The sequence below is a fragment of the Glycine soja genome, chromosome 1 (genome assembly GCF_004193775.1).
Source record: "Glycine soja cultivar W05 chromosome 1, ASM419377v2, whole genome shotgun sequence".
Classification (NCBI taxonomy): domain Eukaryota; kingdom Viridiplantae; phylum Streptophyta; class Magnoliopsida; order Fabales; family Fabaceae; genus Glycine; species Glycine soja.
This window is the reverse complement of record NC_041002.1, coordinates 25,848,174-25,920,262: the sequence shown is the minus strand read 5'-3', so window position 1 is coordinate 25,920,262 and position 72,089 is coordinate 25,848,174. Positions and strand designations below refer to the sequence as shown.

At 33.0% G+C, this 72,089-nt stretch overlaps 1 protein-coding gene and 1 long non-coding RNA gene across 2 annotated transcripts; both read left to right on the top strand.

The window, feature by feature from the left end:
• Window positions 1-22,721: 22,721 nt before the first annotated feature.
• LOC114413825 (receptor-like protein 4) lies at window positions 22,722-34,921 on the top strand. Its single transcript, XM_028378351.1, has 9 exons — window positions 22,722-22,953; window positions 23,037-24,101; window positions 24,761-24,911; window positions 25,772-25,843; window positions 27,205-27,273; window positions 28,065-28,133; window positions 29,176-29,253; window positions 30,214-30,419; window positions 34,284-34,921. Exons 1-9 carry the CDS (start codon window positions 22,842-22,844, stop codon window positions 34,388-34,390), a joined length of 1,929 nt encoding a protein of 642 aa, XP_028234152.1. The 5' UTR covers window positions 22,722-22,841; the 3' UTR covers window positions 34,391-34,921.
• Window positions 34,922-56,738: 21,817 nt separating this feature from the next.
• On the top strand, window positions 56,739-60,678 carry LOC114404892. Its single transcript, XR_003665154.1, has 3 exons — window positions 56,739-57,010; window positions 59,898-60,121; window positions 60,394-60,678. It is a non-coding gene; the product is annotated as an uncharacterized LOC114404892 (long non-coding RNA).
• Window positions 60,679-72,089: the final 11,411 nt, after the last annotated feature.

Genomic DNA, 72,089 nt, shown 5'->3' with positions numbered 1-72,089 from the left:
AAACATAATTAAAGACATTGTTGAAAAATATTATTTCCTAATAAACATGGAAAATAAAGTTTCCTAGTTTCATAATCTCTAAAATCTAAAAATTTCACTTATATCAAATACCTCATAAAATTAATTTTTTTTTACTTCTCCAAAAATTTAGTTTTGTAAAAAAAAAAATTAAAGTTTATTCTTTCCGAAACGAGTGTGTTGGAATGTTAGTTCTCTTTAGAGAGTATGCGGTTGCTTTGGACACCCAACATTTTTGCTAGAACACCCAGTAGTCAAGGTGAAAGGGTTAAAATGCTCTTCACCTGTTCACTATAAAAAAAAAAATCCTTCATGCTTCTTCTTCTTGGTTCTTCTTCTTCCTTCGGTGCTAGCTCGTTGCTGCTTCTTCTTCGTTGGTTCATCTTCTTCGTTCCTTGTTCTTCGTTGCTTCCATTCATGCAGCAAGCGTTCTCATTCGAGGTAAGTTATTCTTCGTTCCTTGTTCTTCGTTGCTTCCATTCATGCAGCAAGCGCTCTCATTCGAGGTAAGTTATTCTTCGTTCCATGTTTTGCTTGATTCATTATTTTGGTTGTTGGTTGTTTGAATCAATGTATTGCTTCCATTCCCTGTTGGTTTTTTGAATTGTTATTTGAATTGAATCATTGGCGAAGAACAAAAATGACATTTTTATGGAAAAAAAAACTCATACGGATTGTCAATCCGTATGTTTTGAAAAAAAATTATGCACCTCTTCTTCTCCGACAATGAAAAATCACCAAACTTCACCATATATTCGTAAACAACGCACGTACATCATCGAAGACAACAAATGCTCAGAAAACAATGTTAACAGAAGCAAGTTACACTAAGGGAGTGCATTTTTACAGAAAAAAGGCGTTACAAAAATGAAAAACCTTGATCTGCTATTTACAATAAGGGGATTTTTGATATTTAGGAAATCTGTTGGGTGTACCAGCAAAAATGCTGGGTGCCCCAAGCAGTTCCCTAGAGAGTAACTTATAGGTCCATTACAAAAGAAAGTTACCAATTGCAACACTCTCGTTTCTCAGGTGTTGCTAGGTGCACCCAATATTTTTTATTAATACCCAAAATGCTCCTGGTTTGTTGTTCCTTTTTAAGTTTCTTTTTCTGGCTGAGTGGTGATCCGCAAACAGATTTTTCACATACGGATGAACTTTATCCATATTGGATTTTTGTTTTTTTTAATTCCTTAAAGTTTTGTTTTTTTAATTATTAATATGTTAAATTACTCATTTGCGCATTAAAAAAAATTTACTATTACAAAATTTAATATATATTAAATTGTGTAATAGTAAATATTTTTTATTTACAAAAAAATATACGGATTAAATAATTCGTATGAGTTATATCAAAATTAACTATCACAAAATTTATTATGTAAATTTACATGCGCATTAAATATACATTAGAAATTTTAGTGTTATGTATAACAACATTATTTATTTTATAATGTAATTGACTCATTAGCTCAATTGGTTAGAATCACAGATCATCTCATACAAATCAAAATAAAATTGGAAAAATGCGAAATTACTGGGTATATCAACAATTTCGCTAGTTGCGCGTAGCCGTGCCCTCGTTTCTCTTGTTGGAGAGTAGGCCCATTAGCAAAGTATATTATTAAAAAAATGATGGGAGATGACTTAAGAAAAAAAAACGATGCCGTGACAAATTCTTTTACTCAGTAAATTATATAAAAAAGAATTTTAATGTTAATGTCAAAAATAAAAATCTAACCGTTGGATGTAAAAAATTGTTAACGTTAAAACTTATAAAAAAGAAAAACATTTTAATCACATATTGAACCATTATACAGTACTTTCTTTAAAACGAAAATTTCTTGAACTGTTATACAGGATACAAGTTTACGGTGTATAAATAATACATTTAGTTAATATTTTTTGCAACAATTCTCTCAACTTCTCATATTTTATTTCATCTATTTACTCTCTTAAATTTTGTTATTTATATTCCTTCTTTTTACACACAAATGGATCTCAATGATCCTTTTTTTTTTTACTTCTATTGAATGTAAAATTTTCAAAATATTCAAATTCCTCCTCAGTTCTCAAATTATTCTAATAGCCCAAGTTCTCAAATTCTTCTAATAGCTCAAACATGAGAAATTTTTCTCAAATTCCATTTTCTAGTTTCTTTCCACCAAATATGTCATATGTGGATAATTCATTTGTAATGTTGGGCTAAAGTAGAATAAATTTTTTGTTTCCAACAACTAGTTCTGTGATATTGAGTAATGCTTCAATGATAAATAGTGGTGAAGATTGTTCTAATCAACATGTTTAAAAATTGATATTTAATTTTGGATAGAAAAGAATTCTATAAAGAAGCTTTAAAATGCCATTGTGTAATGGGAGAATTAAGTCCCAATTTTACTATTGTTAATCTAATATATATATATATATATATATATATATATATATATATATATATATATATATATATATATATATATATATGATATAAAAAAGAAGATTTAATTTTATGGAGTGATGTTACATGATAATTCCATATTTATTCCCTTCAAAAATATTAAATAATATTATTCAATTCAATTATTAATTCAAATCAATATTAGTTTTACACAACAAGGATAAATTCATGTTTTACATCATGTAATTAAAAATTATAAGAATGAAATATAAAAAGAAATATTAAATTTCTGAACCATATTTATAAAAAAGAAATATTAAATGTTTAAATGTTAAAGAACATTTAAAGTTTTAATAATAACATTTATCTATTTGGAATAAGTTTTTAATTCAAAGTAATTTTTTCCCTTATTTATTCAATTAAAGAAGATTTTTATATTTTAAATTAATTTATTTGATTAATGTTCAAATTTCTCTTATTAACAATATATAAATTTATTAATATAAAAATATAGAAAATATATTAAATATAAAATAAAATTCATGGGGATATGTTTTTTTATGAAGTAAGAAGTTTTATAAAAGCACACACAATACATCATACAAAATTTGGGTGTGATTTTTATGATATTTAACATTTTATTGTATATTACTATTGGTAACTTTTGTGTGTTTATATATACTAACATATATTTTTATTAATTAAAACATATAAATACATTAAAAGATTATAATATATATGCATGGCACAAGATACTAATTAGTATATATAAAAAAATTTATTCTATGAAGTAATGTCACGTGACATTCTCATATTCATTATCTTCAAATAATTCAATGTGCACATTTTATATTTTTATTCTATTTTCAATAGAATCAATTAAATCAATTGTAAAATCTTAAATAAATTATAGTATCGTATATAATTGTAATATAGTATGGTATAAATTGAAATATTCAAATTTTATATTTATTCTATTTTTTAAAAAAACTTATATGATAGGTTAAGAATTGTGTAAAATGATATGTATATTTTTTTGTTAATCAAAGTAAAAATATGAAAAATATTCTATTATAGGTATACTTTAAAATATAACATCAACACAACAAATAAAGACTGGTTTCTACTAATATTTTTTATAATTTGCACATGTAACATTTAAATAAATTCTCACGGGTATATTTTATTATTATAAAACATACACATGCATATTTTTAGTTGGTTTCTAATAAAATAGTTTAAATCAATATTAATTTATTCTATATATTTATTGAATATTATATATTATAATTCTTAAAAAATTTAAGTTCGTTACAAGTGTGCGTATAAAATATATTTAAATATTTATTGAGATATCTACTAATATATATTTATTAAGATTTAAATTAAATAAAATATATTAAAATTTAAATAATATAAAATTGCTCCTATAAATTATAAAATATGAATTTAATAGCTGTGTATGGCATGAGAAACTAAACTAGATAGATGTAATAAGATGTTCTTTAAAGATTTTTTTTCAAATAATTTTTTTTTCATTAAATTTAAACAATAGTTAAACTTCTTACTTGAGACTTGAGAGTATTCGCATACACATTCTCACATTGTGAACCGGTTTGATAAAACTCTAAGCCAAGACTATGAGCATTTACAATCAATTCAGTCGATCCAATATTTTACTCAATTTTATGGAGTATTTCATAAATTAGTATAAGAAATATGAAGTTCTGTTGATTACGGACTCATACTGATATATGACAACAAAATTTTCTTTAATAAATTGATGCTTTTCTAGTACTCAACATCCGTGAAGAGAATCTTCACGTGATGAACATATCAATTTGGAAGGTAGCTATACACATCGAATTCTTTGGCTTATTTATGCACGATTAAATATTGTAGTTAAAGCTCTTCAAATCTAGTAGGTATTCTCTTTAAAAGTGAAAACGAATAATACATTGCGAGTACCACATCTGGATAATGACATTAACATTTCAGAAATAATGAGGAAAAAAAATTACGTTTGAGATGTGCAAAATAAGCATATGTGTAAAAGGAATTTTCCACCATGTTTCATCTCCACACGCTATTTTCTTGGTGTTTCTCATAATGGTCGGATAAAAAAGTGGGACATTGATTTTAGTTTTTTCTTACAAAACAAATTAAATAGTATACATTGTTTAAACCTGTCTTGTATATTCCACTAAAAAAAACCTGTTATGTATAATTTAAGTTTAAATATGATTTTCGTTTCTTTAAGTTAATATTTTTTTATTTCTTGTCTTTATATTTTTTTTCGTAATCATTCATATAAGTTTTATTTTTTTGAGTGTATAAAAAAGTCTTATATTACTTAGAAGTTGAGGTCAAGATAATTTTTAATACTCTCATCTCTTAACTCGTCAAGACACATTTTAAGAACAAATGAGCAATGTATCATTGAATATTAAAGTGGATAATAATTGGAATGTAATGACCTTAACAATGTCATCAAACTTAAGGTCAGATCATTGGTACTAGAAAGAAGACTTATGTTACTCTTGTCTTTAGTCTCAACTAGGAGGTTTGTTTTTGTATGACAAAAAATCACTATAAAAAGAATGACATATGTTTACGGAGATTTTTGCCTATAGACATAAATTATTATAGGTAAAAGTCAAAAAATATTTATACCTATAATTATTTATCATAGGTAAAATTCAAAGATTTGTACCTACTATTATTTGATGTAGGTAAAAGTCAAAATAACTTCTACTTACAAATGTTTAATGTAGGTAAAATTTCAAAAAATGTATACCTATGATTACTTGTTGCAGGTAAAATCTTATAAAACTTGTACCTACAGTTCATTGGTGTAGATAAAATTTAAAAATTTCTACCTATAAATACATAGCGTAGGTAAAATCCCAATAAACAAATACATGCTACAATAATTATTTTAAGAAAGTTCATCAGAGACTCAACAACATAAGTTATTCTAACTCTTTTTCTCATATTAAAATAATTTTTTTAACATATTAAAATAATTATTTCCAAAAATATCACAAGAATAACAATGAAAGGAAAAAATAGTTTGACTCTCAAAGATATTATCAACACTTTATTTCAATAAAAAGAAAAATGATAAAAATTACTCTTTATTATAAATAAAAAATAATTTGACTCTCACATAATGCTTAGGGAAATGGGGTCCACGGGTGCAAAGGTAATGACCGTGCTCTTCTACGCCATCTCTCTACTTCAAATCATTTTCATTCCATTTTCTTCTCTATGCATCTTCTGGGCTTTCTTAGGGTTTGGGTTTGTGCTTATGCTTGCTGCATGCTTCCGTCACTCATTTTCTGGTGAGGAAAACAACACTCTTCTTCTTACCTCACAAATTTCACTTTCATTGTTCTTTGTGATGATCACATTTTGCATTTTCTGTTTTCTGATTTTTTTTCTTCCTTTTATTTCATTCTCAATGTTTGTTTCACCGTTTAATCGAGGCTTATTGTTGGTTGAAATGTGCATGAAATGAATTACTACTACTATTGATGAATTTCAATGAGGTGGTAGCTAATGCATCTTTAATATGAAATGCATGTGTTGGTGCATAATTTAAAGCACTAACCAATTACTATAGCTAACTGTTGTTGCCCTTTTTGATGGGATCAGGTTGGCAATGGTATTAGCGGTTGGTACTAATGATGGTTGTCTAGTTGTGCTGCTAGTTTCTGTTGATTCCAAAGTTGTGTGATAAAAAAAAATCATTAGTGATTTGATTTTGTAGTCTCAATTTTAGTTATTCATTCATTCTCATGGCAAGGTGCTTAATGAGCAAAATTTAGATCACTTAGAGCATCAAGTAGCTCTAACATTATGCCAATTAGAACAGATTTTTCCTCCGTCCTTTTTCACCCTAATGGTACATTTGGTAATCCATTTGGCACATGAAGCAAGAGTTGGAGGTCCTGTACATTACCAATGGATGTATCCTATTGAAAGGTATGGATACTTTTTAATCATTTTAAAACATTCTAGAGTTATAAAGTAAAATGATATTATCTTAATTTGTAACCTAAAATTTTCTTTTTAGGTTCCTTTTGACTCTAAATTCATTTGTTCATAATCGAGCACATTGAGAAGGATCTATTATAGAAGGATATTTAGCTCATGAATGCTTGATATTTTGTTCAAGATATCTATCTAGGGTGGAGACTCGTTTTAATCGATATGCTCGACATGATGATTCATGTTTTATGGAAAATGTAAGTGTTTTAAATCCTAAAGGTAGACCATTGGGGAGAAAGAAGCAAGTTGGATTCAATGTGAAGAAGAGAAAAAGAGCTTCTCGAATTTCTTTTGATAAGAAAGCATTGGTTCAAGCACATAGATATGTGCTTTTCAATAGCAACAATGTTGACCCTTTTTGAAAGTAATACAATTTTTTTCATGTTTATATTTAGTTATTGAAATTTTGTATAATATCTTTCTATCAATTCTAATGCTTACTTTTTCTAACCTTTTTTACATAGAGTTCATACTGATCTTATCAAGAGACAAAATCGTCAATTATCTCCATATGAAGTTGACAAAATTCATAGTAAAGAATTTCCAGATTGGTTCCGTGAACGAGTAAGTTTAGGAAGTATCAATAATGTTAAATTTTGCATACATTTAAAATTTTAACAATTTGAAATAAAATTGTGATAGGTTGCTCGATTGGAAGAGCAAGACAACACTCGTGACAAATGATATCAAGTGGTTAGCACGTGATCCACTAGAAATAGTGAGAAGATATAGAGGGTACATTGTTGATGGAGTTGGATTTCATACAAAGATACATGAAAGGTGCTTGAAGACTCAAAATAGTGGCATTGTTGTAACTGTTAAGACATTAAGTTATGTCAGTTCAAGAGATAAAAACCCAAAGGAAGAAGAAATCAACTACTATGGTGCACTAATAGATATGGTTCAATTGGATTATTCAGGAAGATACAAAGTTGTACTTTTCAAGTGAGATTGGGTTGATATAAACAGAGGTTGCAAAGTTGATAATTTCGGTATGACATTAGTGAATTTCAATTATTTGCAACACACAGGGAATGATATATGTGATGACCAATTTGTTTTTGCATCTTAAGCTAAGAAAGTATTCTATGTGGAGAATAAAACACAAAATGATTGGCTTGTTGTTATGCATGCTAAAATCAGAGATGTATATGATATGGGTGATGAGCAATCCAATGACATAGATCAAGGGAATGAACAAGTCTTACAAGAGATAAATGATAATGATTTGATCAAACCAGAAGCTGATGATAGTGATGATATCATTGAAGTTGCAATACCTATGGAGAACATTTTACCACATGACAAGGATGATAATTATATAGATGATGATGAGAGAGATGCAAACTTCTTTTGATTTGTTTTTATTTGTTCTATTTGAACATTTGGTTATATTTTTAGTATACATGTATTGAACATTTTGTCACATTTATATACTCTTATTTTTTTCTTTAGTTTTTTGTTCTTATTGTTCATTACTCTTGTGTTTATTTTTTGTTATGTATAAAAATCACTCAAAATATAATGATGTTATCAGTTTTCTATCAAAATTTGTTTGATTGTTTTCTCAGCAGTTTGATTCTTGGTCATTGGAGATTGGTGAAAGAAAGAGCTTACAAGTAATCTAAATTCACATTTTAGGTAACTACATTCACACCACTTGTTACTACTTTATTCTTCTTTTATTTTTTGGCATGGTGTTTAAAAAAATCATAGTCAATAATGTAGCTATATCTGATTTTTATTTTATTTTTTGGATTGGTTTAACAATGCAAGTATATACACTTCTCTCTCTCTCTCTCTCTTTCTCTCTTTATATATATATATATATATATATATATATATATATGATAAATATCATATCCATGAATGATTTAGGTCAAAAGAGGATCAGAGGTTATACACATATGCCAGATGTGTGGAACTTGCTAGATGAATAATTCATACTTGTTGAAGTAGATCATTAGGGCAATCCTATGGGTTAGGAAGGAAAAACTGTATTGAATGCAATTGGGAGCTTGGTAAGGAGACACCAATGTGCTCCTATCAATTTTCTTAGCTGGAAAGACATGTTTGAGGACTATATTACTGACATGGTTGAATTGATTTAGGTCTAGTATAAAAATTTATAAGTGTTGTTTCATTTTGCTTCTTCTAAAATTTTATGTTTTGTAATGTCTAACAAAATGATCTTTTTTTTTGTTTTTTAATGATACTCATAATAGAGTACGTTTCGATTTGTTCTTGAATTAACTGAACAAACAAAGGAAATATTGATTGATGACATGAGTCTGAAATGGAGACAATTTAAATATGAACTGAAAGCAAAAAGATATGATGATAGCAAAACTAAGGAGGAAATGATTGCTTACATCCCAAATCCAAGGGTTGATCCTTCTCAATATCGTGATTTAGTACATTATTGGTGTTCTGAGAAAGGGCAGGTATACATGTACAATGTCACCAACCTTTGGCTAACATAACAATTATATATTATATGTTTATTTTATTATTGACTTTTTATATTTGTTGGTTATAGGAAATAAGCAACACTAACAAAAGGAATCGCTCAAAATATGAGGACTTGCATTGCATGGGAACCAAGAATCTTCCAAGACGAATTCATGAGATGGTTTGTCTTTTTTATATTTTTTTAATATTTAATTCCTGAATACAAATAGGATGATTGATTTTTTTAACTAATGTTAGACAACAAAGGCTAAGGGAATGCAACTTTCTCGGGCAGAAATTTATATTGACACTTGAACTTGAAAAGATGGAAGCATTGTTACTGAAAAGGCTACTGCTATAATTGTAAGAATTTTAATTTTTATTTCAATACTTTCTCTTTGTTTTGCTCAATTTTCTAATAGAATTATGGTGTAAGGATGACTAACTAATGAGGAGATGAGTTTTATTTAGTGACATTGAAGTATTGAGGATATTGATGCATGGTAATAATTTATATGGTGTATTTATGTAGGATGAACTAAAAAAGAAAATGATTGAAGCAGAGAGTTCACAAAATTTACAAAGCACTCAAGATTCTACTAATTGGACAAATGATATATATTCAAAAGTCAAAGAACCTGAAAAAAGAGGACATGCGTGTTGTCTTGGCAAGCTTTCACATCAAGCAAGTTCATCTCAAATCTCTTATGCAAACAATAGAATTCAAAAATTGGAGAATTTGCTTGAAAACCTTGTTGTTGTCCTTAAAGTGCAATTTGCATAAGATCCACAAATTAATCAAGTCTTAGAAGCTATAAATCAAGAGGTATGGATTTATAATTCAACTTATTCAAAGATTTAACTATGATATGATACTTTACAAAAAAAAAACATTCTTTTAATTTAGATACTACAAATGGTTCTACTAGTAAAAATCACCAAACTACAAATGATCTCAACTAGAGGTTTGTTGAAATTTAATAATTAATATGTTGACAATACCATTTTTGTTAGCATATGGTATAGCTTGTAGTGCATATATACTATCTATGTATGTAGTAAGTTGACATTTAATAATTAATATGTTGACAACTAGAGGTAATGATTCATAATATCATTGAGTCTTCTTATTGATCCAATTCATAAACTCATAGCTTTTATGTTTATCCTTTTATGTGATAGAAGCCCAATCTAGTGTTTAATATCCAATCTAGTCAAAGGTTTTTTTTAAATACCTTGTTTATTCCTAGCCAACTATTTATTCTAGTATTTAATTATATATTAAATTAAAGATTAAATTCATTTAACCATTTCTTGATTTTTAAGATAGGACCTATTGTGGAAAAACTTACAAAGGAGACTCCACGGGATTGGGTGCATTTGAAAGAGCTGCTATCATTTTGTGAATGTACGGTGCACTCGAGTAGACCTTCTAGAAGGCTCATGCATTGGGTTCATAGGTTGCTGAATTGGCTCAAAGATTGGTTCATTAACTTGATCTTGAACTATAGCTGGCTCTTGAACAACAATTGTTGGAGGTGATGACCTTTGTGGTAACTTTAGAACATTAAAGAAAGGTATCTTAGTTTCCATCTCATAGTCCTAAGTTGTTTCATTGGTTAATTGAGTTTCATCAAGCTCAATTTCTTTTCCATGACTTCCTCCTGCAAGAAAATCCTTTTCTAAAAATAGCTCATCTTACCACAAACACTTTATGGTTAGAAGGTTAGTGTAAAAGATATCCCATAATTTCTTTGGGATATCCAACGAATCTACATTTCTCAGACCTTGCCTCAAGTTTGTCTATTTGCAATCTCTTAATGCAAGTGGGACAATCCCAAACCTTGTTGTGTTTGAGATTCATTCTAGCCCTTTACATATCACATATGGAGTTTGTAGATACTGATTTTGTCGAAACTTTATCTGGCAAATAAGTTACTACTTTCAAAGCATATATGCACATAAACTTACTAGAAGATCATAGGTAACTTGATTCTCATAGTCAATTAGCATATTAAATATCTTATGCATGAGAACAATTCTTAGGTAATGATAGCAATCGTTATAATTCTTAGGTAACAATTCTTATCAAATGAAAATATAATTTTTATATTATTAGTTTATTTTAATTAAATATTTTAATAGAAAAAAGTTGAAGGACGCAAGGGTGACCTCATGAAGTGAACTGAGTCCAAATCCTTTCCATTTTCAATAGGAAATGGAATTTCCAGTTGAGTAAATCTCATAGTGACATGCTACAAATGCTCATTTAATGTTCCACTGTAGTCACTCCCAAAACCCTGCAACAACAATGCAATCATTGTCTCCATGAACAACAATAACAAACCGCCTACCATAAACAAAAATAGCAAACCATACAAACAACTACTAGTAGAGTTTGTGTGTGTCATAATCGACGGTGACCCATTGCCACCACATATAGCGATGCCCCTATTCTCAACATGCATATTCTCCTTTTTTCTCCTCTTGGTCTGATCTTGTCCCTCACTCGCACACAACTTTATTTACTCGTAGTTTTGTGGTCAAAATAAGAAACACCTCTTCATGGTGGCAGCGGGCACCAACCTCCTCAATGAATTGCCACTGCACGATTTTTAAAAGGGAGAAGGTGAGAGCATATGAGATTGCGGGGTAGTGTTGGATTTCTTTACACTAAGAAGGAAAGAGGAAAAAAAAGTAAATTTGCAGTAGAGTTGAGAGGGTGGATGGAGAAGGAGAGGGGAAGAAGAAAAGGCAAAGAGAGAGACAGAGAGAAGACAAAAAGGGTAAATCTGTAAAAGCAAGAAAGAAAAGTTTGAATCGTTGATTTAAAATGAACCAAATCTAATGGTTATGAAAAGGTTACAAATACCTTTTGCACGGTGTGAAAGTAGTTTTACTTTCACACCCTAGTCGCTGTCAAAAAACATAGCCAAATGGTTTCGCATCCAACTAAAATTACCACAATCTCTTTCTTTGTGCAATGATGAAGCTCTTTTAGCGGTTTGATTGTCAGTTTTGAAGTAAAGGAAGATGGAAGTAATTTCTCCTATCTCTTTAATTTTATCAAGTCCCACATCCTAACCTCCAGTTTTCAAATTTCATGTTAAATTAAAAATTCATCAACATTCATCAATTGTGTCTATTTCTTCTTAACCCACGAGACCTATAATTTTAAGCATTAGGACTTCTCTAATGAGATAAGTTAGACCTTTTTGTCCTTTTGAAGTGGCAACAAGATTAACTTTACCATTAAAGAGCAAGAGAATTGTAAAAAAAGTGATGGGTTAGTAAGTTTGAGCAACGGGTCTCTAAAGGGATCAATTAAAACAAAGTTGTGTTGATTATCCTCTCCTTTAAGACTAGAAACCATTGGTTTCACCATCAAAAAGCAAGAAAATGCATAATTAAACTCAACATTTTTACATCTTTCTCTATTTTCATCACAACTTATGGCCAATGGACCTTAGGAAAGTAACATTATTAATCTTCTCTAAACTTGAGCAACAATGGCTTAACCACTACGAAGCCACAACCAATATTGATGAAGAAGAAGAAACCACTAGCATTGCCCTCTTTCACCTCGAGGACCAAATGTGCGCCCAAACCTCTGAATCCCACCCAAAAGTTGTGGATTAGTTTGACATCTTTGTCAACATTGTGGCATCCTCCTCTTGCCTCATCATCACTGATAAATGCAACTTTGGTTGGCCTCTCTACACCGCCTAAAAGTCGTCCGTTTCACTCCATTGGTTAGCTTAGAAAAACAACACCTAATAGAAGAGTGGAACATGACTCGACATCACCAATTATTAAAACAAATTCAATCTCAACCATTAAATTTTTTTAAAGCCACGTGTATGGTGGAGATCCACTGAAATGGAAATGTCCATTTCCCTAAAAAAGGGGAGGATTTGAACATCGAGCGAATCATTGTCTATTTTGTAAAACTTTGATCAATTATTTATTGATGATGTCCATCGCCTTCTCTAGATTATGACAGTATTTACAACATCTTTTGTAACACTCTAAAGAATGTTACCTTTTGTCTTCTTATATTACTAAATTTTGTAAACTTAAAACATAAGAATATCAGAGTTAACTACCTGGAAACTATAACTTAAACATGTATAAAATAAACAAGTTTAAAACAAAGCTCTTGGCACTTATGTGCCTTACAAAACAAAACCAAGGTACATACAAGATAAACCAAGTTCCCATGCATTGGAAGTTATAGAACTACCCTAATCTTCCTCCAAGCAAGTAGCTCCAAGCTTCTCCCATGAGGTATCCATTTACTAACCTGTAAAAAAAACATGAAAACTAAAAGCATTATGACATAATGTCTCGATGAGTGCTCTATGGACTCTAGATTGAATTTCCATTCTATAGATCATTTTCTTAAATCTTTGTTACCTCTGTTAAGTAAAATTTTTCCAAGTTATGAAACTTATGTATAGTTTCGATGAACTTGGCTTAAGAGAAACCAAAAAGTGCATTCAAAATATTAGTTGAAGCTGTTATAAAAAAAGTTGAATGCGCCATCTAAGAAATTTATTTTGATAGAAGTTGACGTTTTTGACGACTTTATTAAAGCACTTGTGGAGTTTAGAAGCACTCAGAAGCAAGGCCATTTCAAATTTCGAAATATCAGTGCAAGTAGTTATTAAAGAAGTTACATAAAGACATCAAATAACATTAGATCTGTGCATTTAGAAATATTATTGTACATGTGTCGAAATCGTAGAATTTGATCGTTAGTAGTAGAAGTTTATAAATAAGACCTTTGACTAAAAATTTTGAAGGGATTGAATCATTATAACTTAACTCCTCAAACACCGACAATATCACACACCAAAATTGACTATTGGTTCAGAAGGTCATCATGTATGTATTCATTCCCACCTTTTATGAATTCATGTTTCTTTACTTTATTGCATCTTTCTAGATCCTTTACTTTTCCAATCCCATTTTTCTTCTCGAAACTTTTACTTTTCCAATCTCTACTTCTAGTGACTATTGAAATTACTATTGAAGGATAATCATTATTGAAATTAACTTTAAAATTGAAAACACTATTATAAAATTTACTTACAAATCATCTTGTAGATCATTATATGATATTACTATAATTAAAAATTGATATCTTTATTGAAATTACTATTATTATATGCATTAAGTATTAGACAATTTTTCAATAAGTTGAAAACTATGGACTTGTTTGTTTGATTAAAAAGAACTTACAATCAAGAATGAATTCTATGTTTCATCTTTAAATATTTATTTGTTAATAGAATCATTTAGTGAAATTACTCAATTGTTATAATATATATGTTCTTTTCAAAGAGTAAGTACAAATTTTCATGATTAACACTCTCATGGCTTCTCCTTTTCTTTTCTCAAGCATTTTGTCTCACAACTACTATTCCATCAATCATTATCATATCTATCACATTAGAACATACCTTAAACTCCACTTAGGCATCTAGAGTTAATTACCTTGGCTAACTCTAAGGCTCAATCATCACAACTATCATACACCAATAACCAATTAGGTAACCTCAAACTCAAATCTCAAGACTGACTCTACTCCATGGAGTTTTAACACAATAAGAGCAATCCTCCATGAACCCTATCCCTTTGCATGGTGCTCACAGTCTGACTATTCAGGGAGCCTCTTGGGCTAACCCTATGGAGGAAGTGTAGTTTTATTGAATATAGACAAATGTGAGTATTGGCTTACCTCTGTAGGTTTGCAAGATTATACATCTATAGGGATTTGTCCGCTCTTCTATTCTATATGACCATTCCCATTAGCCACTACAAAAACCTTCAACACTAGGTTGAGAACTCACCTAGCACCCTCAACTTACATGTCTACTCATATGTTTGTGCACCCACTGTGTACTAGTGGCAACAATAGTTTATTTCTGTGTACCCACCGTGTACTAACAACAACAAGAGTATATTTCTATGCATACACATGTACCAATAACTATAACAACAACAACAACTCATTCAATATATCTAGGGTCGATTCCAACATCAAGTCCACACTCACATAATACATATCATCAATAAAATATTGCATTTAGATAATTCATTCAAGTTCTTATTCTCAAGATATAACATTTCAATAATCATCCAACCATCTTAGCAATAAAGTACTTATCTTATAGATAATCCTACTACATTTATTTCAATATTTACGAGATTCATAATTATCCACATTCATCTTTGAAAGGTAATATCTAAAACAAAAGAATAATCCTCATAAAAGTAACTTTACTTTTTCTATATAGTTCATAATACAATTATATACACATTTGAAACTCTCAAAATAGTACTCTGGTTAAATAACATTACGCCTAAAATTTGGCTTAGTCACAAATTGTTGCTTAGCCAAATTTCTCGAAACTTCCGTTCCCCCACAAATTTGGCTAAGCCACAAATTGTCGCTTAGCAAAATTCCTCCATACATCTTTTTTATCACAAATATGGCTTAGCCACAAACTACCACTTAGCTAAATTCTTCCAAACTTCCTTTCTGCCACAAATATGGCTAAGCCACAAATTGTTGCTTAGCCATATTCCTCCAAACTTTCTTTCTACTACAAATTTGACTTAGCCGCAAATTGTCGCTAAGCCAAAATTGCATTTATAGGAATGTGAGTTCCTCCTTAGTTCTAACTTCCAGCACCATTAATGGATACCCAACCTTCAAAATTCACACTAAACACACAAATAATCATCCCTAATGCTTCTAACACTGAACCACAACATAAAAGTTCTAGATCTAAGTAAAAAAACTCAAAATCATCATTCTCTCTAAACCCCACGAATAGTGTGTAAAAATGAGAAAGGGAAATGATCATGAGAAACTCAAGGAATTGCTTAAGGGAAAGAGAAAAGGGGAACCTTTAGGAGCATGTGGAAATGAGCTTAAGACACTAGGTCTCTAGTTCTCTGCTCTTTCTCATTTTCTTCTTCTTCTTCTTCTTCTTCTCTCTCTCTCTAACTCTTTTTATTTCTTTCTTTCTTTCCTTTCTCCTTCAACTATCCTTTCTCCTCTCAAACATGAGTGTGTGTGCGTGCATGTGTGTGTAGTGGGCTTTTGTGGGCCTTGGTAAACCTTGGGCCTCAACTCCTGATTTGGGTTCTATTATCCTATTCTCATCAATTCTAATATAAGACAACTATAATTAACAATGCTAAAGAGTCGTCTTTTAGCATTAAATATAAAGACTACCCCATAAAAGATCCCTATTTTGTATATTACTAATGTCCATAAATTAGGGACGTTACATCCCCCCACCTGAAAAGATTTTCGTCCTTGAAAATTGAAACCTAACTATAACCTCATATCCTTATATGTCTTTACTTTAAGGATCCAAGGGAATCTCATTCTTAGGGATCTTCAAACTAAAACTATTCTCAAACTAACCATCTATCTTTGATTTTTATTCTCTCCTAGAAAATCAGATTCCAAGGATCATTATAGGTTCCTTGTCATTTAACACTATGCTAGTTGGATATTGACTTAAGAAACACCTACTACCCTTTCTTAGGTATAAGGTTTTCCTATGTCTAATCCTCTTTTAACCCTTACAAGCAACTATTTTCTTTTCTTACCCATCCTAGATCCATATGCTCTAGTTACTAGCCAAAAAGCAATATATTATTCAATCCTCAAAGTCTTAAAACACATACTAATCCATTTCTCATATCCTTGCCCTATGTTTGTTTCCCTTATCTCTACGCTTAGGTGGTTTATCCCTTGCTAACTCAAGAAAATCATATTGTTGAAAATCTCCTAAAAGCTTTTAGCTGGGTCACTTATCTTACCTTATTCAGATTCATTGTACTAAAGGCTTTAGAATTAGGTTCAACCTTAAGAGGCAAAACTACCTCGTCTTTGCTAGAAAAGATTTTCATTCCATGCTTGAAGTAGTTTGATAACCAACATCTCCTGCGATCTTAGTCTTAAGTCTCTTACAAGGTGTTTGTTTACTTTTCTCAACTTCCAAAGATTCAATTCCTCTACTGGCTTCAGCTAGGCTTATCCTTAAAAAGGTTCTATGGTCTCTTTTCCTAAGCTTAAACCATAACTAGGTTGGTAACTATATGCTAGGCACTTACCATCGTCACTCTACTCCATCACCTATCATACCTCTTAGGCACTCACTATAGCTAAAAAGATTTCTACCACATTCTAGTTCTCTTGGTTTGGTTCAAGCTTACCTTTTCTATGGTTGTCTAGCTTAACATCAACTATGGAAGGTTTGGTAACTATTTCTTAACTCCACTTTGAGTTCTACTCCTTAAGGTCTCTATGGACTTCTCAAAGTCTTACACTAGAGTCACAACCATAAAGATGGGTTGGTCTTATCTAGTGGGTATCCATCATGTTTCATAGAAGATTTAATTTGTATCATGTTTCATAGTCATGCAGGTGAGAGACGTATAAAACCAAATTATTATTGTATAAATACAAAAATAAATGTTTTAAAAAATTATAAAGAAAAAAACACTTTTATTTTCTGTTGTATAATAATATTATTAATAAAGTATTTAAATGTCAAAAAATTATTTTAAATAATATAATTATAATAAAAAAATTCTCTTAATTTTAATTTTTTGTAAAAAATGAAAAATTTGAGTTTAAGCAATAGGAGTAAAATCACCAAATCTTTTCCATTTTCTTATAATACAAAATTTAAAAATTATTATCCTACTTTTAAGAATATAAGTTATTAGAAATAAAATCAAATGTAAAATATATTAAATGTGTCAGCCTACGCCATTTGACATTTATCAATTAGTGTTACCAAATACTTACAATTATATCAACTAGCTTCTAGATGTTTGGTAAGATATTTGAGAAACTTATAAGTTCCTTTGACTAGTTTGTAAGTTGCTTTGACCAAAATAAACTTGTTTGATATATAAGCTTATTTTAGTTGCTCATGAAAAATAAGCCACTTGAAGTAGCTTATAGAAAATAAGCTACCTTAAAAGCCGGTTTTCTTTTGTTCTCAATATTATTATTATTTTTTTTATTTGAAATTTTGTATTACCCTTTCATTCAATTTAAAAACTCTCTTTAATTTTTTTTATTGTTTGGAAAACTTCTCTTATTTAATTTACCATTATTACACACACATGACAGTCAACTCGTTAATTGTCATCATCACACTGTTCCTTAAGGTTAGAAATTATTTGAATCATATTAACTTTACAATTATTTGCTAAATTTAAATGAAATTTCAAATGTATATGATTAGTTTTAAATAAAAGATTTGATTTGTTTCATGTTTCGTAGCTATGCAAGTAAGAGACGTATACATCCAAGTTATTCTTGTATAAATAGAAAAATAAATGTTTAATAAATTATAAAGAAAAAACACTTTTATTTTTTTGTTTTAAAATAATATTATTAATAAAGTATTTAAATGTCATTTTAAAAAAAATATTTTAGTAAAGTTTATTTCATTTAATTTTACTTTTTTGAAAAAAAATGAAATCACCATTTTCTTATAATACAAAATTTGAAAATTATTATGCTACTTTTTTTAGAATATATGTTATTAGAAATAAATTTAAATGTAAAAAATATTAAATATGTTCTTTTACGTTATTTGATATTTATCATTTAGTTTTATCAAAGATTTTTATTAAATCAGTTAACTTTTAGCTTTTCAGCTCCTAACTTTCGACTAACTTATAAGTTTTAAGCTAGCTTATAACATAGCCTATAACTTATAGGTTATCAGCTAACTTATCAACTAATTTTACCAAACATAGCCTTAAAAGAAAGATTAATCTTATGATCTTGGTTAAATAAGGAGAGTGTAGGAAAAAAATAATATTTGATTCAATGTAAATTTTTTAGTCCAAGATAAAAAGTTATTACAACAAAAATGATAACTTTAAATGCAAAATAAATTTTTCATGTTAAACTAAGAGAAAAAAGGTTATACATTGTCACGGTAAAATTTTTAACTCTGTCAACCAATCGCAATCTATCCTATATGATAGTTTTGTTGACTTTTATGATAATTAATTTAAAAGTCATATTGTGGTGAATTGTGATTGGACAACAATATAAAAATATTTTACATCAATGCATGACTATTAAATTGATATATATATATATATATATATATATATATATATATATATATATATATAAATATTTATCTAAAATAAATTAGTTACTATTTTAACATTATTCTACATTGCTTGATGTAAATCCAAACACTAAAAGAAACTTTTCCTTCCATTTTACTATTTTCTTAAAAGTAAATGAATTATATACTATATATATTAAAAATATCAAGAAAAAGTAATTTAATTAATAAAAATATAAATACTTTGTTAATATTAGAAATATAAAATTGTGAATATATAAAATTTTTAGTTTGAAAAATAATTTAGTTCATAATTTTTATTGGTGATTTTCAAATATTTTACACTTTATAAGAATTTTATAGATCAATTAAAAATGAAAATTTACAAAATCAATTAAAGAATTAATTAAACAATATAGATTTAACTTTTGTTAAAAGTTTAGAAGTTAAATTTTAAAGTGACTTGTAAAACCAACAAGTCCTGGTCCAAGTGGTCTTAGGTTTGGTCCCTAAGTAAGATCTTGAGTTTGAGTCTTTTAAATAAAAAAATATGATTGAAAATAAGAGACCCATTAAAGGTGATCAAGTTCTCCGATAAAAATTAGTCATTATTCAAACTAATAAATATTGTACAAGATGTCATGGTGAAAAAAAGTAACTTATAAAAATAAATTACAAATTACCAAAATAAAATCTAATATCAAACTAGCTTATAAGCAAAATAGTTTATAACCTATTAAAATATCTTACTAAATAGACTGTAAAACTAATGAATGAGTGGATGATTGTTTTAGTTTAGTAACATTCTAGGTTTCAAGTTTTGAATACCTATGATACTGTGTTTTTTTTTTTAAAATATGCTAAATAGTTAAATTTGTTTTAAAAAATATGATGTCTTAATAAATTAATCTCTAAAAATAAAAAATATAAATTTAATTTTTAAATGTGTAAAAAATACATTAAATTAATCCTGTTGTTAAATTTGTGAGACTATTTCATTATTAAATTATAATGTTTAATGATTAATTAGAAAATAAATTATATTTTTAAGGATTAATTTTGATATTAAGTTGTAAAATTTAGAAATTAATTTATCATTAAATTACTTTAAAATTTATCGCTTTTTTGCAGTTTTAGAAATTATACTCGAATTTTTATTTTTCAGAAATTAATTTGTGAACGTCTCATATTTATCTTAAAAATAGTATTTTTAAATTAAGTAATTTTGATTAATTAAAACTCATTAAAAAAAAACCTAAAAACTTACCTAAAATTTCCTTGCACCGCTTTTTCTGGCAAATAACATTGCGAATTTGCAGCCTATCCTGACACCGCCGCTCGATTCACCGGCTGCCTTTATTGGCTATTGAATGATCATTTCATTGGTTGACATCATGTGTTCATTTCTCAAAAAGTTTAGCCTGGTTAATCAACATTTAACTTATGGAAATGATAAATCAGTATTTTTAGAATATTAGTTAAAGAATTAAAATAAAAATATTTATTATATAAATTATGAGAGTGTAAATTTTTTTATAAATAACATAATTTTTTATTTTTTAATTAAAAAAATTTAAAATAAATTTTTTAACCAATACTTTAAAAAACATTTGATTAACATTTGTTTTTTAACTTCTTTGTATGAGACTTTTTAACCAACAATTTGGCCCACAAGTATATGTTTTACAGACAAAATTTGGTTGTCCCTTTAGTAAATGGAAGATTATTGTTATGACCAGGACCTTTGGCTGAGAGAAAATTTAAGTAGATAAAGTAATTGCCATTCTATTTTGTAGCTGCATTATTATATTGGTGAGTGTTCAACGTTTGTACTCGGTTGATATGATCAAGTTCAGGCACAAGCTTTGAACTGAGCTATAATAATATTATTACTCTGTCTTTAAAAAAATAAAAATAAATGGGAGATTACAATAAATCAAATGTAATGCAATTACAATTTAGATGAGTGATAAAACTACTTTCTGTTTATTTTTATAACAAAAGAAAGAAGAGAAAAAAAACCTAAATAGAAGTAGTTATTAGGTTCTAATGTAATTTTTTTCTTTTATTTTTCAAATAATTTTTATCTCTTATTTTAAAATAAAGATATTTATTTTTCTTATTTTTAAAGTTTTATAAATTCAATCTCCTATTTTAAAATAGAAATATTTAATCTTCTATTTTTATAAAATCTATCATTTTAATCATTTCTTCATGCTGAAAGCATTACTTGTTAGAAAATTAACATTATAAAATGTAAATTAAACAAATTATCTCGTGTTACATCACTAAATTTGATCCAGGTTAAGTTAATTTTTTTTATTCACCAACACTTACTGAACTTGATGTAATGATCAAAATTATGAATTTTATAAAATTAAAGACTAAATGTTTCTATTTTAAAATAAGATAAGTAAAATTTTGAAATTTACAAATAAGAAAACTAAATTTCTTTATTTTAAAATAAAAAATTAAAATTACATATTTTTGAAAATAAGGAGATAAAAATTACATTTAAGCCTAATTATTATAAGTGTTAAGCGATACTATTATGTAAAAATATTGAATTTCTATTTTATTCCAGAAAATTTTATAAATTTTGACAAGAACCCACTGATTTAAAATTTATAAAAGAAAACTAATTATAAAAAAAGAATCCATTTCTAAAGATGGAGTGACTCTTTTAAATATTGTCGACCAGGGACCATTTCGCGAAGGATTGAATAGTATCTTCTTTGAAAAACAATAGCCTCTTTAACCAAATGAAGTTAGACAATTGGGAACAAAGATACTTTTTTCCCAATCTATTCGGAAAGAATATCATTCATATTCGACAATTTTTATATTTATATAACTTGTTTTTATCACATATTCTTTTATTTCTCTCTTTTATGTATAATTTATAATAAAAATTCTTATTTTGTTTTATCTCTCTTTATCACAATTTTTTCTTATCTCTTTCCATTATATATACTCCTAATTATTGTAAAAAAATTTAATGTATAAATAAATAAAGTCACTTATTTAGAAAATAGTTTTCCTAACAGGCGTATTAAAATATTGATTAAGAAATCAAAAAGATAATTTTTTTATTTAGATATACAAAATTATATTATTTATAATTTTTAAATATCCTATATTTTTATAATAATTTTTTTTATAAATTTTTAATCAATATTCTAAAAACCCTTATCGATTTGCCATCTAAAAATGTTGTTTGATAATTGATGAGTTTCTCGTTGCGGGAAGTGGGAACGGTGGCTTGGCTCTGGTCACGTGCGTGCAAAGCTCATCAATATCATTATTGTCATAAAAAGCTCCATTTATGGATTTCAACATCAAGTTCACCAATATCTCACAACACTCACTCACTCACGTAGAGTAACAACAGTGTCAAACCCCACCAGTTTTGTATAATTAACACGATTAGTAGCCCCTCCCATTATCCCTTCCCCCCACCTTCAACCACAAGCTCCAATCACAAAATACACTATTCACTAGCTCACCATAAAGCAACCCCGAAAACCAAAACTCAAAGTGCCAAAACTTTGGCCACCAAATTTATCATTCCTTCCCTCTACCCTCTAGCTCATGGCACACAAATGACAAAGTAAAGAACACAGATACACACAAACACTATTCTATAATGATTAAATAAAATACCCACTTCTCTCTCTCTCTCCCCATTCATTTTAGATTTAGATTAGTATAGTACATTACATTACCCACTTCTCTCTCCTTTATGTCTTTCCACCCATACCATCATCACCCCAAGTAAAACACAAACAAACACAATGTCTCTCTTTCACACTCTCACTCTCCTAATCTTCTTATTCGTCATCCTCTTCACCACCTCCACCACCACTTCTACCCCTCTCCCTCTTCCCACTCCTTCATTCCCATCCGGTACGCTTCTTCACACACAATCAAAACACTCTCTCTCACTAACACTCTTAATTAATAGTTTTTTTTTTAAAAAAAATTCACAGGTCTGTCGTACCACATCGACTGCGGAAGTCCGACGAATTCCACCGACCAGTTCAACACGACGTGGCTCTCCGACCGCTACTTCAGCGGCGGCGCTACTGGGATCGTGTCGGAGCCGCTGCGCTTCCGGCACGGGCACGAGAAGACCCTCCGCTTCTTCCCAATCTCCTCCGGCAAGAAGAACTGCTACACCGTCCCCAATCTTCCTCCCTCCCGCTACCTCCTCCGCACATTCGTCGTCTACGACAACTACGACGGACGGTCCCACCCTCCCTCCTTCGACGTCGCCGTCGCCGCCACCGTCGTCTTCTCCTGGCGCTCGCCGTGGCCCCAGTCCCTCGCCCGCAACGGTGCCTACGCCGACCTCTTCGCCACCATCGCCTCCTCCGAAGCCCTAATTTGCTTCTACAGCTTCGCCACTGATCCTCCTGTAGTCTCCTCGATCGAGCTCTTCGCCGCCGATCCAGCCTCATACGACGCCGCCGCAATTGGTAAAAACGACATTGTTCTAGTCAACTATGGAAGACTCTCCTGCGGGTCCAACCAGTGGGGGCCGGGATTCTCCAACGACTCCGACCGGTTCGGGCGGTCGTGGCAGTCGGACTCCGACTTCCGAACCGGCCGGAGCAAGGTCCGCGCCGTGTCGACGCGGAGCGGTATCAGCGGGACCGAGCAGAAGCCAAATTACTTCCCGGAGAAGCTGTACCAGAGCGCGGCGATGACGGCGGTGACGGCGGAGGAGGGTGATGGTGTTCTGGAGTACGAATTGAGCGTGGACGCGAAGCTCGATTACTTGGTGTGGCTGCATTTTGCAGAGATTGAAGGAAGGGTGAGAAGGGTGGGGGAAAGAGTGTTTGATGTGTATATCAACAATGATAATTTGACTAGGATTGATATATACAAGCAAGTAGGAGGTTTTGCTGCGTTTACTTGGCATCACACTGTGAAGAATTTAAGTAGCAGCGTGTTGAGTGTGAAGCTTGTGGGGGTGGTGGGTGCGCCTCTGATTTGTGGGATTGAGAATTACGCTTTGGTGCCCAGTGATCCTTCCACTGTTCCAGAACAAGGTGAGTGGGTGTTTTTTTTTTTTTTTTGACTTTTTGATATTTTTGTGGATATTGGGGGATTGAGAATTATGCTTTTGATTTATTTAAATTTTTTGTGATTTTGATGTTTCGAAGGGATCGGGTTTTGTTTTCTTGATTTGGTGTGTTGTTTATGATTTTTTTACGGATGTTTTGAGATGGGGGGTTTTCTTTTTTAAGAGCTTGCCTATTTGGAAACTTTGGTGGTTAAAAGTAATCTGATTTTGTTTTCTTCTTTTGGCGCCTTGTTAATAATTTTGTTTGTGGGAATATTGATGTCATGAGGTGGTGTGTTATTGGAAATTTTGTTAGGGTGTTATGGTTTGCCAATTTTGTGGGAATATGGTTTCCGATTACTTAGGTGATTGGTGTATGTGATTTTTTTTTTTTTTTTAAATTTTTGGTATTAACTTTGTGTGTGCCACTGTGAACTGTTGTCATGAATTGGTGCGTTTTTGAAAATTTGGTTAGGGGGTTATGGTTTTTTATTTTCTTGCAAATATATTTACTTACCAATTATTTTGGTGTTTCTTTTTTGTTAATGATTTTTATTTACAACAATGGGGAAGGGAGGGACTTGGTTTAGATTTTGTTGACTGGAGAATTGTGGTAAGTGAATGGCTTTTTTTGTTTGGGTGCAGTGGTTGCCATGAAAGCATTGAAGGATTCATTTCGAGTACCTGAAAGAATGGGTTGGAATGGTGATCCTTGTGCTCCTACTAATTGGGATGCTTGGGAGGGAGTTACCTGCCGTACGAGTAAGAATAGTACCACTCTGGTGATAAGTCAAATGTATGCATTCCTTTCCATTCTCTTAGTTTATGCAATTGATCTTCTAATTGGTTATGGGAAAGAAAATTATGGCTACGTAAAGTCTCTTAATAATTGACATTTGAAACTTTGTGTAAGGTTAGTGGTAGGGAACAGATCTAGAAGTGTATTAAAGGGGGGACCACATTTTTTTTTTACATAATTATTTACATATTTAACTTCAAATAAATAATAAGTCTAAAAAATATTTTATTATTGATTTTATGGACAAAATTAGAGATATGATCTACTACTAAAATTTTTTAAAGCAAATATCAACTCAAAAAAACTATTTTTCTTATATATTTTCCTTTATTAATACTTTTCAAATTTTAATTTTTCTATTTTTTTTCTCATATATACACAAAGGGTCCTAAGGGAGAGGGGGGCCAAAGCCCCTGCTTGCCCTCCCTTGGATCCGTCCCTGGTTAGTGGTGCTGTGGTGGTCAGTGAGGTAGTTATCATGTGCTAAATATACTGACTAAAGAGGGGTGGGTGAGTCTAAAGTGCTCTTGATATGTTCTGGCCATATCATTGTATCAGAAAGGCTTCTTATTATTTTTGTACAAAACTAAAAATAGTATTTCTCCCTCATCTAAATTATTCTGTCAATCACTTTTTGGGCTTATCAATATATTCCTTACCCTAAATGGCTTGGTAGGTAGGGGATTTATGGGTTCAGTTCATGCACTCTGAAACTAGAAAAAAAAAAGAAAAAGAAAAAGAAAATGGTGGAAGTTACAATTTGTTTCCATTTCAGACAATAGTTCTCCAATCATTTATGATTTATCTCCTCTCCTAAAGCTGCTTTGATTTTATCCTTGTTTTAATTTTCATTTCAGTGATTTGGGCAGTCAAGGCTTGAAAGGGTCCATAAGTGATCAGATTAGTCTTTTGTCAGATTTGGTAAGCCTGTAAGTATCAGCAGCCAAATGTTTTACATATGCTAGTCATCTTTCACATCACGTGGTTAAAATGTTTTGAGGTGCTCTGTGGTTTATATGTTCAAGCAATGGTCATAGTCTGCAGCTATTATTGTGTTCTCATTATCTTTTGCTTGGCTTATACTTGTTTCTTCTATCAGAACCAAGGTTGGCAAACACAACAGTCTATGCAAACTTCTTGTTTATGGAGCTTCAAAAAACTCAACTCATAAAAGTTTAACAATGCAAAAATCATATTTTAAAAAAAATGAAAAATGGTCTTCTAGTAAGTATTCCAAATCAACAAAACCTTTAGTCCTTATCCTCTCACCTTTAATGACTTACACATGTCACTCCTTCTAACATGAAATAAATAGAAGTATTAACACCAAAATGAAAAAAACTGAACACAAATAGAGCTAAACTGGACATTCTGCAATGGGAACAAGAAAACATATTCTAACTTTACCTTGGGAAATGAAACACAAAAAACAGAACTGTGCTTAGTTACTCATCATCCCAATAAAACAAGCATAAATGTCAGTTGAGAAAATACATAAAAGACAACAGAATATGATAGAACTTGAGCACAAACAGTACATAAAAAAAAACACAGAACACACATGGAAGTGGAGCAGAAATAGAATACGTACAAAACTTGGTTATATTTGAAACTTGCAAGCACAGATTAAAACAGATTTGAAGAAATGATTTGATCCTGCATTTGGGTTCAAGGGTCATGACCTGGATTTGCAACAACAATTTTCTCCTTCATGAGTCACAACCTGGATTTTCTGGGATCACAATATGCAGAAAATGCTTTGATTGTGTGGCTGGTTTCACAAATAGATTGCTGGTTTCAGAGAAACAAGTTTGTGAGTGAGTGAACTTGATTTCCCAACCTAAAATTGTAAAGTTGTAAAATTCTACGAGTTCACTTGCTAGTTTGATAACCATCATTAAAATGATTATTCATTTTTTATATGATCAGCTTTGGTACTTTCAACCAAACTTGTTTTCTTTGCAGTGGCTACTGTGTTTATATTCTGATATGACACATCATGTTGGCACAATCATGATATATGTTAACACCTTTCCTGCATTATACTTGATAAATGCACACTATTCTAAATTGTTTCTGCTCTTAAATCACCGATAAAATTCCTTAAATATTTTTGTGCCAGCTTTGTTGTACATGCATCTTGGCTGGAATTTTGTATCTAGATGCCCATATACTTCTGTAGTAGATTGTAATTCATTAAGTTTATGCTTTTGATATGTGTTTTCCAAGACAAACTTAGTAATTTTTATATTGGTTTCTATGGTCGGGTAACTTCTCTTTAATTTTCCAGGAATTTGAGTTCTAATTTGTTGGTGGGTGAAATACCTTCTGGACTTGGTCAGAAATCCCTGATACACCTGTAAGTTTTGGGCTTTTGTTTTTCTAAATGTTATGCAAAATATTTTATAGAACTCAACTGACTGGAGTCGTTTGTTTGATTAGTTGAAGATAAGTTTATCCACTTAAAATTCATATTTTGTAATAGATATTTCTTTCATTTACTTTTGCTATTGTACTGAATATTGAAGAGAAAATGTCCATTATGCCTTTTGAGAAGCAATGAAATTATCACCTTTACAAATATTGTATAGATCATTCTGGTTAAATGCCATCAGTTTTGTCCTTTTAGGTACCAATTTGGTGCTACTATAAGGTACAATTTGATAGCATAAATTGAGATTGAATGACCAATTTGTTGCATTATTATTCATTTATAAATGAATGACCAAAATGGATATTTACTGGAATATTATCATATATCTGTGTAATATATGTTTTATGATTTTCTTGCGTAAGTACCTTATTCCAAGTTCCAACAAACAAGTCATTTTTAAAAATTTTAAACGCCTTTTTATTTTTATTTTTTTATCCAAACAATAAAAAATCAATTTGCTAATTCTATCGGGTTTTTGAGTAATAAGATAATTTATGTTTCATGGCTTAGAGAAATTTTAGGAATAGAAAGGAAAAACCACATGGTAAGTTCTGGAGCCACTTAATGGTGTAAATTGTTTTAATGAAAATAATAACTTGTGTAAATTTGCTGATAAAAAAAAATAACTTGTGTAAATATTACAATTCAGCTGTCAATAAATAAATCTAATGTTATGTATCTAATATTTTAATTGTTTTCTTTGAAAAATACTGTAGGGACTTGTCCAACAATCAGTTAACAGGCCCCATACCAGATAGTATTGCCTCTTCAAGTTTGCAGCTCGTGTAAGTACCTACTGCACTATATTTAGGATTTTGTTGACGTGTGCCTTTAGGACCCAAGTATGGGATAAAAAAAAATATATTAAATGAAAATTATAAACATTTAATACTTTCTTTCTTAAATAAGGCTATTGATCTCATATTATTTCTTACAGCCTCATTATAGCAAAACCCTTATATTTATTGTGATTGCCCTTTTCTTAAATACTTAGATAATGGTGGTGTGGAGACATAAATTAGGTGACATAAATTAGGTGCTATAATCTGATAGAGATGATTTTTTACTAATAAAACCAAAACCAACTGAGATTAGCTCTTTACATGAATGGAAAATACAGAATATAAAAAGATAAATCTATAGTTGAGAGCAGATGCACTGATGTTCTAACTTAAAATCATTCTCTTCTTGATCTATTCATGCTTCTGTGCACTATCTGTTCCTTTTTATTCCCATTGTAGAGAGAGAGAAGGGGGGCATATGAGTAAACTGTAATTGGGTACTCTACAATGTGTAGCTCCCTTCAAATTAAAATTACTAGGTTAAGTATAGACAAGCACATGGGTCAAACCCATATACATACTAAAACCCTTTTATTCTGAACGATTCTTAACACTCCCCCTCAAGCTGGAGCATAGATGTTAACCATGCTGTTTTTTCTCTGTTGATATTGTTTCCCCACAAATGCATCCACATCATGTTCTCAATATTAAACTTGGTCTGATTACTTCTTTTGTAATGAATCTGGAACTACTGGATCAAAATAGAAAAATTTGTGCGTTGATTTCTGTAATTATAAGTGTTATTCAGCATTGCATTAAACTTCATCTTATATTATTACCTCATTATGAAAAAAGCTATTAATTTTGTTTTTAAGTTCCTAAGTCGTCAATGAAACTGCTATTCTTCATAAGTGGTTGGGCATTGTAGAAAAGAAATGGTAGACAATACTTTACGTCTAGTGAGTCTTAAGCAGGTGTTCCTTTTACCCACCTGACAATTTTTGCTTACTTTGGTCTGTTTTTCTAAAACATTTTATCATGTCAGGCTACTGAATGGTAACTTATTGGAAGGACGAGTACCAGAGCAACTTTATTCGATTGGTGTGCATGGTGGAGCTATTGAGTATGACCTTTTCATTCCATATTTTTAGTCCTTTAATCCTCTGGATAATGTGTTAAGATTGAAATATTACACGACTTCCATACTTGATTATCTTTGAGGTCCTGTCTGTTTCTCTTGTGTTTGTCTGTGTGTACTTATTTAAAATAAACTGCTAGCTGAGCCACACCCATGTAGGCTCATGATGTCATCTTTACTTAAAGTTTCCTTCCCTTCTGTCTCTTTCCATTGTTCAATGTTTTTTTGCCTGTACAATCATTTTTTATCTAAAGATATCCAAATTGATTTATTCATGCAAGTTGAAGTAAATTTGATGATTTTAGAAATCCTCAACTTTGATTTACCTTCAATCTTTAAAGGACTGACTATGCAATGGCTTTGTTTTACTAAAAAGTGAAAAGTATGCTTATGAATCACAAAATCAGACGATTACCCATTTCAAATCTGACATGGATGCTCCTACTAACATTTTTTCCTTATGGTAATTAATCAGAGCATTAGTTGTGGCCTGAGTTGCTTAGGCTGTAATAGGTACAAAAGTGTATATCTTTTGGAAAATCACCTAATTGCAGTTACCCCTAGCCTTCTTTAATTGTGGCCTTTGCCTTTCAATGCTAGTTGCTAGTGTCTTAGAAAAGGCTACCTAAGTACTAAGGAGGGGCTGTCCAGAAAGAATGAGTGAAACTTCATAGTGTCAGCTACCTGGACGTTGGCTCTCAGTGGATTGAGGTCCCACATCACTAGAGATATGACCAATATAGTCCTTATAAAGCTTGGGTAATTCTCACCTTACAAGCCAGTTTTGTGGGGTTGAGTTTGCCACTTGGTTCTAAGTCCAAATTCTAATAATATCACCAAAGGATTGTATGCCATGCCTGTACTTATTAAAGCTGCAATTAATTGTAATTATATAATTCAATGAGAAATAATCTGACATCTTCAATTTGATTTGTTTGTGTTCAGTCTCTCTGGAAACAAAGGTCTGTGTGGTGTACCATCTCTGCCAGATTGTCCTATGTTTTGGGAGAATGGCAAATTATCTACTCAGGGTAAAATTGCAATAGGCTTGTCCTGTCTTTTTGTTTTCTGCGTGATACTGCTGCTGGTCTATATTTACATTAGGAGGAGAAGAAATGACTATGACTTTGCTCTACCTCATGAATTAACATGTAAGTATGATTTCATTAAGATTTTCTTCTGTCAAGTTTTTATTAAGCCAACTGGTATGGCTTTAATTACTTTAGTGTTGTGGTTTGTTCTCTTTTATGTTACACATTAGAATTTTTATTTATTCTAGTAACCAAAAGGTTTGGTTACAAACAGTTAAAATTTTAACTGTTTTTTAAATGGTAGCAGAATTAATTCATTGATAGTGAAAAAGTAAAAGAATTTATGTGGTCAGCAAATCAAAATTAAATCTTATTTAAGAAAATAGGATTTGATTTTTATGAAGTATTTTTATTTGTGATTCTTGCATGTCAAGAAACTGCAATATTTTCGTTGTTAATTGTTTGTTGTACCCATGGACTGTTATGCTTTTCCAGTTTATTAATTAATATTATTTTTATCATTTCTTTTTTCCTTTTTTCTTAATTGTAGTGTTAATGCACCATAATTGGCCTAGTACTGACAAATCTGGTTTTACCTTGGCTTTTATGCTGTGTTATTGTAGTCATGTTCCATTGTTTATTATATGTTGTAGAGCCACATTTTGGTCTATCCTTGTTGTAGATTGTCAATAAGCTTCAATCTCATGCCCGCACACCATTGTTTGAACTATGCACCATCATGTTTATAGAAAAGAAAAACTGAGTTGCATTGAAGAATTTATTTTTGGTTTAAAAATTGAGAAGCAACCTACTACCATTAATTCTTGACACTGGACCCCAATTGTTAAAAAATAGTCTTTATTGTTATGACTGCACAGCCCACACGAGGGACCGTAGTTTTTTTTGTGTATATATATGTGTGTGTATGTACACATACATATTCCACTCATAAGTATTCATTTAATTAATTAAATTGAATTCTCTAATTTAAATATAAAAGACCAGTCATTTGTCAAATTAATGTAGTAATCAAGGTTAGCTTCTAGTAATACTCCTTATTTACTGATCAAGGTAGTAAATTAGTCAAATAAATTTACCAGATCAAGGTTGACATCCAGCAATACTCCTTATGTCCAAATAGCTTCAAGTAACATCTTTTAATTTTAAGAACAACTAGAAGAATAATATAATATTTCCCCCCATTATTTTAGCTTTGGGTTAACTCTAGAGTATGATATTACTTTAATTTAAACTCTAATATGCTACTACGAATATTTAACCTAGTGAATAACTTAAGAAATTCATTTCTTCATTCATTCAATTGCTCTAGCAAGTTAATTTTATCATTAGATCTCAAATTCATTAGCAAGAGTTGATTGATTTATTTTTTTATTAATCATTAATTCTAAAACTACATAGTCATTCCTATTGAAAAAAACTCAAGTTCCACAGTGGCTAGAAATAGTGCCAAGATAGAGTATATAATTGTGGGACAACCCTCACCCTAAGAGTTAGCTTTTGGGGTTGTATTTGATCCAAATTCACATTGTAAGATGGTATCAAAGTCTATCTTAGATCCATTAAAAAGGGGTCACATATCATATTATCCACACATCAAGCCCAAAAGTGCTCTGGGTGTGAGGGGGTGTGTTGAAAAAACTCAAGTCTCACATTGGCCAGAGACAGTGTCAAGATAAAGTATATAAGTGTGGGACAACCCTCACCATAAGAGTTAGCTTTTGGGGTTGAGTTAGGTCTAAACCCAGCTTTCTAAGATAGGTGTTTGGAATCAAAGTACAATAAATAACTTGTTAACTACCATGTTAATCTTTAGGACAAAGGAAAATTATTACACTTGTGTAGAATTTCCAAATGATAATTGAAGAAGTAAGGAACATATGTTTCACAAGTGGCTGAATTACAAAGCGAAGTTTTTTTTTTAATAATTAGAATTAGAATCATAAATACAGATAAATATACATACAATACATTTCCCTATTTACAATATTTCTAACATTTCCCCTCTAGTTGGAGCATATAAATCATATGGAGCGTGCTCATGACATATATAACTAATTCGAGGACCTTCTCAATGACTTGGTGAGAACATTTGCTAGTTTGATTATTTGAATTGACAAAACTAGTGATGATGTCTCTGGGTAAGAATCTCTCTTGAATAAAATAACAATCAATCTCAATGTGTTTTGTTGTCTCATTAAACGCCAGATTTGTGGTGATAATGTAGGGTTGTCTGATTGTTACTAATAAGTAATGAGCGTCAGTTTTGTAACCTTCCCAAATATTAGTTCTTTAAATAGCTATTTCAGCCAGATGAGTTCATGAGTGGTTGAAGCCATGGCTTGATATTCTGCATTTGCACTTGACCCTGCAGCAATGCTCTTTTCTAGGAAATCAAATTATCACCAACAAAAATTTAGTAACTTGAAGTGGATCTCCTACAAATAGGAGAGCCTGCCCAAATATACATCAGAGTATCCCACAACTTGAGTATGAACTTGTCTTCATACAAGAGACCTTTTCCTTAGAGCTTCTTTGATATATTTTAGGATGTGAGTTACTACATTATTTTATCCTTCACAGGAAGAGTTATGAAGGATATCTAAACAACTAATAGTGAGATAGTTCAGTTTCTTAACCAATCTTCTATACATTTTGGATTTGAAAGTGTCTCATCCTGACTTAGCAACAGTTGACACTTGGCATGATCCACAGGGAGTGCCCATACTTCCTTTTAGGAAATCATAATACCATTCTTTGACTATGCCACATCAATCCCAAGAAGTAACAAATGATGGAATTTCATTAAATGAGATAACAAACAGTGAACAAAAAAACTAAAGCATGATGAATAATGCTCAATTTGAATAGCACGGTGCCTGAATTGACATGTCTGGAGGTACATGAGAGCTTGACTGGTGGGGATAGGCTGGTTGTGATGGTGTGCACCCTATTTGGTTGTTGCCAGTATAAAAGCCTGTAGTTGCCAGAAAGTGCATTTGTGACTGCTAGAAGAGGTACATGGCATGATGGCAGGGGGCCGAAAACTGCCAGAGAAATATGGTTTCAGCAAAAAAATTATCAGAGGGCAGTGGGTCCACCAGTTAGGGTTTCCTCTTGTTTAGGCTCTAGATACCATGTTTAAATGTAGAGAGAAATCAAGCATCATGGTGAAATTGTCTGTTACACCTATTTATCTCCAACAATTTATTTACCCACACAAAGGCTATGATTTTCCAAAAGCACGCATTAAGGCATTGGCCCCTCTATGTGACAATGATAATCAAGGTAAAAAGAGGACTGAAAGTTGGCCTAGGTATTAAAAGCTTATGTTTTGATTTCACGTTGTCAACAAAACGCGTTCTCAGGTCATTTTCAAATTATTAGAGAAATTACATTAACTTTTAATAACTGGTACATCTTTGCTGGGATTCTTTGTCTCTAGTTTTTTTGTTTTTACTCTGTTGTGCATCTTTTCTATTTTAACTGGTTTTACCATTTCGGTCACTGATACTTAATATGCTTTGCTTTTTATCTTCTATAGGAGCCAATAGTCTACATAAGGAGAAGCGATTTAATTCCATTTTTTGTAGTTGCCTTGTACATTGTACCCACCAATTTGTATTGAAGTTCCATATGTCTATTGCTGCTCCTATTTGTTTATTATCACTCCCCTGCGTCTATTGCCAGTTCTAATTGATAATTTTTTTTTACTTAAAGTACCCTTCTCATTAATTTAATTAACAAAGATGAAAGGGATATTTTAGACAAAAATTACTTAAATAGGAGTGGCAGTGAACATTTAGGAGTGCTAATAGACACATTCTGTCCTTAAATCTATTTGTTCAGTATGGAACCATTTAAATTCCTTAAAATGACAAATGTTTGGGTTTAGAATGATCTCTGGTATGTTTGATGCTTAAATTTCTCTACTAAGTGTTGACCATTTTATGTTTTCTCATGCAGCATTAGCCGCCAAGAGAAACAGATATCAGAGGCAGAAATCCTTAATGGTTCTTGAGATGGAAAGTCAACACGCCAAGGGATTACCTTCACATTTTACTACACAATAACCATTTATCTTAATGGAAATGGAATACTCATTTTCATAGTTTTCAGCCAAATATACAACGAGACAGCTTATAGAAAATGGTTTGAATGTGTTGCAGCATCAATGATCAACACTGCGGCTTTAGGAAAGAAATGCTTTGTCTCGGCGAGGTTTTTGGAAGCCACTTATTGTACGATGCATGCTCCCCCCGTGTCATTGTTTCTTGACCCATGAAGGAAAAAAAGCATATACCCTGTTATGTCAATACTTAGCCGCAACTTTTGCTGAATGTGATAGGTACAAGCCATTAATTTATGAAATGAGTCACAAATTAGAGTATATTTTTCATGGCACATAGATTCTGATTGAAGCTAACATTGTATACCGATCTATGTAGCAAAAGACTAGTGATTGGACTTTACTGTACATTGTATTTCGAGCCTTTTCATTCTATATTCATTCAGACTTGAAGAGGATTGTAACTAGAGCACGCCGCACCAAAATACTTTTGTATATCAATTTCTTTTATGCTATATAAACCTTTAATGACAAATACCAATAAAGATTTTGTTAAAGTTAATTTAGTGGGTTAAAATTTAAAGTTATCTTCTCTCAATTTGCGTTTCTGTGCACTATTATGTTACAAATCCCTAGGAAGCTTAATCATTTTTTTTCTTAAATATATTTTTCTAATATATATTTTTTAGTTTTTTTATCTAAAAATATATTTTTATTTATTTTATTTTACTATTATATATTTTCAAATTTTTACTTTTATATATGCTGTTAGTTTAAATTTGTTAAGTAATGATGTGATCTTTCATTAACTTGTTATATCATTACTTAATTGATGATGTGACACTTAGTTTGTTATGTCATCATTTAACGGACTAAGACAAACGTTAAATATTAAAATCAAAATTTTGAAAATATCAGGTAATAAAATAAAATAAATTTAGGTAATAAATTGAAAAAATGATATTATATGAAAATCATATTTAAATCTTTATGCTTTCCATTACTCCTTTTGATTTTTAAATATAAGTAAAAACACAACTTATGTATGTTGGTATAAAATATAAGTAAATTTTAATAAATTTTATCCTATTTAATAAAATAGTAGTCTAGATATTTTTCATTTAATTGAGATTGAATGATCAATGACTCTTTTTTCATAAGTTTTAAAGAAGGGGAGTTTAAAAAATATTTAATAAAACTATTATTATTAAATGATACTAATTAGTTTTATTAATTAATGTGAATCGATTTTTTTTATATATTTAAGATCGAAGAAAGTATTTTACAATATATTAGATGTAATATCTGTACATCTAATATATGTTCAAAAATATATAAAAATTTAAATATGTTTAAGATAATTTAAATATATAAAAATATGTTTAAGAATATATGAGTACTTGCAATTCCATGTTACTAGGAATTCCTCATGCCATTCCTCACCAATGTTCGGGTATTTCGCATGATCAAATACTCAAGCACTTGAAATTCCTTGACACTAGGAATTCCCCAAGTTATTCCTCACTAGTGTTCGGGTACTCAGCATGACTGAATACTTGAACATTGGGAATTCCATAACAATGGTAGTTCCCCAAACCATTCCTTATTAGTGTTTAGGTATTTGACATGACCAGATACCTGAACACTTGGAATTCCTTTATACTAGGAATTCCCTACTAGTGTTCAAGTATTCAGCCATGCTGAGTACCTCAAACACTCCTTTACCTCATTGATCAAAACACCCTCCAAATGGGAAAGGCATGATGCTAGATAACTTTCCCTTGTTCCTGATCCTAGGAATCCCTTCGTGGTTGGTATCATAGATACACCTTTACCTCCTACTGGGAAAGGCATGATGCTAGATAAGTACGATGGTACCACCGATGCTGACAAACAAATTGACATTTATGATGCATAAGTAGGACTCTATACAATGGATGATGCTATCATATGCAAAGTATTCCCTATTTCCCTTAAAGGGAAAGCACTAAGTTGGTTCACCTGGCTCCTGCCAAACTCCATAGATTGTTTTGAGACTTTGATGGCTGGATTTGGAATCCAGTTTACAACTAGACGACCAATCCACTTGACATCAGTAGTGTTGGTCAGTTTGCGACTGATAAAGAAGGAAACATTATGGTCCTTTATGAAGAGGTTTGGAAAAGTTTCTTTAGATATCTGAAACCTTGATCCAGAAGTTGCTATGCACCACCTGGTTACGGGATTATGACCCGGTCCTTTTGTCAATAGTCTTTGCAAAAAGCCAGCAACAGACCTTGGTGATCTTCATTGTCGGGCAACTAAGTACATGCAGTTGGAGGAGTTCATTGAATATGATCGACAACTAAGAAACAAAGTACCTGGTCCAAAAAAGAAGGTGGAGAGAGATATTCAAAAAGGAAAAGAATATGTGTGCGGAACTCCTAAACCTCGCTACAACTACTACAATCCCCTTAATGCTAGTAAATCAAGGATCTTGGAGCAAGCCCTTGCTACTGAGGTTTTAGCAGTGTCGAAATGTGCCAACACTCCACCAAGGGATCATCCCTCAAAGCATTGTTGATACCATAGAAATAAAGGTTGCTTAACGGAAGAATGCATGACACTTAAAGATAAAATTGAGGATTTCAATAAAAAAAGGTGTTTGAAAGACTTTGTCTACAAACCGTTCACTCAACATTAGGGTTCCAAGTACCAGGACCAAGACAAAAGTCGTGCCCCAGGACAAGATAGGCATAAAAGAGAAGAACGACCAAGTAGTCACTCCAAAGAAAGGGAAGAAAAAATGGATTGGCCTAGAAGGATTCTAAACAACATCACCGATGGTTTTGGAGGTGGAGAATACACCTCCTTGCCCAAGAAGAAACATTTACACAATGTTCAATTTGTAAACATGGTGGCCACGCGAAATATGGTTGAGATGCTCGACATAATGTTCACAAGTGCAGACTTCAAGGGTATTGATCCTGAAGAAGATGACCCATGGTCATTACCATCGAGGCGACCAATTGCTTGGTAAGGAAAACACTTTTAGACTAGGGGAGCTCGATTGACATCTTGTTTTGGAACACCTTTAAGCAATTGGATATACTTGAGTCAGCACTACAACCCCACGATGATTCGTTCTTTGGATTTGCTAGTGAAAGGGTAGGCACGAGGGATCCATAGAATTGTTGACAAGATTCAACACCAAGAAGACTGTGTACAAGGATATTATAGTCAAGTAAGTTATCATTCATGCTAGCACCTCTTATAACATATTGCTTGGCCAGCCATCGATTAATGCCATTGGAGCCATTGTATCCATCCTACATCTTGCAACGAAATTCCCATCCTATGAGGGGTTGATCATCACTATTCATGCGAATAAAAAGGAAACTTGGGAATGCTACATGGTTAGCCTGAAACTCACTGGTATTTAAGAAATACTGAGGTCACAAGAAATTAATGTGGTAACTTTGACAGCACGAATAAGGGGGAAAATTTGGATCTAGACCCAAGGACCGAGGAAGACCAGAGAGTAAAACCAAATGAAGAAACCAAACCCTATCAATTGGGAGCCAAAGAAGGACAAGTGACTTTTACGGGAACTCAATTGGAAGAGGCAAAGCAACTACTCATAGTTTGAGCTTTAGATGCCAATGCCGACTTGTCTGCATGGTCAACAATAGATATGCCTAGCATAGACCCCAACTATCATTGCTGTTCACTGTCAATGTGTTGAGATGTCAGGACAATATCACAAAAGAAGAGAAAAGTGGGGAAGGAAAGGCGAAGAGCCATTCAGGAAGAAGTTAGGAAGTTTCTCACAACCCAGTTTATCCGAGAAACGTGATACACGACTTGGCTCTTAAATGTATTTATGGTCAATAAATCTAATGGCAAATGAAGAATGTGTACAGGCTACACTGACCATAACAAAGCATGCCCAAAGGATGCATACCCTTTACCCACTATAGACAAACTGGTGGATGGGGCAATAGGGCATCACTTGTTCAGTTTTCTAGACGCATACTCAGGGTACAATCAAATTCAAATGCACCCTCGAGATGAAGAAAAAATGAACTTCATAATCGAATCAACCAACTAATGCTATCAAGTCATGCCATTTGGCCTAACAAATGCCAAGGCCACATACCAATGTTTGATGGATAAAATATTCAAAGATCATATTGGAAGAAATATGGAGGTATATGTTGATGACATAGTGGTCAAGTCCAATGAAGTTGAATCCCATGCTCGTGATTTAGAAGAAATATTTGCATAGATCCAGAAACATAACATGGGACTCAACCGAACACACAAAAGAAATTAATCATATACCTTTCAGGTTTTGGAAAAGTCGTAAGTGGAGCAGCGACTCAAAAACAAGAAGGAACCCAACATCCTGTCTATTTTGTTAGCCGAGTTTTGCATGATGCTAAAACCCGATACCAATTGATTGAAAAGGTCATGTTGCCATTAGTTCATGCTGTAGAAGCAAAGCTTCCAAGATTATTTTGATGATGTCAAAGATTATTAAAGATACATTCAAACAAGATTAAAGAAATCAAGAAGATTCAAGAGAAAACTCAAGATATGCAAGAACCTCAAGAAAAACATCAAGATAAGTATAAAAAGAATTTTTCAAAGAAAAGATTGAATAACACAATTTGTCCAAAATAATTTTTCAAAGAAAAATCTTTTACCAGAGTTTTTACTCTCTGGTAATTGATTACCATAAGGCAGTAATCGATTACCAGAAGCCCAAAACAATTTTATAACTGTTTTACAAAGTAGTAATCAATTACCATGGGCATGTAATCAATTACCAATGTTTTTGAACGTTGAATTTCAAATCTCAAGAGTCACAACTTGTAACAAAATATTTTCAAAATAGTGTAATCGATTACACAATATTTGTAATCGATTACCAGTGGTTCTGAAACGTTGAATTTCAAAATTGAACATGAAGAGTCACAACCTTTGATAAAATAAACTGTGTAAGTGATTACACCATTATAGTAATCGATTACCATTGACTGGTTTTGAAAAATTGCCAAGAGTCACAACTTTTAAAGTGACTGGTTTTGAAAAAATTGTCAAGAGTCACAACTTTTAAAGTGACTGGTTTTTGAAGAAATTGCCAAGAGTCACAACTTTCTTAAAGTGACTGGTTTTTGAAGAAATTGCCAAAAGTCACAACTTTTAACATGGTTTCTTCAAGAGCCATCAAATGGCTATAAATATGTGACCGTGGCAAGAATTTCAAAATGAGATATTCTCAATATCTTTCTAAGAGTTTTTATTCAACACTTGCTTTGTCAAGAAAAGTTCATTGGGCAAAAACTTGTGCTATTCTATTTTCTTCCTCTCCTCCATTCTTACAAAAAGCTTTTCAAGAAACCTACTCTTGGTGACTGTTTTCAAGAGAAGGTCTTCTTGGTTACAAAAACTAAACACAAGGGACCAACGTTCCTTGGGTTCATTGCAAGAAGCAGGATTTTCTTCTTGGTTGATCACTGGACACAAAAGACCAACGTCTTTTGGGTTCATTGCAAGAAGTGTGTATAACTTATTGGTTGTTATCACTGGACACAAGGGACCAATGTTCCTTGGGGTTCATTGCAAGAAGTGGGAATAACTTCTTGGCTGTAATCACTGAACACAAAGGACGGAAGTCCTTTGTGGTTCATTGCTTGTAAAGGATTTTACAATGATAGTGGAAATCTCAAGCAGGTTGCTTGGGGACTGGACGTAGGCACGGGTTGTGGCTGAACCAGTATAAATCCGGTTTTGCATTCTCTCTTTCCTTAATCTCTTTTACTTTATGTCGTGTTTATATTTCTTTAAGTTTACTTCTCCTTATTTGTTATTCGAGTAACTTACAATTAAAGAAATAATTGAATCTAGGGAATATTTAAGAAAGGGAAATTTTCAATTAGGAATAGTCAACGAAATCTTAATTCAACCCTCATTTCTTAAAATTTCTGAGGCCACTTGTCCAACACATGCAGCGAGACGTCTTTGACAATAATTCCAAAGTCATCGGGTGGTGGTTAGGATGAATTGTCCAATAGCCAAAGTGTTGAGAAAACCTGAGTTGGCCAGAAGAATGATGGCATGGCCAATTGAGTTACCAGAATTTGACATTCAATACGAGCCAAGGGGGTTCATAAAAGCCCAATACTTAGCAAATTTTATTAATATGTTGCATCCAGCTAGTCACTTTCAAGACTAATGGTGGGTGATACATGTGGATGGATCTTTTAATCGGAAAGGATGCGAAGCTAGGGTCATATTAAAAGGACCAAATCAAATGACATTAGAGAAATCTGTCATATTTGGCTTCAAAACCTCCATCAACCAAGCAAAATATGAAGTACTTCTAGTCTGTCTTAGGTTAGCCATGGATGTTGGAGCAAAAAAGATAAAATGTTGGAGTGATTCAAAGGTGGCGGATAGACAGATCAATGGTGAGTATCAAGTCAAAAAACCCTAACTCTTGATGTATTATCATGATTTTATGAAGCTAAAAGACGAATGTGAAGACTTGTAGGTTAAGCACATTGAACTAGTCAATTACGAACCCTAATACAGGAAGGATTGCCAGAACCGAGTATACACTTGGATGAATGCATGAACATCTCTTCGGAAGATAAGGAGTGGATGATTGATATAATTGATTATCTGACTAAAGGAAACCTTCTAGAAGACACCTTGAATGCTAAGGTTTTAAGAACTAAAACATCAAGATATGCCATGATGTCTGGAGATTTTTACTGACAAGGGTTCTCGACACCCTTACTCACATGCTTAACTGGGGAGCAAGCTGAGTATGTAATCAGGGAGTTGCACGAAGGCATTTGCAGAATGCACTTAGGGAGTTAGATGATGGCAACTCGAGTACTCAATGCTAAATATTATTGGCCGACATTGATTATCGACAATGTTGAGTATGTAAAAAGGTGCATTCAGTGCCAGAAACATGGCAACTTAATTCACCAACCTGTCGACGAGCTACTCATTCTTGCTTCCTCCTGGCAGTTGCCATGTGGTGGCATGCTTGGGCCTTTTCCACTAGCTAGAGGACAATGTATGTATTTGTTAGTTGCAATCGATTGCTTCAAAAATCGCTAGAAGTTGAGCCTCTAACCATCATCTTGACACATAATGTCAAGAAGCTTTTATGGAAGAATATAGTCACAAGGTTCGGCTTCCCACACACAGTGATAATTGACAACGACTTATAGTCCATGGATAAAAAGTTGAATGACTTTGTGAAATGGTTAGGGATCAACTACCGAGTTAGATTAGTGGAACATCCCCAAACCAACAGGCAAGCCAAAGTAGCCAACAAAGTCATCTTAGCTGAGTTGAAGAAGAAACTTGGTTTGGCCAAAGGGAAATGGGTTGAGGAATTACTAGAAGTTCTATGGGGAATTCAGTGCACTCTACAATCCACCACCAAAGAAATGCCATTTCGGCTAACTTATGGTACTGATGCTTTTATTCCAGTAGAGGTGGGAGAGCCTTTATTCTGACAACTGTACTACAAAGAAGCATGGAACATTGATGCTTTAAAGGGTGAAATCGACCTCATTGACAAAACTAGAGATCAAGCAAGGCTTGCAATTGAAGCATGAAAATAGAGAATGACCAAGAGGTTTTATTCAAAATTGAAACCAAGAGAATTTTTGGAAGGAGACTTGGTATGGAAGGTGTAAAGTGATGTAAGGAAGGACTCCAGGGAAGGCAAGCTAGCAGCCAATTAGGTTGACCCCTTCAAAATTCGGCAAAACCTTAAAGGTGAGGCTTACAAGCTAGAAGAACTGTCTGGAAAGCTCATGTTGCGCATGTGGAATTCCACTTATCTCCAGTTTTATTATAGTTAACCTTATGTATTCAATGGTGTACTATTTTTCCTTATAAGGTTTCCCTCCCGAACACTCCTATTTCGCCAAGATCAAGCCTTTAAACTTAAGGACAAAAGTCAAATACCCAAAAATACCCCTATTCGGTGAAGGACGAACCTTCACATTCAAAGATCTCCTAAGTATCATCACTCAACTGAGGGCCTAACTTTAATTTGTAAGATCTCCTCTTGAATAGCTTTACTCAATTAAAAGCATTCTCAATTAGTGTACTGGTATCCATCACATCAAATACCCATATTTGGTTGAACCATAATTACTAATAAAATAATGCTTAAGTTAAATACATTTTTTGAACAAGCGATAATTGGAAAGAAATATGATATGAAAACATTAACCAAGCATAAGATGAGGCATAGTAGAAAATGGACGTATTTCATTGATAATGATAAAGGCAAATAACAAGTACTAAGGAAAACAAGAGAAATAAAAGGCAAAGGACCACATTCTAAAGGCACCAGCGGCCGCCAAGTACAACTTAAAACTCTAGTTGTTCACTTTATCATCATCGAGCTGCCTTTCTTCTTCTTCGTCGAATGTCACATTGGTAATGGGTATTGGTAGGTGGAATGGGTGGTTGGCTTGAATGGGGGTCTTTTCTGGGATGTCATTAATAGACATTATGACACACTCATGTGCATCCTCAAGGATGTCAAACTCCGCAACATCCAAAATTTGAAACTTATGTTGCACCTACCGAATAACCTTATCAAAACCGGCTTTGTTTTCTTTGTCAACTTTTCATGAGCATCCTTCATCAATATTTGGTACTCTTTTCTTCCTTCTCCACCTCAGCTTCGGCCCTAGCCACCGATTCTTTCAACTTGTCTACCTCAATTTTCAATGCCGCAACTGAGTCCTCATCTCTTTTTAGTTTTCAGCCCCAAGAAGCCTTTATGTCCTCAAATTTCTTAATATCAATCTTCAGTTTGGAGTTTTTGGTTTCCAACTCAATGTTTTCATGAAGGGATTGATCCCTTTCCCTCGCCATTCCTTTAAGTGCTTTTTTTAGCTAAGCACTTCTCGGTCTGCTGAAGAATTTCTCAGAATCATATGCTGAGCAATAGCGGTCGACCTCGACTGAAGGTCGCAAAACATGGCCCAATTTGATGAAACATTGGATGTTTGCAAGACATCTTTGCTGAGGTCCAAAATAGAGTTATTCAACATCAAGTTTTGAGGGTTGTGAGTGTTACTGAAAAATTATTTCCTGAGCACCAAGGGCAGAGCATCTAGGGAGTCGGGAGGAGGAGTATTATACTAATGAAGAGTCAGTTGCTAAAGATTTTTCTGAGGTCGACTCATCTTCATCGCTTCCCTTAGTTTTCTTACTTTTATTCTTATCACCAGGAGGTACCACATCAATTGGAGAAGGGCACAATTGAGGGCTTCGGTTGACGGAACCAAAAATAGTGGCATTACCAACAATACCACCAGATTCTCAACAAACATTGGCAAAATCAAGGGAATCCATACCAAAAAACTTAAGGATAGCTGATACAAAATAAAATAAAGTAATCAACTATGTAAGAAAAAGAATCCAATGCCAAAGAGAAAAAAGATGTACCCGCAAATCTGCAAAAACAGATGATGATTTGAACAAAGATACAATGACCTTAGCTGACAACCTCCGGGGTTCTTTATTGTGAAGGGTCAGGTGTTGACTCTCTACTTCAGTAAGATAACTATTGGGAAGATGATCATTGTAACACCCTGAAATTTTGCTAACCAAAAATCGATGTTTAATGTATTTCTTGTGTTATTTGATTGATTTGGATGGGTTGAGGTGTCGTGTGAATTAGAAATGTATGATTGCTTGATGTGAATGTTAGATTATGTGGAGTTTAATTCACCTATGTTGAAATTGTGAGATTTTAAGTTTTACCCAAACATGTTTTGTTAAAACCGTGATCTTGTACTTGTTAACCATTGGATCACCTTTAAATTTATATTGTAGGTTCGTAACCCACTTCTTCAAGATTTGATCGTTAGGATTTGCAAAATAACACTTTTGGACATCTCACTTAGCGAGACAAGCGTGCTAAGCACAATTCCAGCCAGTAAATTGCGCTCAGCATGAAATGTCACACTCTGCAGATTATTAATACGTTATTCAGCGTGAAAAACATGATTTTTCACTTTTCTTATCTCCAAACACCCACTCAAACCCTAAATCCTTCTTCTCCACCACCTATGGCCACTGGTGGCCACCACAAGTTGCCATTGCTTGCCGACAGACAACCTCACAGAGAGGAACATTTTAATTGGAGTGGGATCCTCAGAATCCACCTCAAGGATTCGGTAGTGAAACAAGTTCTCAAACCTTTCTTTCGTAGTTTCTTTGAGGTAACCTTGACTTCTATGCTTTTCTCCTAGTTAGTTTGAGCTTCTCTCAGTATCTCTTATGTTTTGGGTACTGTAATAGGATTTTTTACACTTCCTTTGAAAACCCTTGAAAATACGACATTGTGAAAGTTACCTTTTTATAAAATTGATGTTGTTTTCATGACCTTCACTAAACCCCGATCACATTGACGTGATCGAAATTTCAAAATGACATCTCTTTGATGTAGAAACCAAAAACACCATTTTTGTCCCTTTTAAAAAGTGAATGGGTATGTGACCCAAATGTTGATATTAACCTTACCCTTAAAATCTATGCTAAATTGTCTTTGATTTGGTATCTAGGAATCTGCATTTGGACCAGCAAACTTGAATGCGAGAGACCTCTGAACAATGCAGAGAGGATTCGACAGAGAGATAATGATAAGTGAAGGGAGTTTATTTTGGTTTATTGCTTTGATAGGGTAGTTGGGGTTAGGGAACCCAACTATATTGATATATGCCTATCCCTGTTGCGTGTTGGTTTTCAAGAAAAATTATGTTTTTGACTAATGGGATGCGCTTTATTTGTTATTGAAGATTGAAATTGTGAATGATATTAATGATATTGTTGTTGTATAAGACTTATGTTATCTGAGGCCCGAGGAGTGTGAATCCCGGGCATAAAATTTATATGTATATATACGTGGAATGCAATTACTGATGACGTTGATAATAATGATATGAGATGATGTTGATGTTTATGATAATGATAATGATGATATAAGATGATGTTGATGTTTATGATAATGTTGATGTGAGATGATATTGATATTGATGGTGAGATTGAGATGAGATGATTTTGATGTTGAGAATATCATTGAGATGAGATGATGTTGATGTTGATGATGATATTGAGATGAGATGATGTTAATGACATTGTGATGATGTATGTTGTGTATGTACATGAGGGGTGCAGTGACCAAGTTGGATGCCCCTAGTGGGGGAAATAGAGTGGTTAAAGAGGTTTAAGCATCTCTGGTGGGAGATGATTTAGAATCTTTAATTATCCATGGTCAGTACATTGATGGTGCCCATGTTTTATACTTCATACTGCATGAAATAGTATAAACTTTGTCAGTAAGTACTTGTAGTTTTTCATGAGGGAAAATACTTGTACTTGGGGGCATATCACTCGGTTTGGAACTCCTTTGTGACTCAGGCTAATCACCATGGTGGGGGAGTTGCATGTGCACGATAGGATGACCTCGACACTTGCTGCCTAGTTTTTCTGAGTGTGAGTGTCGCGTGGACACACTCAGGCTATTTCCTGACGAATGGTGTTAGTCGTCTTATACGACTAACTTTTGTATAGAAAACATTTTCTAAAACTTGTATAGTTCCCCAATTTATAGTTATTTAGTAGGAATTTGTATATAAATCTTGTTTTATTTGAATAATTGTCTTTAGAGTATCTTCCATGTGATTTAATGATAAAATTTGTACAATTTCAGGTCAAAAGAGGCTAAAATCTTGAAGTGCTAAAAGGAGCAGTCGCGCTAAGTGAACCTTGTGGGCTCAGCGCGTATCCACTGCTAAGCGCAGCTTCAGCGCGCTTAGTGTGACAAGGGAATCTGTAAGAGCACAAGAATCAAGGTCGTGCGCTAAGCGCGAGATTAACTCGCTAAGCGAGATGTTTCTCTCTTGCCAGGCTCAGGGCACGACTGGCGCCAAGCCCAAATCCACTTACTCGTGCTAAGCGCGAGGGTGGCACTAAGCGTGATATCATGATTTCAAAGCCTATTTAAGCCTAAACTGTCAGAATTAGGGTAGAGACAACACAACAGAGGATTTTGAGAGACCTGAGCTGCATATTTTTGCAGAGACTTCGAGAATAATGCTCTGGAGGCAGCAAAGAGGAGCAGATGTGCAGAAAAGCCTAGGGTTCTATATTTTTAGAGAGATTAGTGAGTGTTAGAGTGATTGTGAGGTGCTAAGAAGAGGAGGAGGGATCCCCCTTCTTGTGTAAGCAACAGTTTTTCTGTACTGTCTATCTCATTTGTGTTAGGGTTTCTATGTATGGCTGGCTAAAAACCCTAGTTGGGATTTCTAATGAACAGTTGATATAATTATCTTTAATATCTAATTAATTGTGTTTTGTGTGTTTAATGCTTAATTACTGCATGCTCTTGGCCTGATCACCCACTTGTGTGTACTGTTAGGTGACTTTAGCATTGGGAAATGTAATGTTGCTTTAGAACTTGATAGAAGTAGGACTAAATAAATACATTACCAGGGATGGATTGTGGGGTTTTGGTTTTTTGAATATGTTGTGATGATAATGCTGTTTAAGTTAAGCCTAGTCTTACAAGAGGGATCTGCGGACGAAGCTTAGGTTAAATTAGTCTAAACTTACAAGGGATCGAGGTTTAGTACTTTAGGCTACAAAATAGAACACAAGAACATGATTAATTAGAGAAATATCCTCATATGCATCAACTTGTTTGTTAGAAAGACCCAATGCTTTTTACCTATTGCTGTCAACTTTTACTTGCATTTACTGTTTTTACCATAGAAGTAGTTTATTTATGTTTTTAACCATCAATTATCAATGTTTGTTCCAACAATGCCTTACTTCTGAATAAAACTCTGTCTAATAAGCAAGTTCCCTGAGTTCGATACTCGGATCATTCCGTTTTAATTTTAAATACTTGACGACCCGGTGCGCTTTCCGGTATTTCATTTCCCTTGAATATATTTGTTAAAAATTGGAGAAAAAGGAACCATATAGGAAAATGAACAAATGGTACCACATTACATTTGAGAGTTGAGGTTAGGTGCATGCGTCATACTGAGCATGATTGATTGAAATTGTGGAAAAATTGATGACTAGTTGTTAAGTGTATGTTGGATTGATGGATATTTGCGTATGATTAGGGTATTTGTTATTGTTTTCTTGATAATCATGGTCATTTGATGTTTGTTGATTTCTTTTATAATAAACCCATCCTTGCAATTTTGTACCGTGTGGTTGGTACCTGTGATGATCGCGAACCTTCATTCGTGGGAGTAGATGAACAACAGTAGATGACATGGAGGGAGATTCTTTTTGTGGGAGCTTCCAAGCCGACGTGATGATGTTGAGATTATTTTGGGAGAGAGGTGTGTTTTGTTATCAACTCCTCCTTAGTGATTTCATAATTCTTTTTGATTTGGGCTTGTAAATCCCGGATTTAGATACATGCAAAAATTTAATTATTTTCTATCATGTGAATGGTGCATAATGGTTTAAGATATATGTGTGTGTGTGTGTGTGTGTGTGTGTGTGTGTGTGTGTGTGTGTGTGTGTGTGTGTGTTTATTTAAGTGTTTGTGCATTGTTTGGTGAATGTATATTGCAAAAAATTTACTCTCATTTTCATAATCAAATTAATGGAGATTTCATTTAAAAATTGAAATAACGTGTTTTAGGGTTAGTTGTGAATGTATGTATACATGATTTTGATGATGCCAAAGATAAGTGCTTCTCAAGTTTGATCCAAGTCAATAATTCAGAAATTCAGAAAATAACTCCCAAGAGTCACAACTCTTTAGAAAATAACTCCTAAGAGTCACATCTGTTCAAGAGATTTTTTAATGGTCATCAAAGACATATAAATACGTGACTTGGGACACAAAATGTATGAGAGAGATATTTCAAGAGAACTTCATTGCCAAATGCTCTATCAAAAGAAACTCTTGGACAAACACTTGCAAATCCATTAAGAGTTTCTCCATGGACTTCAATTGTAATATCTTTCTCTTCAAGAGAGAATTCTTCTTTCTTTCTTCTCATTCAAAGAGATTGATTAAGGGACTGATGGTCTCTTAAGTTGTAAGGATTCTTGAACACAAGGGATGAGTTGTCCTTGTGTGGTTCAAACTTTGTAAACGAATTTTTACAAAGGGAGTGGAAAATCTCAAGTGGTTGCTTGAGTACTGGACGTAGGCACAAACTTTGCCGAACCAGTATAAAACTGTGTTTGCATTCTTTCTTCCCTTATCTCATTTATTTTGTTGTAATCAATTTTGTCTTGCATGTTTAAAGAACATTATTAAATTGATTGTTGCTTCTTCTGCATTCTAAGCATATCCCTCTTAAGTTATTGAGGCCGCTAGTCCAACATTAGTGATATCGTAGCAACGAGACGGATCGTTACAATCATACCTCCTCGACACTTGCTACCAATAAATAGGGAACAAGGGCTTCTTGTTGACATCATGAAAATGATTATCACCCAAGTCGGGAAGGATGACGACCTTGAAAAAACCAATTTAATTTTTTCTGTATGATGTAGTAAACGGTCTGAAAAATGATCTTTCATTGTGACGAGTAAGAGAAAACCACCTAGCCTTATTTGATGGCCTAGTCCTAAAAAGATAGAGGAACATTTCGATTTTTGGCTCTAACCGAAAAAATTGGCATAAAGCTCGAAATGCTTGGATTGCCGCCCACCCATTTGGATAAAGCTGAGAAGGTACTACATTGAGTAGGTAGAGAACACTCATGGTAAAGTCATCAAATGGGATTTCAACATGAAGATTACAAAAAATGTAGTCATACGCGTCGAAGAAGTCCCTCAATGACATTATTTCTACAATGGGTTCATCATTCGGTCCTGGAGGATGCGATTTCGGTCTCTCCTTTCCAAGAAAGACCCAATTTGGTTTCTCGTTAGCATTATTGGAAAACAACTTAGATGGATGGGGTTAAATTCCTCATCCATAGAGGAATATACATCCACACAATTTATAAAATGAAGAAGTCTTAATTTGTCACTATACCTAGAATAAAAAGTACCCAGCTTGTCGTCAACCTACAATAATTGGGTAGGGTAATCGGTAGATGCTCCTTTCTTTTTGTCTAAACACAACGCTGAAGTATTTTAATGTTATCCCCATTATCGATGCAAGAAGCTTCGATATTTACCTTTTGGCTGGACCCATCAAATTCAGTAAGTACCACATGAACAATTAGTTGTAGAGAACTGTTCTCTTTGGAAGAAGAAACCGAACTCCCAGACGAGCAACTACTGGAATCCAAGCTTGAATCGAAAGATATCGACCCCTCTTCGTATCCATACTCCCTAAGTTGCAGAAGTCGAACACCTCACCCCTTGGAATCCCCAGAGATATCAGCCTCAAAAGCCAAACTCATAATGCAAAGCAGAAATGTACCTTAAAAAGAAGAGTACTCGACACAGAGAAAAATTGAGAACCGAAATAAAGATTAAATTATGAAGGGCGAACCCTCATTTTATAGGAGGGCTTATAATGGTGGACAAGGCCCAAAAACCTTTCCAACTGTTAGATCTAAGCCATACTAAGCGACACCTTGCTATGCACAACAAAACAATCACTTTTTATGGTAGAATTCAAAATGACTCTTAGACACAAAACATTTGAGCTCCCAAAACCCATCATTAAAGCCTTTCATGATCACTTCGTTCCAAGAGGCTAGGGGGGCTTGTATACCGAATAAGTAATTGGCCTAGTCGAATACCCAAAAATACCCCTAGTAAAACCTTTAGGCTAGGTCGAATACCTAAGTACTACTCATATTCCCCAAATCATTCCTCAATAGTACTTGGGTACGCAACATGATTGAATACCTGAGTACTTGGAATTCCATGACACTAGGAATTCCCTAAACCATAACTCACTAATGCTCAGGTATTTGGCATTATCGAATACTTGAGTACATGGAATTCCATGAAACCAGGAATTCCTTAAGCCTTTCCTCATCAGTGTTCGAGTATTTAGCATGAACAAATACCTGAGTGTTGATGGATTGACAAGTGCACCAATGCGTCCCAAGTAGTAAAGTTAAAACGAAAGTTCAAGTGTCGAATCCACTGTGACTTTGTCTGTACTTAGGTAGATGAATATTTTATTAATAAAAGAAGTTAAAGAAAATTGATTTGAAAAGATTATGAGAAAAAAGTAAATTAAATTGTTGAAAATTAAATCAAACAAAGGAAAGAATTAAACATGAATTAATTAAGGACAGAAAAGATGAGAAAATCTAATATTATTGTAGAAGGAAATTCAAAAGATGAGAATGTTGGGAACTTAGCTTACCAGAGCCACTCCTTGATGTAATGTTAATGATTTTTTTCTATTTATAATTATTCCAATTTACGCATGCATCTACTAATATACTCTAACTTTGGTGCTCCGCATGAAAGAGCCTAATTTATCTATTTCTCTCCTAAATCCCTTTGCAGAGCTAAAATTGTAAAGTGCATTAAGAATAGAGATGTATAACAGGCTAAACAAATATCAACCTATCCCCAACGATGACTTTATTTAGATACATTTTCCCAATTCTATTAGAAAATAATGTTTCCTAATGCTACCCCTAAAACTTACCATATAAATGGGTGATCAAGCCATAAGCAATACTATTAAGCACAGGAAAAGATAATACAAATGTAACATTAATAAATAGATAAGAAAAGAAATTACATCAAGAGTAGTTGGATGTCAAGTTCCCAGCAAAGGGGGTTTAGCCTCTCATTGTCATGAAGACTTTATAATTACAAGAGGGAAATATTTAGTAAAAGGGGAAAAGATAAGAAATGGAATGGAGGGAAGAAATGACTTCCAATGCTTGCTTCTCCTTCTTCTAATCTTTGCCTTTTATAAGGAATTGCATTCTCTTGAAATTTTTTTGTCTTTTCCTTATTTTCTCTTATTCTTTTATAGGTGCAGATTAGTGGGCTTCTAAGTTAGTCTGATTTCCTTAATTAGCCATTCTTTTCTTAATTAGTCTGCTTTCCTTCATTAGTCTCCTCTCCTTAATTAGTTCCGCTTTCCTTAATTAGCATCCTTTCCTTAATTAGTCTTCTTTCCTTAATTAATCTGCTTTCCTTAATTAATATTCTTTCCTTAATTTGCCCTACTTTCCTGAATTATCCTGTTTTTTTGGGCTTTATTTTACTCACTAAGCATAATAAATTCATCGCTTTTAATATTTTCTGCACAAATACTTAAATGATGTTAATTTAACAATTATTTACTCCAAAAGGAAAAATTATGAGAGAAAAATTACAAATTCTTATATAATTTAACCCAAAATATACTCATAATTAGCAGTTATCAAACTCAATTAATCAATTAATCAAAATCATGGGTTAAACACAAAGACATCAAGAGCACTCAAGTTTATCAATCAATTCTCATCAGGACATCAATTGGTACATAGAACACAATAATATTGCATTCATAATCATAAAGAAAAATTATAATTCAATAAACATCCTAAAATAAACCCAAATTTAGTTCTCTAAGGATCCCTACACATGTTCTCACTAACCCCCAATTGTGAATAACTCATCCCTTACCTCTGAGCGGACTCACATGTCTTCCGACAACGATAGCGGCATCTCTAGCGTTTTCCTGAGATTCCTCTAGTTTTTCCTCCGACTTCTCCGATAGAATTCTCGAACGTCAGAGAGACGGAGAAGAGATTGAAGCCTCCACTTGGACTGTCTTCATGCGATTCCTTTTTCTCCCTCCAAGAATATTATCTCAAAAATCCCAACGGTGAAAGTGTGCGCAATTGAATTTCTAACAACATATCCAAATTTCATGAAAATCCAATGGTTAACGAAACCGGGATCGTAGTTTTACCGAGATAGTTTTGGGTTTCTGCGGGAAAATAAAAGACTACAATGCGGAGGGTTTTCCTCTAAGCTCAGACATGAGTTTTCAATTACCAACGGTGAGAATGCTCGAAAATGGGTTTTGAACGTGATACTCAAATTTTACGACGATCCAACGGTGACTCAGTCCAAGATCATCATTTTTCTGAGACAGGTTTTGTGGGCTGCGGGAAAAAGAAAGGGTTTTGGAGAGGAGAAGAGAGAAAATGAAAATGAGGAAAAAAAAATGCATCGTTAGTCTAAAACTGACCTAACATCACTATTTATACCTAGGGTACATACAACTTATTATTACTCTATTTATTTATTTTTAATATTTTATAAAAAGAAACTCTATTTTATTCCCTATCAAATGAATAAATCAAATATCTTTTTTTTTTCTTCAAACCATTATTTTTCATTATTTATTTCTTTATAAAAACATGATCATTTTCTTTTAAAACTTTATTTATTTATAAATAACAATTATTTTTAAATTAGTTTATGAAAAATGGGATGTTACATGGCATGTATGTCACATAGAACACATCTTCCTTGCATTTTCGCTTCTTAGCTAAAGACTCCATGAAACTCATGTATCCCAAAAATGCCTTCCATACCATTGCAAGAGAAGCATTGGTGTTCAAGGAGAGAATGACACTTAAAGATTTATCACATTCTACATGCCTTTCTTCCTTGCCAATCAGTTGATGAGGAGGGGTATTGACTTGGAGAATGCTTTCTTGTTGAATTTTTACTTGTGAGCACTTCTCCCACTGTTGTAGTGTTCTCTCCTCACCTTTTTCTTCTTTTCTTCATCTCTTTCTCTTGAATCATGCTCTTCTACAAGACTCTCCTCATAAGCTTTAAACTCTTCAAAGTTTTCTTCTCTTGTGACTAAAAAGGGTAATTCAGCCACTTCTTTTGCTAGCTTACCAACTTAAATCTCTAGATTTTGAATTGCGTTTTGATTGGCTTTGAAGTTAGCTTCATATGTTTCCATGAATTGCATCAACACATTCTCAAATTAGAAAGTCTTTCTTCTTCATATTGATTGTAAGGGTGTAACTCTTGCTCCCACCAAGAATTCTCCATGGAATAGAGATGACAACTATCATTGAAATGTTCTCCTCCACAAAAATCACAATTTACCGATTGTGGGTGACTGACCCCTAATTGAATGATTTCAGCAGAAAATTTCTTTAATTGGTTACTAAGAATCCTTTAATGTCTGAGCATATCACTCAAAATATCTTCCATGGATCAAGTTCTTCCAAGGTTTCACCCTGCAAGCATAGACTCACAAAGAAAAGATACTCTTTTTTTATCATTTAAATTTGAAAAATTAAGGCAGATAACAATTAAAAATAGAATATCCAAAATACCAAATACAAAGAACAAAGTCCCCGGCAACGACGCCAAAAACTTGTTGATGGATTGGCAAGTGCACAAATGCGTCCCAAGTAGTAAAGTTAAAACGGAAGTTTGAGTATCGAATCCACAGGGACTTTGTTGGTACTTTGGTAGATGAATATTTTATTAATAAAAGAAGTTAAAGAAAATTGATTTGAAAAGGTTATGAGAAAAATAGTAAATTAAATTGTTGAAAATTAAATCAAACAAGAAAAAGAATTAAACATGAGTTAATTAAGGACAAAAAAGATGAGAAAATTCAATATTATTGTAGAAGGAAATTCAGAAGATGAGAATGGTGGGAACTTAGCCTATCAGAGCTACTCCTTGATATAATGTTAATGATTTTTCTCTATTTATAATTAGTCTAATTTACACCTGCATCTAATAATATACTCTAACTTTGGTCCCCCGCATGAAAAATCCTAATTTATCTATTTTCTCTCCCAAATCCCTTTGCAGAGCTAAAATAGTAAATTGCATTAAGAATAAAGATGTATAATAGGCTAAACAAATATTAACCTATCCCTAGCGATGACTTTATTTAGATACATTTTCCCAATTCCATTAGAAAATAATGTTTTCCAACACTACCCCAAAAACTTACCATTCAAATGGACGATCAAGCCACAAGCAATAATATTAAGCACAAAAAATGATAATGCAAATGTAATATTCATAAGTAGATAGGAAGAGAAATTACTTCAAGAGTATTTGGCTGCCAAGTTCCCATCAAAGGGGGTTTAGCCTCTCATTGTCATGGAGACTTTATAGTTGTAAGAGAGAACTATTTAGTAAAGGGGGAAAAGATAAGAAATGGAATGGAGGGAAGGAATGACTTCCAATGCTTGTTTCTCCTTCTTCCAGGCTTTGCCTTCTATAAGAAATTGCATTCTCTTGAAATTTTTGTGTGTCTTTTCCTTATTCTCTCTTATTCTTTTATAGGTGCAGATTAGCAGGCTTATGAATTAGTTTGATTTCCTTAATTAATCCTGCTTTCCTTCATTACTCTCCTTTCCTTAATTAACATGCTTTCCTTTATTAGCCTTCTTTCATTGATTAACATGCTTTCCTTAATTAGCCATGCTTTCTTGAATTATCCTGCTTTTTTGGGCTTTATTTTACTCACTAAGCATCATTAATTAATTACTTTTAATATTCTCTGCACAAAAACTTAAATGATGTTAATTTAATAATTATTTGCTCAAAAAGGAAAAATTATGAGAGAAAAATTACAAACTCCTATATAATTTAACCCCAAAATATACTCATAATTTGCAGTTATCACTGAGCAATCGAAATTCCTTGACACTAGGAATTCCCCAAGTTTTTCCTCACTAGTGTTTGGGTACTCAGCATGACCAAATACCTGAACACTAGGAATTTCATAACAATGCTAGTTCCCTAAACCATTCCTCATCAGTGTTCAAGTATTCAACATGTCTGAATACCCAAACATTTGGAGTTCCTTGATACTACAAATTCCCCAAGTTATTCCCTACTAGTGTTCAGGTATTCAGCCATGCGGAGTACCCTAAACACTCCTTTACCTCATTGATCAGAACACCCTTCATAACAAGTAATCGTGTACTCGGCATGGCCGAATACTTGGATACCTTTGCCTCACCCTTTATTGTCTACTTAAAGGTAAAACCATCTTGGTTAAAACTTAACAACAATCATTAGGGAAGAGTTCGACTCCTTAATGATACTTAGAGAAACATTACCTAGAAAAGTAACAATGGGAAAGGGCCCATAAGTCCAAGGTTCACTAAGGTATGTATAAATAGCTACATGAATATCGAGGTAAGACACTGTTGATTATTATTTATTATCCTCGTTTATTGCCCTTGACCAATACCTTACTTAGGCGTTGGAGTGCCTTTTGCAGTTATTCCGTCGTCCAGATTGCTGAGTATTATATTATGAAGGAAGAAACCTTTCCAGACGACGCAAGAAAAAATGAAAGTTACATGTCTATCCCCATGTAGGTACAATCATAATAATGTTGTGAGTGATTTCTCGCTCTTAAAATATGATGTAAGAAAACAAAAATAATGATCATACATTTCTTTTACATTTTTTTCCATGAATGTTTTATATATAAAAAATAATAAATTAAAATATATACTCAATCAATAAATAATATTTAAAAAATTATAGATTTATAAATGTTGACTTGGTTTAAAATTAAAGTTATGCTACTTAGATTATAGAACATTGTTAAACTTAATTAGTTTTGTATAAAATTGAGAAAAAAATAATATTGGACAATTTGATTTCAAAAAATGTTGTGTATCATTATATTTATAAGTATTAAAAGTAGACAAAAGGCATTATAGAATATCTTTCATAAACAAAACCTTTAGTTCTAATAGATAGTTGTATTCAACACTTCAATGCTCCTGGTCTTCACCATAGTGCCCTTCATCATTTATTTTTATTTCTAATTACAACAAAGGGGTTGAATGAAATAAATAATCTATTTTTATAATTTCAATTTATAGTGTCATTCAATCACAAACTATCACCATGTAAGGTAAATTTGTTGAGTTTTTGTAACAAAATATCTTAAAAGTCACACAAATGATTTTTGATTGAATAATAGTGTAAATTTATTTTACACTATCAATGTGTGATCATCAAACTCTAAAAACTTTAACTAATCATAAATCATGACAATTATGATTAAATGATAGTATATTTTTTTTCTCACTATTAATGCATAAATTATTAAAATGTATAAGTCTTTAAAATAATATGTAAATCACTAGTTATCAAAGTTTTTTGGTCAATATAATTTAAACTTTAATAGACAATAAAAATATAAACTAGTATAATATTTGAAAAAAGATAAAAAAAACACCTGATAAGTGTTATACTCCCATTAGCCACCCACTTAGTTGGCTTTAAATATATCATTTTATTATTTAAATTAATTAATAATAATAAATAAAAATAGAAGAAAAAATTGAAATTAAAAATAGGAATGCAAAGAGGGAGGGAAAGGAAAAGGACGCTATGCTTGTACGCAAATTGAAGACCTAGTTTGGATAGCCATGCTTCTTCTCTACTTCTTTTGCTCATTGTTTCTTCTTCACACTCGTCGCAGGTGGTCTAGCCATCGGCTCTAGAGGGAGTTTGTGTAATTTCTCTGTTTCTCCTTCTCATTCGTCAAACACAACACCTCATTGCTCCATCTATTTCTGCTGTTGCTCCCTCTGTTACTTTGGTCGTGACCCGTCGTCATCCACCACGACCCGCTTTTGTTGTGTCTGGGGCATCTGCTTCGGTGCGATATGGTTTGCTTTCTATAGGATAAAGATAAAACCTTGAAAATGTTCACACTACAACTTATATATATATATATATATATATATATATATATATATATATATATATATATATATATATAATAAAAATGTTGGTGTTATTAAGAACTAACAGAGATTTATAATACTTATCTCATTTACGGATTCGTATCTAATTCCTTCCCCATGTTTATGAGTTGTATAATCTTCTATTAAGAGTGATTTGTGTGTTCAAGTTTAACTTTAACGCTGTTAAGTTATTGAAGTCTAATACTACCATGTTACTATGATTAGTTAACTCAGGTTCAAATATAAAAAATTTCAATTGATTTTTCTTGTGACATTAATATGCTTGTGATACTGACATAGTGACATGGGCAAATTATGTTTACTTTGGTAAAAAAAATTATACATAATTGGGTGTTCACAAACATGATGGTATATGTTTTAAGAGTTTTCTATGTATAGGAAAGAAAATATTGCTATTAAATAATAGAGACAAGATAATAGGGTGGTAGTCTATTGTAACTCTAATGATAGGAAAATATGAAAAATGTCTGAACAATATGACTTTTCTTTTTTGTCCTGTCCTAACATTCATTGCTCTTAAGCTACTATATTTTGTTTTTTGTTGAGTGAGGTAACACACTACAATAGGAAATAAATTGAACATTTTATGCAATAAATGAGTCCTATATGCAGCCTTGAATTTGCTTCATGCGCTTTTTTGCATCAAGTTGGTGTGTGCTTTGATTGAGATGACAAATTAATTGATATGGAAGAGTAACTTGTTAGTTTCCTAATAACAAGTATCATCCATTCATGCTATCTTATACCCCTTTCCAGTAATTGAAGAAACTTAAATGACTATAGTATCTTTTGATAAGTGCCAAATTTCAGTTATTTTTGGGAGTAAATTTCAGTTATTATAGGAAGGAATCCTTATATTTTTCTTATGTTTGCACTTGCGTGTCCTCCTTTTGCTTGTTTTGGTCGTCACAAAGTACACAACAGGCCACGCTTGTTGTTCTATCTCACTCACCTTACCTCACCACTTTTTCACTCCCTCGTTGTAATTAGGAAGCACGCACGCACACATACACACTCTTCAGCATAAGAGAGTCATCTCCAACCACACATCACACAACATGACAACACACCACCATTACAAAACCGCAAGCCACCATGGATTATCTTAAAACCTAAAAAGCTCATGTACACTTCTGGAATCACATTTTCACAGACCAAAAAAAGTTTCTTTGTCTTCTAATAAGTCAAATATAATGTATGCATTCCTTTCCATTCTCTTATTTTATGCAATTGATCTTCTAATTGGTTATGGAAAAGAAAATTATGGCTAAACAAGGTGTCTTACTTAAAAAGTCTCAATAATTTTGACATTTGAAACTTTTGGAAATCCTATGAGTATTTACGTATGTTAGTCATCTTTCACATCATGTGTTTAAAATGTTTGGATAGTCATATTTTGCAGTTATTATTATATTCTCATTGTATTTTGTGTGGCTTATACCTGTTTCCTCTGTCAGAACATAGGTTGTCTAACAGAAGAGTCTATGCAACCTTCTTGTTTATGGAGCTTCTAGAAACTCCAACAAAATGAAAAATTGTGTTCTTCTAGTAAGTTTTCCAAATCAACAAAACCTTAGTCCTTATACTCTCAGGTCACTCTTTCTATCGTGAAATGAAAAGAATAAATAAAATCATTAATACCAAAATCATAAGAACGCAAGCAATGGGGACAAGAAAACATATTCAGAGCTGCCCTTAATTAGTCCATCCCAATAAAACAAGCATAATATAATGTCAGTTGGGAAAATACATAAAACACAACATTATACCATAGAGCTTGAGCAAAGCAGTAAATCAACAAAAACAGAGCACACATGGAAGCCGAGTAGAACTAGAACACGTACAAAACTTGGTTATATTTGAAACTTTAAACACAGAATAGAAAAGGTTTGATCCTGCATTTGGGGTTCAAGAGTCATGACCTGGATTTCAATACAACAATTTGCGCCTTCTAGAATCATTACCATGATTTGTTGGGTCACAATATGCATAAAATGCTTTGATTGTGTTACTGGTTTCGTGAGCAAACTGTTGAAATCTTTGATTGGATTGCATGTTGTGGCACAAGTGTTGAGGGTTTCATTGTGTTTTGTGTTTTCCTTGAAGTGGAAATGGTGGGTGGAAGGAGGCAACTAAAACACGGTTGTTTTCGGAAATTGGGTGCAGAATAGAGTTTAATTATCATAAGTCATAGCTTACTGGTTGACTTGGTGTTTAACTTGCATTTCTGTTCTGTGCATGTTTGAGTGAGTTTCAATGAGTCCACTGTTTCTACCAAGAAACAAGTTTGAGAGTGAGTGAACTCGATTTGCCTAACTAAAATTTCAAACTTGTACTACAAGTTCACTTGCTAGTTTGACAACCATCATCAAAAAGATATGAATTATTATTCATTTGCAATATGATTAGCTTTGGTACTTTCAAGTTTCAACCAAACTTGTTTTCTTTGCAGTGGCTTCAGTGTTTAAATTCTGATATGACAAATCATGTTGACATAATGATATGATATATGTTAACATCTTTCCTGCATTACACTTGATAAATTGACACTATTCTTAATGGTTTCTGTTCTTAATCATCAATAAAATTCCTTCTATGTTTTTGTGCCAGCCTTGTTGTACATGCATCTTGGCCAGAATTTTGGATCTAGACGCCCATATACTAATGTAGTAGATTGTAATTCATTGAGTTTATGCTTTCAGCATGTGTTTTCCAAGACAAACTTAGTAATGTTTATATTGGTTTCTATCATTGGGTAACTTCTCTTTACTTTTACAGGAATTGGAGTTCTAATTTGTTGGTGGGTATAACTCTTTAAGAAAGTCTACTTTTAGGTGGGACACTAGAAGTTCCAAAGAGATATATGAAAAAGGCTTTATGCCAAGAAGTGCAAAGGAAGAGTATTAATGACGAGGAATATTTAAATTTGAGGAGGCATACATTGCAATTGAGGAAAAGAGGAACTACTGGCAGGAGAACAAGCTTTACAAGTTCAACTATGAGTAAGTTGTTAATGCGATATGAATATATTCAACGAGGGTACTGACAGTATGAATTGGTTGTCCCGTGGTTAATGTGAATACCACGATGACAAGATCATTAACAAGTCATTATAGACTTGCTTATCTTCAAGAGGTCGACTACCCCGAAGGGATCGTAAAAGAATATATATTAAGACAACTCTGTTATATGTCAGATATGTAATGTTTAAATATCATTTTAGATGTACATATTTATAGAATAATAACTGTATGTTTTGTTTGTATTTGTGCAGGGAAATATGAAGGGTCTCCAGAGGCCAGTAATGGATTAAGCCAACTAAAAAATACTTCAAGTTTGATGATGGGGAAGAGAAATAGTAAAGGCAACAAAGATTGTGTCCTTAATGAAAAATATTTTCTATAAAGAAAAGCTTTAACTTTAAAATTTCAGCCTTTTGGGAAAACCGAAAACGATTAACATGAGTTAACTAATGTTAACAAAATGGATATTGTTAGAAAATTACAGTCATCTTAGTCAATTTCAAGGACTTCCTACCAAACTTTGAAAAAAAAAATTCAATAAGTACTCTATATGATTTAAGTTTTTACTGATGCATACCAGTATGTTAATCAATATGAACTACAACGACAATACACGTGTCTTGGCCATTCCTTAAATCATTAATTATACCTAATTTTATTATAAAAAAACTAATAAAACTAAAATCTTTATTAGTTAATAGTGTACTATAAAAATAAGCTACATTATATGGTTAATTCTCCTTTTTTTAGTTATAAATATTTGTAAATGTGGGCTTAACGTGCAAGTACTGGCTTCATTGTTTAAGAATTCCTTACTATCTACTAAGCTATATTATTATTATTATTATTATTATTATTATTATTATTATTATTATGACAATGTCTATAACTGACAAATATATAAAATGTTAGACGAAACAGAAGTAAAAAAATGTAGGTGCTAGAAGAATCTTAATTATAAAAACTGTAGATCTACGCAAATTGAAATACTTCCATTTGAACAACATGGTGGCTTGAAAGTTGGAATTGAAAATGGTATCCGATAACCTAAATGAATGAAAGAATGTGATTTGAAGGTTTCAAGATATCTGATTAAAAAAAGCTTTAAGATAAAACTAAGCACACAAAAATACTACAAATAATTTATATAGTATCAACTTTTAGATAATAATCAGTATAATATTATTCCTACACAGCACAAATATTTCAGGATGTCCACAAAAACCAATGGTGTGGGAATGTGATGAGCAAAGTAAACCACCTGTAAAACTAATGAATTTACAAATCACAACTACTAGCTTCTGAAAATTAATGAACAAAAACCCTTGCCACTAACAAAACTCAAAATACTCCAAAAAAATATGTTAAAAAAACAACTAGCTAATAGTATATTGAATATGCATTATCCAAACAAAACAAAATCATTTCTCTCATATGCTAGTAGTACAATCATCATCATCATTTAACAACAAAATAAGTAAAATTCCATTTCAACTTGCTCTATGTCTTTGATCATACCTTGCAACAAATTCTTTGATTGAGGAATTGCAAATCTTTCACCATCTTTACCCCGAGTAATAAAAAATTCCATAGTTAAAAGTAATTAAAGTGAATATTATATAATCACATTAGTAACATACAAAGAGTGCTTCTCTCCCTGTGATAGAATCATAATTGTTGGTGGCATTAAAACAAATTTGATATTTACCGTCCATAGAATCACCTATATGTAGCTTGTAATATCACTAATATGTAATCAACTAGCCTCTGATGTGAATACTTTCACACATATAGAGAAAGAGATGAACGATGAAAAAAGATGAAAGTATGAGGAATGAAAAATGATGAAAAGAGATGAAAGAGGGTGGAAAGAGAGTGAAAAGTGAAGTTGTTTGAGTGAGATGAAAGAGAGTGTAGAAGAGATGGAAGATATAAATTAAAATTGTAGGTAACTAATAAAAGGAAAAAGTAAATAAAATAGAGATGGAGCAAATGTCCATTTTACCCCATTAAGGCACGACATAATTAGTTTTTCATTTTTAACTAATTGAACGATGTTAGTCGATTACGTAAATTGTATAATCATGTAAGTTGATCTGAGGCCACCAAAAAGCAAATTGAGAATTAATGACCGCCTAATCGACTATACTATAAGCATATATAATTGATTAGTGATAACTGTGAAATCTGAGTTAATTTGATAGTCAATTTTGGCTAATAATGATTGCAATTTCTTCACTTTACTATGATTTTTAATGAAATAATGAAGAAATTAACATCTTTGCAATTTTTGATAAGTAGAAGTCAAAAGAAGAAGATTTCAAGTGTTTTAGAAGAAAATTGATGCAAAAACGGGAAGAAAAAGCCTTGAAGAAAAGTTGAAAGAATTGGACAGCTCGCTCAGCGCACACTTCAGGCTTAGTGCGTAGAAAGCCCACAACGAAGTCCAAAGGCACGCTTAGTGCAAAGTCAACGTGAAAAGTAAGCTACCTTAGGTCTATAAAAGGAGTAGGAAGTAGAAGGAAAAGATACACCGAGTCTCAGAGCTATCCAAAGTCTAAGCCTATCCCTTAAGGGAAATCCTCCTTCATTAGCCATTCATCTCTTTCTTTCTATTAGTCATCCAGCCCTTTCTTCCATCCACATTAGCCCCTGAAGTGTAAAGCCTCTTATGACTATGAGAGGCTACACCTCCATTGTTGGGAGCCTAGCAGGCCAACACCCTTGTAATGTAACTGTTCTTATTATCTATTCAATGCAATTTCTGTTTCTATTGCTTATTTTCTGCTTTTCATCTTTATTGTATGGTCTGATCATCCATGCATCAATTTTAAGGGTTATACATTGGGAAATGATAATTTCTAAAGAACTAGGAAATGACATCTAAACAATTAATTGCTAAGGATAAAGTTACTTTGTTTTGCCTCTGCATACATCTCCATGCTTTATGCAATTTACTATTCAATCTTTGCAAAAGGATTTGGGAGAGAGAATAGATAAATTAAGTTCTTCATTGTGAGGGATTAGGGTTGAGTGTCTTAGTAGATATGGTAAAAACAGGGATTTCATAAAAATCTTTTACATTACATTATAAGTAGTTTTGGCATGTTAGGCCCCAACATTATCACATCCTGATTTCATCTTTTTTCATTTCAATTATTATTTATTTTTTATTATCTTTTTCTTTGCCTTTAAATTTTCTCATTTCTAATTCCTTATCTTTTCTTCTTCTACTTTTTCTCATTGCTTAATAATTGGACTTGCATCACTAAAGTACAACCAAAGTCCTTGTGGATTCGACACCTGGACTTCCATTTTAATCTTTACTACTTGTGATAAAACTGGTACACTTGTCAATGAGTTAAAAATTAGGTAGCCAACCTAAGACTAACTCGACAAAAGTTGAACAATGCAATGAATACATAATCGATTATGCTAACATCATAATTATGCAGGCAACCTGACAATCATGAGGGTATAGAGAGAGTCAGTTTTGCCAAGTGAAAAATTGGTCTCTTGTGTCCCTCGTGAGTAGCGCCTTTCATCCCATTTCATCTCTATTTGGGGCGAAAGTTTAAAGACATGGTCTCACCAATTTTTTTAAACATTCATCTCCCTTTCACACCCACTAAACATCCTCACCTCACCCTTTAACTTCAATTCAATTGAAGTCACTTTTAGCACAAATTCACTCCATTAAACCAAACACTACCTACGAGAAGAATACAAATTGCATGTATTAGTAAATAGCAATCACCTATACCAAAAAGGTTTTAGGATCTTGACATTAATGAAAATTTGTTATTTCTTTCTAAATGAGTATTAGTTAACTTGGTATGGGAGTTGTAACATTTCTAGCTCAACTGCAAGGAGTCCCCTAGAATAGTGTGCCACCCTCTACCCTAACATACATATAATTAAGAAAAACATATCAAAATTCAGAATTTAATTAAATCAATTTTATTCATATTACGTAAACAAATTCACTTGGGTAAAAGGGTCACATTCATTTCACTATTATCAAATAAAACTTATTAAAAACATATCTGGCTCAAAACAACGTCGTCCAAGTTTACAAAAGAACTTAAGTTAAGCAACAAAATAAAATAAAGTAAAATAAATTGTTTTGAACATCACACAATTAATACAAAAACCCATGCCTAAATGTCATATCCTATCAGAGCATTGTGTTCTAGCGTCTTCTAGCATGAGGTTCTCCATAACCATCCACCTAACCATCTGCTCTCACGAACACAAAGTTTGAGATCATCATAGAATCCAAACACAAACAACACATAGGGAGTGAGTTATCAAATTCCTAACTAATAGAGAGAAATAGGACAACATGGATATATATATATATATATATATATATATATATATATATATATATATATATATATATATATATATAAATGAAATACAACTTACTTAAACATAGTTCACGTCATTCCACCATGTATCGCGTAACATCACATCTTAACACTACATGTTTTCATACATCAATCAATCACGTACTCAAGGATCAAAACACAATATCACTCAACCAATCAATATCGATCAATACACAAACGTTATGCAACAAATATACTAAGCCACAATCTTATATGCAATGTGGTATCATGTTAGTAAAAAACCTCATCGAGTGCCCAGGAGTACATTACAAGACAGACCACACACTGGTAAGTCAGGTCATTCTCACTAGGTAAAATCATAGGGAGACCAGTCAAGATCAAGTTATTTTGCAAGAATGCTCCAACCATGTTGGATGGGCACAAGCTTAAAGGAACACTCAAACCGGGTGTATTTACCCTAATGCCTAGACTCCGAAGAGTCTGTTAGGGCCTCTCCTTCTTTATTCAAGTCCAAACCAAAAAATATTTTAGCACATAGACTCTTTCTATGAATTGTACAAAACACACGACTCCTCAATTGTTCTCAAAATAATTTTAACTCATCACACCTCAAAGTGATTCAACTCGTCGGATCCCACCGTGGATCCCATCACAATACTCGTCACGCAAAAACTCGTCACCCTTAAAGGGTCTTACAGTTGTGTGATTGTACAGTTCATAGCTCACAACTTAATGTCATCACTTTACAATTCACAATAACATGTATAATCACATTGAGGAACGCATTAATCCCATAGTTGTTCACAACACATGTCTCATCACACCTTCTCACTAACACATTATGACTTTGCATACATCAAATATATATATATATATATATATATATATATATATATATATATATATATATATATATCCATGTTGCCCTATTTCTCTCTATTAGTTAGGAATTTGATAACTCACTCCCTATGTGTTGTTTGTGTTTGGATTCTATGATGATCTCAAACTTTGTGTTCGTGAGAGCAGATGGTTAGGTGGATGGCTATGGAGAACCTCATGCTAGAAGACGCTAGAACACAATGCTCTGATAGGATATGACATTTGGGCATGCTTAAGTGTGTACTCGGGTAAACTCGTCCCTTATCTCTAAGCAAACTCAAGTGTGTACTCCGGTAGCGATAGTGGTGTCTCTAATGATTCCCTAAGATTCCTCAAGGTTTTCCTCTGGTTTCTCTGCTAGGGTTTTGACGTGATCTTTACTAGGAGCGAATCGCTTGATACAAGTTATAGAGTTTTGGATGATGCCACTTCCAGTGAAGGAAGATAAGTCAGGGTAGACGCCACAAGGATTACCTTGATAAGTCTGAGATTGGTTCAACAAGGAACCCAGAGAGAAGCTCTCATAAAATTTTATCCAATGCCAAAAGTCCTTCTATTGAGAACGAAATCCATACATATGGTGTATTATAACGAAAAAAAATTATAAATAAAAAAGAACATATTTGGCATGGGCCTTCAAATTAGTCTGGGTCTTCAACAACAATTAATAGTCTTGGTAGTGCCTCTGCCTCTAGGACTTCGTCCTTCTCCACTTGGGCCTTCGTCCTTCTCCACTTAGGCCTTCATCCTTCTCCACATGTGCCTTCATCCTTCTCCACTTAGGCCTTGTTAAGTATGCCTGCTACCAGTTGTTGAAGGGTATCCACTAACTGTTTGGTCCTACTCCTGGACATAGGTCCCTGTATTTGAGCAGTTTTAGGATTCTTATCATTCTTTCCTTCTTGGAAAGCATTTGCCCCCAAATGTCCAGGATCATCACTGGGTTCAAGTACCACTTCCTTCCTATTCTTGTTGGCTTGCTTGGCATAGCTTTCATTCTTCTTTGCAATTTGCACCTTCACTTGGTCATACAATCTTTTCACATACTCAACTTTGGCTTGTGCATCCTTATGTTGAGTCTTTTAGGGATTGCTTTTGTAAGCTAGCCTATTACGCAATGAAGCTCCTAGAAGGAGATCAACTTGATGTTCTATGCCTCTTGAAGGTGGCAGTCCATGAGGAATCTCCATGGCATAACTTTCATTCTTTGTAATTTGCACCTTCACTTGGTCATACAATCTTTTCACATACTCAACTTTGGCCTGTGCATCCTTATGCTGAGTCTCTTGGGGATTACTTTTGTAAGCTGGCCTGTTAGGCAATGAAGCTCTTGGAAGGAGATCAACTTGATGTTCTATGCCTCTTGAAGGTGGCAGTCCATGAGGAATCTCCTTGGGAAAGACATCTTTAAATTCCTACAATAAGAGTTCAACACTATGAGAAGCAGAAATAGTTAACTCATTAGAATTATCAATAGAAATTTTATTGTCTTTGCAATACAGTAGATAAAGTGGTTCATGAGCAAGTAACACTTTCCTCACTTCACTTGCCTTTGCAAAACAATTAAATTTTCTCTCATGTGTATCACTCTTCTTTTTCCTATTCCTTTGTGGTACCTCATTATTTTCTTTCTCTTGTTCTCTATTTTCTCTCATTCTAATTTGGTCATCACACACTTCTCTAGGGGATAGAGGTTTAAGAATAATTTTCTAGTCATGGTGTTGGAAAGAAATCTTGTTGGTGAAGCCATCATGCACTACTGTGGTGTCCTCTTCAATGTTGGCCCTCACTAGTGCCATCTCCATCTCCTTGTAGTACTCCTCCATAGTCAAACTTCCCTAGGACAACCATTGGAGTTTCTGTCGCATGGTTCTACTATAGCTAGTTGGAACATACCTCTTTCGCATAACCCTTCTCATCTCAGTCTATGTATCTATCTCCCACCCTTTATTTTTCTTCATCTCTCTTTGATTTTTCTTCCACCAAACAAGGGCATAGTGTGAGAATTTAGCTGCTGCTAACTTCACCTTCTGCTCTTCAGGATAATCATTGCAGGAGAATGCATGCTGAATCTTCATCTCCCAATCAAGGTAGGCGTCTGGGTCACTCCTGCCTTTGAAAGGGGGTACATTGAGTTTTAGTCACTTAATTCTGTCCTGTCCCTCTATTCGGTTTAGTCCATCATTGACCCTTCTGTTCCCACCACAAGGTCTCCCAGCATTTGGATTCATTTGGTGCTCCAGTCCTTCTATTCGTCTGTAGAGCTCTTCATTGTTACTGTTCAACAAACGTTGCATTTGTGTAGTCATCATGCCCAGTAATAAGCATTGAGATCCGTCCAGTTGATGATATTCACCACCACCGTCACCAGTTCCTACCATGACTAAGGAACAAACAATTATGCAGTAGTTTAAACAAAGATTACAGGACCTCACCACACTCTACTCACGTGTTTCTCTCTTTGATGGTAGTTCACTCGTGTTTGATGCTCTCAACATAGGCTTTTGTATGATGTTTTTTTTCACTCTTTCCTTTTACCACTCACTCCCTCTTAAGTTCCTGGATGAATTAAATTAGACATACAAGGTAATATAATAGGAAAGATAGTCTAATTATCATAGATTGAGTAACAGATTTGATTTGGATAATAAATTAGATTTGATTTGGATAACAAATTATATTTGATTTGGATAACATATTAGATTTGATTGGATAACAAATTAGATTTGATTTGGATAACAAATAGAAGAAACAAGGAAGCTACTTAATCACAGAGAAGAAGAGAACAAAATTAACGAAGATGACATGTAAACTTCAAATGGTCATAACTTTTGCTACGGTTGTCCATTTGAGGCCCACTATATATCAAAACGCTCAGAATTCATAGGAGAACCCAAACAATGGAATTCGGTCCCACGATTTTCTTGCAAGAAAGAATGCCTCTAACTGTCTCAATTTCGTGTTCAAAGATCAAACATCCACTTTCTTTCTTTTTTTTTTTCTTTTTTTTTTTTCAAAATTTCTGCAACTTCTTTTTTATAATGCTTTCTTTTCAAATTTTTCTAGGATAATTTAGGCAATTCATTCAATAGGAAAATAAGCACATAGATTCAAGAGCCCACTCAACCCCTAAATTCTTCTAGTAAGCCAAATTGTCCTCAAACATAATTTGAAACAGAGTTCAAACAATTTTTTTTACACAAATTTTGAAAGAAATAAGAAACAAGAACAAGAATGTGACAAGAACAAGAACACAACAAGATGCAAACAAGAACACAAATAACATAACAAGAACAAAACACGAACCTGGAAAAATTACAAAGAAAAAGAATTGGATATGATAGAACTTGTATCAAGAGCCGAAGCTCTGATATCAGATGATGTGATCCTTACTAGGAGTAGATCGCTTGATACAAGTTATAGAGTTTTGAATGACGCCACTTCTAGTAAAGGAAGATAAGTCAGGGTAGACGCCACAAAGATTACCTTGATAAGTCTGAGATTGGTTCCACAAGGAACCCAGAGAAAAGCTCTCATAAAATTTTATCCAATGCCAAAAGTCCTTCTATTGAGAACGAAATCCATACATATAGTGTATCTGAACGAAAAAATAGAAATAGACATGGACCTTCAAACAATTTGGGCCAAAATTATAACGAAAAAATTATAAATAAAAAAAGAACATATTTGGCATGGGCATTCAAATTAGTTTAGGCGTTCAACAACAATTAATAGTCTTGGTAGTACCTCTGCCTCTAGGCCTTCATCCTTCACCACTCGGGCCTTGTTAAGTATGTATGCTATCATTTGTTGAAGGGTATCCAGTGACTGTTTAGTCCTACTCCTAGACATAGGTCCATGTATTTGGGCAGTTTTAGGATTCTCATCAGGTTTCCAAGCATTAGAGAGAAGGAGAAAGGATTAGAGCCTCCATTTTATTGTCTCTGTGTGAGGGACATTTCGAACACCCAAGATAATATATCACAAATCCCAATGGTGAATATACGCCAATTTGTTTTCCGAACCTCGTGTTCAAATTTCACAATGATCCAACGGTTAAAAAGTCCAAGATAGTAATTTTACTGGGACAAATTTGGGTGTATGCGGGAAAAAGAAAGCTCCATGCGAGGGGTATTTATCTCCCTAGAAACACACAAATAGACACAAGGAAACAAGATTGGTCGCATTGCCGAATTTTTTTTCAAACATGGGACGATTCAAGAAAAGAGGTATAAGTTTTGAGACTTCAACGCTTTACGAATCCTAGTCCACACGTGACTCCCAAGAATACATGATTTACCTACCTTCGGATCTAGGTCTCTTCCCTCAACACGATCTTCCTCCCTTCAGTATTCTTAACTCATAACTCACACTTAGGTTCAAGCAGATAACTCCTCAATTCCCTAAACTTGTTTAAGCTTAAGGTAATCTTGATACACCTATACTTACGCCACTATATAACTTCGCACTTAAGGTTAAGGGTTCGACTGTTGTTTACGATGTCTAATTCTCTAACTAGGACACTGGTCACATCAAGGGTTTCCTACTCAAGCTCCAACCACTAAGCTAACTCTAATGGTTGAAACTAAAGTTATAACAAGATTCTTAAGAATTCTACCCATCTTTTTTACCTCGGATTCAACTCCTAAGTTTCTCACAACGTATCAGACTAACGGTAATGCCTCCAAAACATGAAGGCGAACACCATGGCTACCAACTCTAGATCATGCGTAGGATAAATCCTTTCATGAGTCTTGAGCTATCGAGAAAACATAAGTTGTTACTTGGCCTCCTACAAGCACTCCTGTAAACTTAAAACTTACTTTGGATATTTTACTACTCCAACAAGGACCTACTCGGCTAAGGTAGCATTCAATTGGTTACGGAGATTGACTTCTCTATTAAACTCAGAGTTTATTCCCTACAAGGACCTCACCAAAGCTTCGACTCACTCGAGTCATCTCTAACAAGGGCTAAGGTTAACTCAAGGAATCCTAGAACAACTTCCTGGTTTGACTACTACGTAGGGGCGTATAATCTTAATCTTAGGTTTCCTCTCATCCCAAAGCAAATTCTAACCAAGAAGGATCTATAGTTATCTCTCACCTAGACGTAGCATACTCTAAGGGCCATCCTCATCTTACTAAAATGCATACTAAAATGCCTAGCACGAAAGGTGATTCCTAAGGCTCTATAACAACATTAAGATACTCCAGATACTTCAACCTAACTTGTAACACACTAAAGCACTAATCATTGAAACCCACTATAAGAGCTAACTCAGGGTGGGATATCCTGTCCATGCATCCCATGAACACACAGGGCATCAATCTTGTCAAGACATGACCAGGTACACGTAGAGGCCACGGTAGGTATTATGGCAGTCATCAGAGCATCCTCAGACTTAGCCCGAATTAAAGGTAAAGAGAACTAAGATCTATTTCACTAATCATACAACTATCATCACTAATCCTATAGGTCATCTACCTTACGCAAGAACACTCACTCTCAAACTCCTCTATGCTTGGCAAAGCAACGCCCTACTAACGACCTTACATTCTCTTAAGGTTTCACACTAAACCTCTTAACTACTCCTTACAACTTTCCCAACTACTCCATACGCTCTACAACTCTATACCAAACATCTTTACGATTACAATTTTCTATGGGTACCAGACCTACTAGATTCTCAATCTTGCACTTAGGTGGTAAACTAAGCACATACTCAAGGAACATAGGTACTTGACTTACTAAGGTTGACTTTCGTCTACGGGTAACAAGGATCATGCATACTCGGGTATTTCCAATCGAAACACCTTAACGTGATTGGCAAAGGTTAAAGTTTCTCTACTAGTTATAGAACAATGACATGATGCATTTACCGAGCAGTTTAATGAGGCGTGATAGGAAGATAACCAGCCCACAATAAGACTAACACTCAATTAACTAGGAGGCAATAATTTAAATCATGAAGGATTATCCATTCAGAATCAACAAAAAATATTCGAATAAATTTTATAGATGAAAACATAACTATATTGTACACAAATATGGAGGCGTCGACAATCACTTGATTGTGACGGAATCATCAGGAAGCAAATTGTTTAGCACAAACACACAACATAAAGAATGAATTATGCTAGGACTTACAAGTAAAATCAAATCACTTGACTTCAGCATGCAACACGAAGAAATGGGTTGTACCAAAACCGGAAGGTATGGTAAAAATAGTATTCCTTATGAAATATATCTTGATACAGGTCATCAAACTATAAGGCATTAGCATTGCTACGAACAAGGAATCATAAACAACCATACAACAAGCATACACAGAGTTACAGGTTCCTACGACAAGCATATAATGTACATACTAGAAATAAGAATCAAACAGTCATTAATGGTGTATTAAAGAATCACAAGCTTGGAAAACCACATTCATGACTACACACAAAAGAAAGGCAGTCATGCATTTACACATCAAGAGAAACACACTCATCTAAGGCATATATACGGTTCAAAAGGTTTTCACAACAATAATCCACACATCAAGAGAGATATAAGCTTATTAATAACATACATGCAAGAAGATAAGGGATCATTAAGGAATTAATAATCAGTATCAAGGCTACCTGCACCACCTAACAGATTGCCATAATGTCCTACCGCACTTCACAAATTATAGAGATGGTCAGCCTTATAGTTCGTGACTCAAC

What these genes read in the sequence shown, in the direction of transcription:
- LOC114413825 (XM_028378351.1), top strand. Translation starts at nt 22,842, where the DNA reads ATGTCTCTCTTTCACACTCTCACTCTCCTAATCTTCTTATTCGTCATC. An exon ending in TTCCACTGTTCCAGAACAAG is followed by an intron (nt 24,102 to 24,760) that starts GTGAGTGGGTGT and finishes GTTTGGGTGCAG; the next exon opens with TGGTTGCCATGAAAGCATTG. An exon ending in TTGTCAGATTTGGTAAGCCT is followed by an intron (nt 25,844 to 27,204) that starts GTAAGTATCAGC and finishes TTAATTTTCCAG; the next exon opens with GAATTTGAGTTCTAATTTGT.